The sequence below is a fragment of the Pelobates fuscus genome, chromosome 6, assembly GCF_036172605.1.
Source record: "Pelobates fuscus isolate aPelFus1 chromosome 6, aPelFus1.pri, whole genome shotgun sequence".
Lineage (NCBI taxonomy): Eukaryota > Metazoa > Chordata > Amphibia > Anura > Pelobatidae > Pelobates > Pelobates fuscus.
In genome coordinates this window covers 58,625,066-58,697,154 of record NC_086322.1, presented here as the reverse complement: position 1 = coordinate 58,697,154, position 72,089 = coordinate 58,625,066, and the positions used below count along the sequence as shown (strand labels likewise).

The 72,089-nt window shown below is 43.2% G+C and overlaps 1 protein-coding gene across 1 annotated transcript; it reads left to right on the top strand.

Annotated features, from left to right (window-relative positions):
• The first annotated feature begins 39,383 nt into the window (after positions 1-39,383).
• KIAA0232 (KIAA0232 ortholog) lies at positions 39,384-68,241 on the top strand. Its single transcript, XM_063457746.1, has 9 exons — positions 39,384-39,516; positions 51,794-52,281; positions 52,526-52,663; positions 57,932-58,022; positions 58,532-58,610; positions 60,228-63,393; positions 63,818-63,926; positions 66,044-66,135; positions 66,855-68,241. The coding sequence occupies exons 2-9, from the start codon at positions 52,054-52,056 to the stop codon at positions 67,029-67,031; spliced, it is 4,080 nt and encodes a 1,359-aa protein (XP_063313816.1). The 5' UTR covers positions 39,384-39,516; positions 51,794-52,053; the 3' UTR covers positions 67,032-68,241.
• The last annotated feature ends 3,848 nt before the right edge of the window (positions 68,242-72,089 follow it).

The window sequence follows — 72,089 nt, the reverse complement described above, 5'->3', positions numbered from 1 at the left end:
GGTGGGCGGGACAGCTAACAACAGGTAAAGATTTCGAATTAAAATGGAACCCAATTTTAAAATGGCGAATATTTATATGGCTAAGCCACTCCCCTTATTTCAATTGACCAATCAAGTAACACTCCTCCATATGCCTGCCTCCTAGCTCTGTCAAGGCCCATTCCACCTAGCTTTGCTTATTCCATGGGCTTCATGACATGCGCATTGTCGTCTCTTTGGCCTATTCCAGTTATAACCAATTACCTCCAATAAACACAGACACCAGGATTGTTTGGCAAAAATATTCCACGGCTTTATTAATTACATAAATATATAAATTAAAATATAAAATTTAAGAGGTCATTGTCACCAACATTTGAACAGACATTCCCCCAATTAACATAACTAATTACCCAGACAATGACCTCAAACATATTTACATAATACCATATAACAATGTAACATAAATAACATAAACAATTAACACAGCCACCCAGGGCAACCATTTCCAATTGTAGGGGCATACCGAGACACCCCTACACTATTATCATAGCCACCAAGGGCATCCCATTTCACATTTCACAGTAGGGGCATACCAAGACACCCCTACACCATCACATAGCCACCAAGGGCATCCCTTTCCACTGTAGGGGCATACCAAGACACCCCTACACCATTGACCCAGCCACCAAGGGCATCCATTTCCAGTGTAGGGGCATACCGAGACACCCCTACACCCCCAGGTTCGTAGCTACCGCCGAGCTCGAACCTACCACCAAATCTAAAGGTAAGTATTCCTCTTGACCTATCCCACTTACCAAAAACCGACCTACCCCCAATTAAACTAAACCATCCCCCGCCACAGCACAGAGCTTGACCCCTCAAGCCTCCTGGGCGCCCCCACCCCGAACAAACAAAGCCTGTCGCAAACCATCCTGAAAGCCCAAATTAAGGAAATCCAAACCCACATCAGACAAATGCACCCCATCACGCCGGAAGTATCCCGGTAACATATCCTCCAGCTCCCTGTGCCGCACAACTACCCCCCCAGATCTCTTAATAAAAATCGCCAACAACTTATTGAACTTACGTCTATATCTTGCCATCGCTGCGAAATCCCTCGCATGACGCCAATGGAAACGCGGTACCGTTTCCGACCAAACAATAACCACCCCGGGGATCAAAGACCTCAACTTATCCAAGTCCCTTTTAATTCCACGAACTAATTCCCTTTGCGGGACCAACCCAAAATCATTCCCCCCCGTGTGGAACAATATTAAATCGGGGACTTCCCCCTGCCCTATCCTCCGAAATAAATTCAAACACGTCTCTCTCCAACCATAACCCCGAAAGCCAAACCACAACACACGTAACACCTCCAACGGAAAGCCGAGCTGCGTGCCTTGTCTCCGAACTGCAGCCCTCCGTTCAGCCCAGTAGACATATGAATGGCCTACTATCCATGCGACTCCACCTGAAAAGAAAGGAAATAACTTATAACCACGGCCAACCTGAATTGTACCGCCAAAACATCAACATGATTTATAATAACAGGTCAGGTTGTACATATGAACGGAATCTAAGCGATTCCCATCTCCCAATTTTCTTAACCAGCTCGTCCCCCAAGCCTAATCTCGCCGCCTCAGTGGCAGCCCCGATCCTGAACGAGTGGGTGCCAAATTGCGAGGGATCCATGCCCAAGCGCTCCAAACCCAACTTAAACACCCTGGTGAATTGGAACCTTGACAACGCCGAGCCGTCAGCATGGCGAAAAAAGGAACCCCTCCCTTCAGGGCGGACTTCCACATATCGCTGAGCACAGCCCACCGGGCAAGCCTCCACTTGAGGTATAGCAGACAGCTTAATCGTCCGACCTCTCCCAAAGACATCAGTCTTTGAGCGCCGTAGCCGAATAGCTACTTCTGCTACCCTCAAGTCCACGTCCTCGAACTGAAGACCCCCTTGCCTAAGCTTACTCCCACTCACAATCTCGCTCACCCGAAATGCCCCGAAAAAGGCCCATACAAAAGCCACCTTAAATAGCAAGACCTCAAACAGCGAAAAACACAAACTTGGCAAGACCCCCAGAAGCTGCAGAAGCACCGTGAAAGACACCGGCCTCCTACTGTCAGGGACAGACCTCCCCTTGCGATAACCTTTAACTGCCTGCCGCACAATAAACGACTTCGTCAAATCCTCCCACCCGCGGAGCTTGAAGAGAAACGCTAGGGCTGCCAAGTTTCGACCAACCACTGCCGGGGAAGCACCCCCTGCGAACAGCCGGCAAAGCAACCATAATAAAGTCTCTAAACTTACCTTTGCCGATACCATGTCCCCTGTACAGCCTACTGCTTCGTCCCACCTTTCCCATACTTTACTATACGCTGCCCACGTGCCCGGAGCCAACGAATCCCTGATCAGTCTTCCAAGCAAATCAGTCGCCACATCTGATCCGGACATGGCAGACCCTCCTTCTGCGCGGTCGGGGCCTCCGCCCGAAACTTTTCCCACTGAAAGCGAGAAAGAGCATCCGCAATTACGTTTAAGAAACCTGGGACATGACGTGCACGAAAAACAATGTTTAACTGCATGCAGTACAAAACAAACCGACGAAGCAAGCGGACCACTGGGACCGAGGACGCTGACAGATTGTTCACCGCCTCCACAACAGCCATGTTGTCAGTAAAGAAAACCACTCTCCTATTGCGTAAAACCTGGCCCCACAACGAGAGTGCCACCACCAATGGGAACAGCTCGAGGAAAGCCAAGTTCCGAATCAGCGGGCTGACTGCCCACTTTTCAGGCCATCTTTCCGCACACCACTGACCCGCGAAGTAGGCCCCGAAACCTACACTCCCAGATGCATCGGTAAAGAATTCCAACTCGGGCGATTCAATACACTTTTCCCTGAAAAAGACCTTCCCATTAAAATCCTTCAGGAAGGTCTCCCAAACCCCCAAGTCCTCCTTGATCGGAGCGGTGACTCTAATAAAATGATGGGGTGACCGCACTCCCGCCGTGGCTTTGGCTAGGAACCGGTTAAACACCCTACCCACCGGAATAATGCGACAAGCGAAATTCAACCGTCCCAACAGCGATTGAATATCCCGCAGGGTCGCCTTCCTTGCCCCCCGCAACTCTGAAATAGCGTCGCGCAGGGACTCCAACTTATCCGCTGGCAACCTACATTCCCCGGCGACCGTGTCAATCTCAAGTCCTAGGAAACTAAGGCAAGTAACAGGCCCCACAGTCTTGTCGCGAGCCAGAGGTATCCCAAAAACCTGGCTAACCCATTCGAGACACCGCAACCGGAAACGGCAAGCGTCGGAGCCGGCCGGCCCCACACACAAGAAGTCATCCAAATAATGGACCACAAACTTGGTGCCCGCCTCCTTCCTCACTACCCATTCCACGAACGTACTAAATTTCACAAAGTACGCACATGAAATGGAGCAACCCATGGGTAGACACAGATCCACAAAATAGCTGTCATCGATAAAACAACCCAATAAGTGGTGACACATTGGGTGAATGGGCAAAAGGCGAAAAGCCGCTTCTATGTCCGCCTTAGCCAACAACGCTCCGCGTCCTGCCTCCCTTACCAGCTCGACCGCCTGGTCGAATGATGCGTAGGAAACAGAACAGAGCGCCCCGTCAATGTCATCATTGACCGATGACCCTTTCGGGTATGACAAGTGGTGGATGAGGCGAAATTTTCCCGCCTCCTTCTTTGGCACTAAGCCTAGAGGGGAAACCCTGAGATCAGGCAGCGGAGGCACTTTATACGGCCCCGCCATCCGGCCCAGGCGAACCTCATGAAGCAATTTCTCACACACTACATCATGATGTTCGCCAACGGAGCGCAGATTACGGAAACGAGGTGCCACAACCCGCTCCCGGAAGGGAATGATAAAACCCTTCGTAAATCCCTCAAACAACAAGCTGGCATCATCTCGTTTACCGTAGCTGTTTAGCCACGGGAGCATCGCGTCTACCTTCACTGGAGACCGACCCAGCGGCAGCGGATGGTGCCGAAGCCCCTCCGGCCGAGCTAGGTGCTGCAGACTTACCCCGCTTGAAACACTTGTTGTAACTGTGCCCCCCTCCACAACCGGAGCATTCATGCTTAAAGCGGCATGAGGCACCCCACTTACATTGGCCCTCGTTATAGAGCCAGCAAAAACCCTTCTTTTGCGCAGCCGACGCGGTGGAAGAGGCACCGGCGCCAGCCCCCCCTTGAAAGGGGGCCGCCTTTTGGGACATCATCAGCTTCATCCATGATGGTAGGTCCATCTGGTCCCATCTCATCCCTGGATTCGCTGATAGCCTCTGGCGAAATTGTTCATCGTACCGCCACCAGGCCAGCCCCCCATACGTGCGGTAAGATTCCCACACCCCGTCTAAGTAACAAAACAACTGGGAACATTTATCAGGGGCCTTTTCCCCCAGCACACTCGCCAGTATGCAAAATGCTCGCAACCAATTCCCGAAAGTTTTCGGGATTTTCCTATACTGACGCCGCTTTTCCTCCTCCTCCTTCTTAGCGTCCTTTTTATCCTCCTCCTTCAAATCCAGGTACTCATCTAAAGGGAGAAGGGAGAAGATCTCCACAAATTCACCCTTCCACAACCTTTCTTTAACTTCCATCTTAAGGTGACACCCTAGCGGACCCGCAAACGACACGTGTACATTCTGCCGTGCTGCGTCCGGAATCTCCCCCACTAGCGTGTCCCTTTCCACCGCCACTTCTGAGGCTACTGACCCCCCTACCGCTGCAGCCAACTCACCTGCCCCGCTCCCCGCCCGCTCGGGGACCGGAAGCACCCCCGACCCCAAACCCGACGATCCAGGCAACCAAGCCCTGCTAAAAGAAGCCCCTGTATCCCGCCCCGAACTCCAAGATGTAAGGAACGATTTTAAGCCCTCCAATAAATCTCCAGAGTGTGGTGTACTGTGCAACTCACCGACCAAACCCCGAGGTGTTGCTGATCCTGGGGCTGCATCCCGAACTCCGCCATGCGATGGGCCTGGCGATGCTGCTGCGAATTCTCCGCCGTCCTTAGGCCTCCTACGGCCCGCTGACCCGACATCCCGTGACCTGTGGACGAAAGAAGCACAACTGGGGAGGCCGTCTACAGAATCCAAATCCTCCCTAACCTCAACCCTCGCGCTCCTATGCGTACTGCTACTCCTGGCCTGCCGGCCCTTTCTGCCACACCTGTCCCCGGACGAACTTCTGTCTCGCCTGTCAGGAGAGCCCCTGCTCGCCAACCTAGATGCACTCCCCCGCGAGACTGGACCCCGAACGGGAGAGCCGCGGTACCGCCCAACCGACGACTCCCCGCTGCTGCTGCGCTGTCTGCTCCGCCGGTTACTCCTGGAGCGATGACGGGATCCCCTATCACCCCCCCGGTCCCTGCGCCAACTAACGGGGCTGTCCAACCTATCCTGAGCGCAGCCTTCCCTGCCCGCCCGCTGATCTGCCGGCCTACAGCGCCCCATATCAGTGCCAGTTCTGGAGGGGGCCATGCCACTGCCTGCTGCGACCCCGCCACCCGTCACTAGTGCCCTATGAGCAGTCCTATCGCCTGTCACCTGCGGCCGCTGCGCAGATGGAAGGGGCGCTTGCGGCCTAGCCCTCGCTTGCTGCAACCCGCTGCGTGCTCTGGGTGCCGCCCCACCCGCCCTGGAATGTGTGGCAGGTGCTGACTGTCCCCCGCTGTCCAAGCCCTTACTGGCTGCCCCATCATTCGCTGAACCTGAACGGGTTAAGAGGGCCTCATTTGACAACCCCTGTTTCTTCCCCCTTTTTGCCCTAACTGACCCAGGGGGCGACTCACCGCGTCTACTCTGTCCTGCAGGCTGCTCCCTGCTCCCAACGGGACCCGCTGCCGATAACGAGCCCGCTGCCTCCGAGGTCCTAGGCGCCATCTTGTCCTGACCGCACACCTCAGATGCTGCTTGCCGACCTTGCTGCGCGGTCGCCTCCGGGCCGCTACCTCCGCGGATCCTAGCCCGGCCGCCACATCTCCTATTGCCGGTCCTTGTCCCGCCTGCTGACGGGCTGCGACTCCTAATCGCGCCAGCACCGGCCTCAGGGCTCAATCGCTGTGGAGGCCTGGTCCGGCGCGAAGTCCTCCGTGCCGGCGCCGCCGACGGACCCGCCATGCTCAGTGCTGCCCCCAGCTGCTGCTCCATCCAAGCTGTGCCATGCTGCCGGATCGCCGCCTTCACGCCCTCGAGGATCGCTGCCATATCACTCTCAGCCACGGAATCCATCTGAAAGACAAAAAAGAAGAAATCCCAACCAGAAGCCAGCAACAGCTAACAACAGGTAAAGATTTCGAATTAAAATGGAACCCAATTTTAAATGCGCGAATATTTATATGGCTAAGCCACTCCCCTTATTTCAATTGACCAATCAAGTAACACTCCTCCATAGGCCTGCCTCCTAGCTCTGTCAAGGCCCATTCCACCTAGCTTTGCTTATTCCATGGGCTTCATTCTTTCAACAAATTCTTCCTTGGATTATTATTATTTTTTTATTTTTTTATAAAGTGCAAGCAAATTCTGTAGCGCTGTACAATAGGTAGACTAACAGACACGTCATTGTAACCAGACAAGTTGGACGCACAGGAACAGATGGTTTGAGGGCCCTGCTCAATGAGCTTACATTCTAGAGGGCACCACCCTGTGTAACCATCTTGATAACACTGCTTTCAGCCATTTTTTAGCTTTAGTCCTAATACCTGAAATCTCCCTTACAGCAGATATAGCCACAACCATGACAACATCACAGGCCTCTGTACTTCTTTAGTTTCCTGTCTTCCTTTCACCCTAACATCAACCTACGTGCTAAAGATTGGCATTTTCATGCATGGAGCATCTCCAAGGTCCATCTAAATATTGCTAGTTCACTCACTAGTAATGCCTAGTTACTGAAACTGAATCATAACACTGGTGGGTATCCTTTCTCCAATACATCAATAGAATCTTCTCTAAAAATGTTTATCTCATCTAGCATTCATTCGATGTTTCTTTGCTCTATCAGTTCATGCAATGGGTCCTCAATAATTCCAGATTAACATTCTACATGTGCACTTGGGTATCTGTAGATCATCTCCATAAAGCCAGTGTGTAAATTAAAAAGAAAAAAGAATTAACAAAAAATAAAACATAGTGAACTTTTCAATTATGAAACTTTCCTTAAAACAGACCATGACAGTTCTGCTTTACATATCACAAGAAAAGACCTAGAACCTTTCATAATTCCCTAACTGCTACACAAGGAGTTGCCTTGTTCAATGGAAGACTCCTTCTTTCCTTCCTTTTCCTTTCCTTCCTTTTCCTTTCTTTCCTTTTCTTTTCCTTTGCTTTCCATTCTTTTCCTTCCTCTCTGCTCCTCGTCTATTGGCATTGTGTGCAAGAATTTGAAATAGACCTCCAGCTCTCTTGGTCATTTTGACATAAGACAACCATTAGAAAAGAACAAAAAAATGGACTTGTGCCAAATGAGTTCTGGATGTCTTGCTGGCCACTTTACATTTGAGAAACATTCTCTGTGATCATAATACTACACTGAAAACCTTAAGCAAAGTACTCCATGTATGCTTACAAAATATTTGGGTACCCACACTGTAATATTGGTTTAGTGTAAACATCTCTTATCGTGTGAAATGAAACTCACTTGCTGAGAGGACGCATAAAAAAATTTACTTATTGTGCTGTATTTACTTATTGATTTGTTTATTTGTATGGCTGTTTCCACTCTGGGCTTAGGCCATCAATGGATCAAATTAAGTTCTCAGCTAAATAGCATGACAATGCAGTCAACAGCTGCATTCTAACCCTTTCCCACTCAATATATAGTGGGAGGCAAATATAGGTCCCCAGGACTCATAGAAACACTATCTGCGATATGGTAAAGGTTCATTATTTAAATTGTTTTTTTCCTGATTTGGTAGTGTGGTTTGGGGGCTTTCATTACATCCTGGTTGAAAAGTCCAACATACTAATAAGGGGAAATATTATTATTATTATTTTATTATTTATATAGCGCCAGCAAATTCCATAGCGCTGTACAATGGGTGGACTAACAAACACTTAGTTGTCACCAGACAAATGTAACAGAGGGGTTGAGGGCCCTGCTCAATGAGCTTGCATACGCAATTATCTACCCATTTTCAAACGTCATATATGTAGCAGGTTGTGTTTTTACTACATCACTTGGGTTCCTAGGAACCCCTATTATATGGAGGGATGTGCTAATTATCCCTTTATGCCAGTACCCACAGTTCCTACCGAACCTCCTTCACTTGTGGCATCCATGAATTTACATCAAATAGCATCAAAATCCAGTATAATCAACTGATACCTACATATTTTAAAAACCTTCTAGTAACAGTACTGTACAACGATCCATTAATTTCCTATTGACTGCATGGCAAACAAATAGAGAAATGTGATTGGCAATGTGTAGCCCACACCCTGTATTAAAGATAAAAATGAGTAGATAATACTATGTAGAGGATACAATTCCATCTTTGCATTATGCTAGCCAAATTATTTGTAAATCTAAAATATATTAATATAATTCATCAAGTAAATTTTTTTTTTTTTTTTCAAATGTGAACTTGTCTTCATGTTGATACCTTCAAATCTGGTCTTTAAGGGAAAGTCTGAGTTGGGTTCTAATGATGCTGCAGTTTCAAAATTCCAAGAGAGCAACACATAGTAGGATGTTGAATTGACCCTCATTCATGTGTGGTAAGTGCCATCACTTGTGATGAGTGCCTTCTTGGAGTAGACACGTGCAAACCTTAAAGGGACAGCATAGGCACCAAAATAACTTTTACTTAAAGGACCACTCTAGGCACCCAGACCACTTCAGCTTAATGAGGTGGTCTGGGTGCCAGGTCCTTCTAGGGTTAACCCATTTTTTCATAAACATAGCAGTTTCAGAGAAACTGCTATGTTTATGAATGGGTTAAGCCTTCCCCCTATGTCCTCTAGTGGCTGTCTCATTGACAGCCGCTAGAGGCGCTTGCGTGCTTCTCACTGTGATTTTCACAGTGAGAGCACGCCAGCGTCCATAGGAAAGCATTATGAATGCTTTCCTATGTGACCGGCTGAATGCGCGCGCAGCTCTTGCCGCGCGTGCGCATTCAGCCGACGGGGAGGAGAAGAGGAGGATCGGAGGAGGAGCGCAGGAGGAGATCTCTCCGCCCAGCGCTGGAAAAAGGTAAGTTTTTACCCCTTTCCCCTTTCCAGAGCCGGGCGGGAGGGGGTCCCTGAGGGTGGGGGCACCCTCAGGGCACTCTAGTGCCAGGAAAACGAGTATGCTTTCCTGGCACTAGAGTGGTCCTTTAATGAAGCAGTTTTGGTGTATAGATCATGACCCTGCAGTCGCACTGCTTAATTGTCTGCCATTTGGGAGTAAAATCACTTTTGCTTCTGTTTATAAAGCCACAGCAACACATCCCCTGGCTGTGACTGACACAGTTTTCATGAAAACAAAATAGTTTAACTTTAAATCAGATGTTAACTTGCTGTAGAAGTTTTTATCTCCAGCTCTGTAAATTAAACTTTAATTTTATTAAAGACACGGAGGCTCATATTATGCATAACTCTTTCTTTATTTCCTCAGCAGCAAAGATAGAGGAATATAAATATTATCAAAATGAAAGAAAAAACTGTATAGGTACACAGGCAACCAATCACATAACAGAGGAAGTGACTATATAAGGCTTGTGTCTCCCACAATCCCCCTCTTTCTTTGCTGCTTCCTCAGACAGCTAAGTATTTTGCTCCTTGTGCTCATGTTCATGGTGTTTTAATTTATGATTGTTTTATTTGTGCTTATTTTTGCTGCCTCTTTGTTTGTGCAGCAGACTTTATGTTTTTTTTCTATGTCCTGCTTCACGCTGGTGTTCCTGGGCTAATCCCTGGTCTCTGTCCCCTGGGATTCCCCTTTCAGCTCTTCCCCTGCACCCGCCCTGCTTTTTCCTGTGGGTGCCACGCGGGACCCGGTACCGGCTTTTAGCCGCTGTTAGTGTCTCTGTCTGCTTGCTCGCGGGCTGCCCGCAGGGGTACGGTGCACGCGCCCCTTCCCCCGCCGGGTGGCAGTCCGCAATCGATCTCTGCTTCCTCTGCAAGTGCGGCGGCCATGTTAGGGGCGGTCCTTTCTTGTAGTGGGTCACTCCCTCTGCTGCAGTGCGGTCTGCCTGCTCTATCCCTGGGTGCACCAGCGTTAAGGTTTTTCTCTGTGCAGTTTCTGTGGGTTAATCAACCCTTTCACTATTATTCTCTTAGTCTAATCCTCTGTTTTTTTCTTCTTTACCTACTGCTATTGCCATTATGCAGGATAGGGAGGAAGGGCCAGAGGGCCTCACTTGTGATTTTAACATGGACAATCCTGAGGGTGCTAATGCCTCCCAGGAATTTAAGACCCTGTTAGATGCCACTATGGCATCTTCCTTGCAAAAGGCATTTGCTTCAGCCATGGGTGCTGTATCTTCCTCCTTCTCTCAGTCCCTGCATACCATGCTTTTGCCTTCCCTAGCAGCCCCCGCAATCCTGGGTGTGGGGACCCCTTCACCTGCCCCGACTGTGCCTGGAGCCCGTAAGGCAAGGGCGAAGTCTAAACACGTCGACTCCCACTCCTCGATGCAGGGTCTACCTGCCATGACTGACACGCTCAAGGCGGTCACTGAAAGCGTGCCTCCCACGCGCAAAAGAGCCCCTGGCCGGGCTAAAAAGGCTAGAATGTGGAAACGGGCTAGGTCCCTGGATGATGGGTCGGACGCCGCTAGAGCAGGCGATTCCGTTCTGGATATTGACGTTGCCATAGGATGGGTCCAGCAGGCTAGCTGCCTTTTAGGAAATGCGAATACCGCTATGTCCACAGAGAGACGTAAGGCAATTCTTCTTAAGATCGACCCTAAATTGGCTGCCATGACGGTGGCGGAACCAGGTTCATCCGATGAAGGGATGTTATTCAGTACTACCTTCGTGAAAGACCTGGGATCGTATGTTAAGACCTTTATTGCCATAGACAAGGCCCATGCGAACATGAAACGCATGTTCGCACCCAAGGTTTTCGGAGGGGCCAGGCGTAGCAGGAACCGTTCACCCGGCCATGGTTTTCGAGGCTCGTTCTGGGCCAACAGAGGTTCCTTCTTTCCATCCCGAGGATTTCAAGATCCGAGGACCCCTCCCTTCTTCCCAGCCAGAGGGAGATCTTGGGGCTCCAGATACCCCCGCGGTGCCACTTCGGGCAGACGTCCTTATGGTGAGTACCCTTTCTTCCCATCTCGCTCATGTTCTGGTGGCGGGAAGGCTGGCATTATTCTACCGGGGGTGGGCAGATATGACTTCAGATGCTTGGGTACTGCAGTGCGTGAGGAGTTATCGCCTAGAGTTTGTTTCTCTGCCTGTCCAAATTTCTGTCCCCAGGGAATTATCCCTCCCACCGGATCAGGACGAAATGATTTTGACAGAAGTCGAGGAGATGTTGTCAAAAGGTGCCATAGAAGAGTTGCCGTTTGCTGCTCCGGGCTTTACAAGCAATCTCTTCCTGGTGCCAAAGAAAGGAGGCGGGGTCCACCCGGTGATAAATCTCCGTCCTCTCAACGTGTTCCTCCGCTATCAACACTTTCAGATGGAGGGCATGCATTGCCTCAGAGACCTCCATAGACAGTCGGATTGGTTAGCCAAGTTGGATCTGAAGGACGCGTATTTTACGGTTCCCATCGCGGAGGAACACAGGGATTACCTCCACTTCACCTGGCATGGGAGGCGATGGCGTTTTACCTGCCTGCCTTTTGGTCTATCCTCAGCTCCTTGGTGCTTCACCAAAATCATGAAGCCAGTGGTGGCGTTCCTCCGTACCCGTGGAGTACGCCTCATTATTTACCTGGACGACATTTTATTCATGTCCCAGTCCAGAGACCAACTACTGTTACATTTGGAATGGACGATCAACCTACTTCAAAACTTAGGTTTCCTGATCAAGTGCGACAAGTCGGCCCTGATCCCTGCCCAATCGCTGGAATTCTTGGGTTTCCAGGTGGATTCCATCCAACAATTCCTATACCTACCGGAATCCAAGATGAAGGCCATCCAAAAAGAGCTTCGACAAGCGCTTTGAGTATCGGATTTATCCATCAGGCAGCTAGCAAGACTTATCGGCCTGCTTGCAGCCTCCATCCAGGCGATATTCCCGGGTCCGCTACATTACCGAGCCCTCCAACGGCTCAAAGATTCGCACCTCCGTTCGGGGCACTCCTACGAATCCCGGATACGACTGGACGAGGAATCCAGGGACGAACTGGTGTGGTGGTTGGCACACATGGAGGCCTGGAACGGAAGGACCATTTTCGGTTCCATCCCGGACGTAGTGATAGAGTCCGATGCCAGCTTACACGGCTGGGGTGCTCGTTGTGGCAGCGTTTCCACAGGAGGCAAATGGTCCGAAATAGAGAGATCCTTACACATCAAGGTCCAGGATGTTGGCTCTACTGGCGAAAGATTTTTGGCAATTTTGCCTTTACAACAACGTCTCTGTGACAGCGGAACACATTCCAGGTCTGGACAATTCGGGAGCGGATTGGAATTCCAGACATTTAAGAGACTCGGGAGATTGGCACTTGCACGTTTCGGTATTCCAAAGCCTAGACAGACTGTGGGGATGGTTCACGATGGATCTGTTCGCTTCACGTCTGAACACACAACTACCGAAGTTTTACAGTTGGAGACCGGACCCGGCAGCGGTGGCGATGGACGCTTTTCTCCAAGAGTGGCCGTCGGGCCGTCTGTATGCTTTTCCTCCATTCAACATGATTGCTCGTACAATATCGAAGTTGGTTCGTCACGATTGTTGCCTGGCGCTGATCACCCCTCGGAGATCCCGACCGTGGTTTCCACGCCTGATGGAGTTGTTGATAGATTGCCCCCGACTGATCCCGAGCTTCTAGGACCTCCTTCTGGATCCAGACAAGAACTCACACGGGCTAATGTTGCAACACCAATTGCCTCTGGTAGCGTGGCTCCTTTCAGGGGATCCTGGGTTGTCCCAAACATTCCACGAACAACTCTCCTGCTCCTCGATAACGCCTGGGCTCCAGGTACAAGATCAGCTTACCGTACTTCATGGAACTCATGGTCTGGTTGGTGCATGGAACGAGCAATGGATCCCGTATCTGCCCCTCTCCTTCTGATTCTGGAGTTCCTCACGTTCCTGTTTGATTCGGGCAAGGCGTACCGCACTATCAATCTTTTCCGCTCAGCTATTTCAGCTGGACATAGCAGTTTGGATGGTTCACCCGTCGGCAGACATCCTTTCGTATGTCGCCTTCTCAAGGGTATTCGCCTTGCTCGTCCTCCTAAGTCTCGTTTCTCTGCCTTCTGGGACGTCAACGTGATGCTGCAGTTTCTATCATCATGGTACCCTAACCAGGAATTGACTCTCAAACAATTGTCCTCCAAGCTAGTTATGTTACTCTGTTTGATCTCGTGTAAGAGGGTCTCCGACGTCAGAGCCCTTGATTGGGACGCCATTGTTTTCACTCCCGAAGGTGTTGATTTCAACATATCCAGGAGGACTAAATCGGCATCCAAGTCGTTTGTGTACCCTAGATTCTCGAGGTGTCCAGCACTCTGTCCAGTAGATTGTCTAAAGGCCTATCTGGAAGCTACGCAGTCTCTGCGTTCATCAGATTTACATCCCTTGTTCATTTCTTTTAGAGTGCCTCACCGGCCTGTTTCAACACCGACTCTGGCACGTTGGGTGCGTTGGCTTTTGTCTTTGGCGGGTATAGACACCTCTATCTTCACGCCTCATTCTGTACGGGGTGCTATGGCTTCGAAAGCATCTGCAGTTGGCTGTCGTCTGGAGGACATTATGTGAGCAGCGGATTGGTCTCGGGAATCGACCTTCCGTAACTTCTATTTCAGACCAATTGAACACATCGCATCTCAGGTGATAGCGCAGCTTTAAACTTGCATAATATGAGCCTCCATGTCTTTAATAAAATTCCCAGATTTTACTATTAACATGACATAAAGTCATGATTTTATTAAAGACATGGAGGCGAGTATTATTCCCTCCCACCCTCCCGGTGTGGGGTCTAGGGGTGAGATGCTGTTGGACTCTTCAGGTATGTTGCAATCTGGTCTGTTATATGTGAATTGCGTATGATATTTATACAATTTTATATTAATTATACTTTATATTTTCCAGATCTCAGTTTCCCTATGAACAACCAACAGTTTTGTTTGGTAAGTCTACAGTTTGGAGTTTGGTTATTACCATATTTCTCTCTCTTTTTTAGCTTGAAGTTATCGAATTGTTCCCGTTTCCTGTTCTGGCCAAGTGGGATATCGTTCATCTTACCTGGTCTTCGGTTTTCGCAAAAAAGAGGGGGACTGTGGGAGACACAGGCCTTATATAGTCACTTCCTCTGTTATGTGATTGGTTGCCTGTGTACCTATACAGTTTTTTCTTTCATTTTAATAATATTTATATTCTTCTATCTTTGCTGCTGAGGAAATAAAGAAAGAGTTATGCATAATATTTGCCTCCGTGTCTTTAATAAAATCATGACTTTACGTCATGTTAATAGTAAAATCTGGGAATTTAGCCTTAGTTTTACATCCCTGCATGTGATGTACACAGTCTACCTACACATTTCCTGTAAAGAGAAGTCTAATGTTTGAACTTTTAAACTTTTGAACTTTGCTGCACATAGCAAAGAGCCTCCTGTGCGTTATTAAAAACTTGTAAAGTAAGTTAACATCTGATTGAAAATGAAACCTTTTTTCATGCCAGCTGTGTGAGACAGATGAGGTGTGGCTCAGGCTGCATGAACAGAAACAAGAGTGATTTAACTCATAAATGGGAGAAAATTGAGCATTGAGACTTGAGCATAAATAGTAATGCCTAAGAGGTTTAGATCCTGGGTTTATTAAATCCTGGATTCTGGCCCATTTCATTAGAGAAGATAAGTGTGCACCCCTGTCTCATAGCATTAACCAATATATGGGGCGTGGGAATAGGTGACATCATTGCTACCCCCTGTTTAAAAGAAGGGGATGGGGAATGGAGCTGATAAGAAGCAGTCAACCCACCTATTCAGAGTAATACCTCACCCCAGCCTGCACAAGGGCGTAAGTGGGGGAGTCACAGTTGCAGTTTATCAAGCCAGTAGATGCAGGCATTTATTTTTGTTCAGAGATTATTAAGGAATTGGTCTAGAATAAATTAATTTGTAATACCTGACAATTCATCAATTCATTGACTTGCAGCTAAAATCTGGTCAGTTTAGGTTTCAGATAGCTTATTTTGAGAAATAGAAAAAATATAAAAAAAAACAAAAATAAAACTGAGAAACTGGCACAAGTAAATAAAGGAAACTAGGATTGTATCATAGGAGTTACGGAGAACCAGGAGATGCACTCAAAAAGGAGATGAAAACACGAGATAAATGAAAAAAGGTGTAAGGAACTTCACAATTGTGCATAGGTGTAAAATTAACTAAGATATGTCAGTAATTTCTCTCAATCTCTCCTCTAAAACACAGTTCAAAAAATCCTTTCCACCCCCATTCAATGCAGTCTTTCTCTAATGTGTACAGTTCTCAGTTCACCAGTATTGTTCTCCCCATCCCCCTCTCCAGCATAGCTGTCATGTCCCTTCCTTAGCACATTTAATCCCCAGTTTGTTCATTTACATACAGGTAATCTGGTCGAACTGCAGGTCCCTTGTTTCACTGATTACACAGGTATAGATACATAGATAGGTAAACCAATAGAAACGAACTACATAACTCTGATCTCATAATTTAGCATCTATGACAATTATCTACGTAGCGAGATGGTCCAAGAATCATAAATTATCTTATATATTTGCTCATCCCCATTTATAGAAGTTGGTATATACGTATGATATCAGTTATTATACACATATCTCCATCGCACTCATATTATTTTATACCATGCATATATTGTATTGTATTTGAACTAGACTTGTGCACAAATGCACAACCATGTAATCTGTGTCTGAGCAAATCAATTGATCCGGTATTTACCTGTGGATTAATTCGTACCCACTGTACCATATTTGTGCACAAGTCTAATTTGAACAATGGGTCAATGAGCTAATTTGAAAATTCTGCAAAGTCCCCAGACGTTGACAGTGTCACTTTTAAAGACCCCGACGGTGACATTGCCGCTAGGGGTTTGTTTGCCAGTGGGGATAACAAAGGGGAATTCTGCCTACCTGAACCAGTCCCATGGGAGTGCCGCCATCTTCTTCTGGCAGATTCTTTTTAGCTCCTGGCGCTTTAGCGCCATGAGTCTGACGTCACTGCTGTACTCTTGTGCATGCGCAAGAGTGCGCAAGATTGTTGCATTGAGGTCTATAGTCCTCAATAGATACGTCAATAGATAAAGCCAAATCCCTGCAGCCGTCACTGGTGCCAGTTGGGGGATTGACACCTCTAGACAATGGAGGCTCCTCTCAGTGTCTAGAAGTGTCAGGCGTAGGAAATGTACAGATTTTTGTATTCACTACTTTGTTTTGGTATATCTCTTGACTGGGTTAGAATTTCAGTGAATCTGAAATCTTTATGAAATACAGTACTCATTATTTGAGGGAGGGGGTTACAGCGACGCTTTAAGATTCGGTTGACAAATTATTAGGAAACTTGTGCGCAAATGTGGTTAAGCTGCTACAAATGAACCAAGTGCCTTTTAATCTGCACCATAACAAATTAATTATGAATAAACCTCCAAAGGCAAATTCCGATCTCATCGATTCGTTCAGCAACAGATTAAAAGCATTTGATTCGTTTGTATCAGCTAAAACTCAGTTGTGCACAAGTCTAAATATTACTCTGTAAGTAATTTGGGTCCCTGGCTAGAACAATTATACTAGTAATTTGTGAAGGAGAAGGAAAGGAAAAGAATGTTGGGGAATGGTCGATCAATAACCATATACTCCTCACCCAGCCCCCATACTTAGTCATCAAAAACAATATATTGATCTCTCATCCAAACGTCCATGATTCTTGTTAAATAGAGATGTCGTGAACATAAAATTTTCCGTTGCGAACCGGGCAACCGCCATAGACTTCAATAGGCAGGCGAATTTTAAAACCCACAGGGACTCTTTCTGGCCACAATAGTGATGGAAAAGTTGTTTCAAAGGGAATAACACCTGGACTGTGGCATGCCGGAGGGGGATCCATGGCAAAACTCCCATGAAAAATTACATAGTTGATGCAGAGTCTGGTTTTAACCCATAAAGTGCATAAATCACCTAACATTCCTAAATTGTTTGGAATAACATGCATTAAAACATCAGGTATGATGTTGTATCGATCAGGTAGTGTAAGGGTTACGCCCGCTTCACAGTGACAGACCAAACTCCCCGTTTAACGCACCGCAAACAACTGCAAACAGTCCATTTGCACAACCGCAAACTCCCCATTTGCACAAGGTTGGATACCAAGCTAGCCATGTCCCGTTCCTTGTCCTCACTGATGTCATTGAAGGTCTCTTCCTCCACCCAGCCACGTACAACACCAAGGGTCCCGAAAGGTGACAACAAGCCCCCTGGGACGCCTGCTGTGTTTGGTCTTCCACCTACTCAAAGCCACCTTCCTCCTCTGACTCCTCTTCTTCAGACTCCTCTCTCTGCATTGCTTCTCTCTGCGTTATTATAAGGTGTGTTAAGTAGTACTATTCCTATCAGTTTAATTCCTGTTACGTCCCCTATCAGGGTGCGTGTATATGGCATCGATTTTAGGAACCAGGAGATGGAAAAAGATGCTTGGTCGGTCCTCCTACTTCAAATTTGGGGCACTGCGCGTGCAATCTAATGTGCCACCAGATAGGAGTGGTGTGTTAAGTAGTACTATTCTTATCAGTTTAATCCCTGTTACGTCCCCCTCATCAGGCCTTTTTTAGTCGAATGTATCACCCACTGTCAGTCCCTTCGGGATCCATCCCTCATTCATCTTAACAAAGGTGAGGTAATCTAGACTTTTTTGACCTAGGCGACTTCTCTTCTCAGTGACAATACCTCCTGCTGCACTGAAGGTCCTTTCTGACAGGACACTTGAAGCGGGGCAGGCCAGAAGTTCTATCGCAAATTGGGATAGCTCAGGCCACAGGTCAAGCCTGCACACCCAGTAGTCAAGGGGTTCATCGCTCCTCAGAGTGTCGATATCTGCAGTTAAGGCGAGGTAGTCTGCTACCTGTCGGTCGAGTTGTTCTCTGAGGGTGGACCCCGAAGGGCTGTGGCGATGAGTAGGACTTAAAAAGGTCCGCATGTCCTCCATCAACAACACGTCTGTAAAGCGTCCTGTCCTTGCCGGCGTGGTCGTGGGAGGAGGAGGATTACTTTCACCTCTTCCCCTGTTAGATTCCCGTTGTGCTGTGACATCACCCTTATACGCTGTGTAAAGCATACTTTTTTATTTATTTTGGAACTGCTGCATCCTTTCCGACTTGCGGTAATTCGGTAACATTTCAGGCACTTTCTGCTTATACCGGGGGTCTAGTAGCGTGGACACCCAGTACAGGTCGTTCTCCTTCAGCCTTTTTATACGAGGGTCCCTCAACAGGCACGACAGCATGAAAGACCCCATTTGCACAAGTTGGATGCCGAGCTACTTATGTCCCGTTCCTCGTCCTCAGTGATCTCACTGAAGGTATGCTCTTCCCCCCAGCCACGTACAACCAGATAGGTGACAACGAGAACCCCGGGATGTCTGTTGTGGTTGGTCTTCCTCCTCCTCCTCAAAGCCACATTCCTCCTCTGACTCCTCTTCCTCACAATCCTCTTCCAGCGTTGCCACAGGTCCAGCAAGCGATGCTGATAAGGCTGTTTCTGGTGGTGATGGTGACCACAACTCTTCCTCTTCCTCTTCACGCTGATATACGGCCTGATCCAGCACTCTTCGCAGGGCACGCTCCAGGAAGAAAACAAGTGGTATGATGTCGCTGATGGTGCCTTCGGTGCGATTGACTAGGTTTGTCACCTCCTCAAAAGGACGCATGGGCCTACAGGCATTGCGCATGAGCGTCCAGTAACGTGGCAAAAAAAATCCCACCTCCGCGGAGGCTGTCCTAGCACCCCGGTCATACAAATAGTCGTTAACGGCTTTTTCTTGTTGGAGCAGGCGGTCGAACATTAGGAGTGTTGAATTCCAACGTGTCAGGCTGTCGCAAATCAAGCACCTCATTGGCATGTTGTTTCGCCGCTGGATATCTGAAAAGAGCGCCATGGGCGTGTAGGAATGCCTGAAATGGCCACACACCTTCCTGACCTGCTTCAGGACGTCCTGTAAGCCTGGGTACTTATGCACAAAGCGTTGTACGATCAGATTACACACATGTGCCATGCATGGCACATGTGTCAACTTGCCCAAATTCAATGCCGCCAACAAATTTCTTCCGTTGTCACAAACTACTTTGCCGATCTCCAGTTGGTGCGGAGTCAGCCACTGATCCACCTGTGCGTTCAGGGCAGACAGGAGTGCTGGTCCGGTGTGACTCTCTGCTTTCAGGCAAGTCAACCACAAGACGGCTTGACACTGCCGTATCCGGAATGTGGAAAAATACCTGGGAGCTGGGGGGTGCCGTTGATGTGGAGCAAGACGCAGCAGCAGAAGAGGACTCAGCCGAGGAGGTTATGGAAGAGGATGGAGTAGGAGGAGTAGAGGAGGTGGCAGCAGGCCTGCCTGCAAGTCGTAGCGGTGCCACCAACTCCTCTGCAGAGTCACGCATTCCATGCTTGGCAGCCGTCAGCAGGTTTACCCAATGCGCAGTGTAGGTGATATACCTGCCCTGACCATGCTTTGCAGACCAGGTATCAGTGGTCAGATGGACCCTTGCCCCAACACTGTGTGCCAGACATGCCATTACTTCCTTTTGCACAATCGAGTACACGTTGGGGATTGCATTTTGTGCAAAGAAATTTCGTCCGGGTACCTTCCACTGCGGTGTCCCAATAGCTACAAATTTTTGGAACGCCTCAGACTCCACCAACTTGTATGGTAAAAGCTGGCGGGCTAAGAGTTCAGACAAGCCAGCTGTCAGATGCCGGGCAAGGGGATGACTTTGTGACATTGGCTTCTTACGCTCAAACATGTCTTTGACAGACACCTGACTGTGGGCAGATGAGCAGGAACTGCTCAAGGCGAGAGACGGAGTGGCGGATGGTTGAGAGGGGGCAAGGAGGACAGCAGTGGTTGACGTGGCTGAAGATGCTGGACCAGGAGGAGGATGGCAGCTTTGAGTTTGTGTGCTGCTTGTACTCATGTGTTGATCCCATAGGTGTTTGTGATGTGCGATCATGTGCCTTCGCAAAGCAGTTGTAGCTAGGTGGGTGTTGGACTTCCCACGACTCAGTTTCTTTTGGCACAGGTTGCAAATGGCATCGTTGTTGTCAGAGGCAAACACACCAAAAAAATGCCACACTGCTGAGCTCTGCAATGACGGCATTCTGGTGGTGGCAACAGCATGCGTTGATTGGCGTGCTGTCTGGCTGACCCCGGGTGCCGATGCATGCTGTCTGACTGTGCCACTACCTCCTTGCGACGACCTCCCCCTGCTTCCAACTCGTTTCCTCCTCCTCTCTGTCTCCCCATCTGAACTTTCCCCCTGTTCTTCTTCTCTTCTAGCGGGCACCCATGTGACATCCACGGACGCATCGTCAATAGTGATGTACCGAACTGTCTGCCGGCGAACAGTTCCCGGCGAACTTAGCGTGTTCGCGTTCGCCGCGGCGGGCGGACACATGCGCAGTTCGATCCGCCCCCTATTCGTCATCATTGGGCAAACTTTGACCCTGTGCCTCTCGGTCAGCAGACACATTCCAGCCAATCAGCAGCACTCCCTCCCTTCCACACCCTCCAACCTCCCTCCCAGCATCCATTTTCGATTCATTCTGAAGCTGCATGCTTAGTGAGAGGAGGGAAAGTTTAGCTGCTGCTGATTAGATAGGGAAATTGATAGCTAGGCTAGGGTATTCAGTGTCCACTACAATCCTGAAGGACTCATCTGATCTCTGCTGTAAGGACAGCACCCCAAAAAGCCCTTTTTAGGGCTAGAACATCAGGCTGCTTTTTTTTCTTTTTTTTCCTGTGTAATGTAATTGCAGGTGCCTGCCTGCCAGCTTCTGTGTGAGGTTCACATTGGATACTGTGCCTACTTGCCCAGTGCCACCACTCATATCTGTTTTAACAATAGGTTAAGCTTTACATTTAAAATAAATATTTTTTTTCCACTGTAATAGAAGAGCAGTTGCCTGCCTGCCAGCTTCTGTGTGAGGTTCACATTGGATACTGTGCCCACTTGCCCAGTGCCACCACTCATATCTGTTTTAACAATTGGTTAAGCTTTAGATTTAAAATAAATATTTTTTTTCACTGTAATAGAAGAGCAGTTGCCTGCCTGCCAGCTTCTGTGTCAGGTTGGATGCCTTGCCCATTTGCACAGTCAGTGCCACCACTCATATCTGTTTTAACAATAGCTTAAGCTTTAGATTTTAAAGAAATCATTTTTTTTCACTGTAATAGAAGAGCAGTTGCCTGCCTGCCAGCTTCTGTGTCAGGTTGGATGCCTTGCCCATTTGCACAGTCAGTGCCACCACTCATATCTGTTTTAACAATAGCTTAAGCTTTAGATTTTAAAGAAATCATTTTTTTTTCACTGTAATAGAAGAGCAGTTGCCTGCCTGCCAGCTTCTGTGTCAGGTTGGATGCCTTGCCCATTTGCACAGTCAGTGCCACCACTCATATCTGTTTTAACAATAGCTTAAGCTTTAGATTTTAAAGAAATAATTTTTTTTTACTGTAATAGAAGATCAGTTAGTTGTCTGCAAGCGTCTGGGTGTCAGGCCTACTTCAGCGTGTGCTCTGCAGACCTGTGCCAGCGTGCTTTGACAGTTGCCAATCATATCTGGTGTCTCTTTAGCGTGCTTTTACAAAGAAAAAAGGTTTCCAGTGTAAGCTAATAGCAGCCAGTCAGTGTCCTTCAAGCGGCTCTGTCAGGCCTTCCTTCAGCGTGTGCCCTGCACAACCCTGCCAGCGTACTTTGACAGTTGCCACTCATATCTGGTGTCTCTATAGCGTGCTTTTACAACCAAAATTTTGTTTCCACTGTAATAGAAGAGCAGTTGCCTGCCTGCCAGCTTCTGTGTGAGGTTCACATTGGATACTGTGCCTACTTGCCCAGTGCCACCACTCATATCTGTTTTAACAATTGGTTAAGCTTTAGATTTAAAATAAATAATTTGTTTTCACTGTAATAGAAGAGCAGTTGCCTGCCTGCCAGCTTCTGTGTCAGGTTGGATGCCTTGCCCATTTGCACAGTCAGTGCCACCACTCATATCTGTTTTAACAATTGGTTAAGCTTTAGATTTTAAATAAATAATTTGTTTTCACTGTAATAGAAGAGCAGTTGCCTGCCTGCCAGCTTCTGTGTCAGGTTGGATGCCTTGCCCATTTGCACAGTCAGTGCCACCACTCATATCTGTTTTAACAATTGGTTAAGCTTTAGATTTTAAATAAATAATTTGTTTTCATTGTAATAGAAGAGCAGTTGCCTGCCTGCCAGCTTCTGTGTGAGGTTCACATTGGATACTGTGCCTACTTGCCCAGTGCCACCACTCATATCTGTTTTAACAATTGGTTAAGCTTTAGATTTTAAATAAATAATTTGTTTTCACTGTAATAGAAGAGCAGTTGCCTGCCTGCCAGCTTCTGTGTCAGGTTGGATGCCTTGCCCATTTGCACAGTCAGTGCCACCACTCATATCTGTTTTAACAATTGGTTAAGCTTTAGATTTTAAATAAATAATTTGTTTTCATTGTAATAGAAGAGCAGTTGCCTGCCTGCCAGCTTCTGTGTGAGGTTCACATTGGATACTGTGCCTACTTGCCCAGTGCCACCACTCATATCTGTTTTAACAATAGCTTAAGCTTTAGATTTTAAAGAAATCATTTTTTTTCACTGTAATAGAAGAGCAGTTGCCTGCCTGCCAGCATCTGTGTCAGGTTGGATGCCTTGCCCATTTGCACAGTCAGTGCCACCACTCATATCTGTTTTAACAATAGCTTAAGCATTAGATTTTAAAGAAATCATTTTTTTTCACTGTAATAGAAGATCAGTTAGTTGTCTGCAAGCGTCTGGGTGTCAGGCCTACTTCAGCGTGTGCTCTGCAGACCTGTGCCAGCGTGCTTGACAGTTGCCAATCATATCTGGTGTCTCTTTAGCGTGCTTTTACAAAGAAAAAAGGTTTCCAGTGTAAGCTAATAGCAGCCAGTCAGTGTCCTTCAAGCGGCTCTGTCAGTCCTTCCTTCAGCGTGTGCTCTGCAGAACTGTTCCAGTGCACATTGCCAATCATATCTGGTATCTCTATAGCGTGCTTTTAAAACCAAAATTTATTTTTCACTGTTATAGATTGAATAGCAGTTACTTGTCTTCAAGCGGGTGTCTCAGTCCTACAGTGTGTGCTCTGCAGAACTGTTCCAGTGCACATTGCCAATCATATCTGGTGTCTCTATTGCGTGCTTTTAAAACCAAAATTTATTTTTCACTGTTATAGATTGAATAGCAGTTACTTGTCTTCAAGCGGGTGTGTCAGGCCTACAGTGTGTGCTCTGCAGAACTGTTACAGTTCACATTGCAAATCATATCTGGTCTCACAGTAGCTTGCACGCATAGTACCACTAATCCTCAAAAAAATGACAGGCAGAGGCAGGCCACCCCGCAGGGGCCGTCGTGGTCGTGGTGCTGTGATTCCCTTTTGCCCTAGAATAATGCCCAGTTTTCAGAAGCCACGTACCCTGAACTTGAAAAGTTCTGAGGACATAGTTGACTGGCTAACACAGGACACCCAATCTTGTACAGCCTCCGCTCGGAACCTTGACGCACCATCCTCCTCCAGCTTAGCTTCAGGCACCTCTCAAGATAGCACTCACCCGCCTGCCGCCACCACCAAAACTAGCACCACAGCCGCTTTACTTGGTATGTCAGAGGAGTTATTCACACACCCGTTTGAAGAAATGAGTGATGCGCAACCATTATTGCTAGAGGATGTAGATAACAGGGATATGTCTCAGGCAGGCAGCATTAAACACATGGAGGTACGGTGTGATGATGATGATGTTGTACCCGCTGCTGCTTCCTTTTCTGAGTTGTCAGATACAAGCGAAGCGGTTGATGATGACGATGCGTCCATGGATGTCACGTGGGTGCCCGCTCGGCAAGAAGAAGAACAGGGCGAAAGTTCAGATGGGGAGACAGAGAGGAGGAGGAGACGAGTTGGAAGCAGGGGGGGGTCGTCGCAAGGAGCTAGTGACACAGTCAGACAGCATGCATCGGCACCCGGGGTCAGCCCGACAGCACGCCAATCAACGCATGCTGTGTCCACCACCAGAATGCCGTCATTGCAGAGCTCAGCAGTGTGGCATTTTTTTGTGTGTGTCTGCCTCTGACAACAGCGATGCCATTTGCAACCTGTGCCAAAGGAAACTGAGTCGTGGGAGGTCCAACACCCACCTAGGTACAACTGCTTTGCGTAGGCACATGATCTCACATCACAAACGCCTATGGGATCAACACATGAGTACAAGCAGCACGCCTACTCTAAGCCGCCATCCTCCTCCTGGTCCAGCATCTTCAGCCACGTCAACCACTGCTGTCCTTCTTGCCCCCTCTCAACCATCCGCCACTCCGTCTCCCGCCTTGAGCAGTTCCCGCTCATCTGCCCACAGTCATGTGTCTGTCAAGGACATGTTTGAGCGTAAGAAGCCAATGTCACCAAGTCACCCCCTTGCCCAGCGTCTGACAGCTGGCTTGTCCGAACTATTAGCCCGCCAGCTTTTACCATACAATCTGGTTGAGTCTGAGGCGTTCAAAAAATTTGTAGCTATTGGGACACCGCAGTGGAAGGTACCCGGCCGGAATTTCTTTTCACAAAAGGCAATCCCCAACTTGTACTCGATTGTGCAAAAGGAAGTCATGGCATGTCTGGCACACAGTGTTGGGGCAAGGGTCCATCTGACCACTGATACCTGGTCTGCAAAGCATGGTCAGGGCAGGTATATCACCTACACTGCGCATTGGGTAAACCTGCTGACGGCTGACAAGCAAGGAATGCGTGGCATTGCAGAGGAGTTGGTGACACCGCCACGAATTGCAGGCAGTCCTGCTGCCACCTCCTCTACTCCTCCTACTCCATCCTCTTCCATAACCTCCTCGGCTGAATCCGCTTGTGCCGCTGCTTCTTGCTCCACATCAACGGCACCCCCCCAGCTCCCCAGGTACTATTCCACATCCCGGATACGGCAGTGTCACGCCGTCTTGGGTTTGACTTGCTTGAAAGCAGAGAGTCACACCGGACAAGCACTCCTGTCCGCCCTGAATGCACAAGTGGAAAAGTGGCTGACTCCGCAGCAACTGGATATCGGCAAAGTGGTGTGTGACAACGGAAAAAATTTGATAGTGGCATTGAAGTTGGGCAAGTTGACACATGTGCCGTGCATGGCACATGTGTGTAATCTGATCGTACAACGCTTTGTGCATAAGTACACAGGCTTAGAGGAGGTCCTGAAGCAGGCCAGGAAGGTGTGTGGCCATTTCAGGCGTTCCTACACGGCCATGGCTCACTTTGCCGATATCCAGCGGCGAAACAATATGCCAGTGAGGCGCTTGATTTGCGACAGCCCTACACGTTGGAATTCCACACTCCTAATGTTCGACTGCCTGCTCCAACAAGAAAAAGCTGTTAATGAATATTTGTATGACCGGGGTGCTAGGACAGCCTCTGGGGAGCTGGGAATTTTTTTGCCACGTTACTGGACGCTCATGCGCAATGCCTGTAGGCTCATGCGTCCTTTTGAGGAGGTGACAAACCTAGTCAGTCGCAACGAAGGCACCATCAGCGACATCATCGTTTTCTTCCTGGAGCGTGCCCTGCGAAGAGTGCTGGATCAGGCTGTAGATGAGCGTGAAGAGGAAGAGGAAGAGTTGTTGTCACCATCACCACCAGAAACAGCCTTATCAGCATCGCTTGCTGGACCTGCGGCAACGCTGGAAGAGGATTGTGAGGAAGAGGAGTCAGAGGAGGAATGTAGCTTTGAGGAGGAGGAGGAGGAGGAGCAAGACCAAACACAACAGGCATCCCAGGGTGCTCGTTGTCACCTATCTGGTACCCGTGGTGTTGTACGTGGCTGGGGGGAAGAACATACCTTCAATGACATCAGTGAGGAGGAGGAACGGGAAATGAGTAGCTCGGCATCCAACCTTGTGCAAATGGGGTCTTTCATGCTGTCCTGCCTGTTGAGGGACCCTCGTATAAAAAGGCTGAAGGAGAACGACCTGTACTGGGTGTCCACGCTACTAGACCCCCGGTATAAGCAGAAAGTGGCGGAAATGTTACCGAATTACAACAAGTCGGAAATGATGCAGCATTTGCAAAATAAATTAAAAAGTATGCTTTACACAGCGTATAAGGGTGATGTCACAGCACAACGGGAATCTAACAGGGGGAGAGGTGGAAGTCATCCTCCTCCTCCCACGACCACGCCGGCAAGGACAGGACGCTTTAAAGACGTGTTGTTGATAGAGGACATGCAGACCTTTTTAAGTCCTATGCATCGCCACAGCCCTTCGGGATCCACCCTAAGAGAGCGACTCGACCGACAGGTAGCAGACTACCTCGCCTTAACTGCAGATATCGACACTCTGAGGAGCGATGAACCCCTTGACTACTGGGTGTGCAGGCTTGACCTGTGGCCTGAGCTATCCCAATTTGCGATAGAACTTCTGGCCTGCCCCGCTTCAAGTGTCCTGTCAGAAAGGACCTTCAGTGCAGCAGGAGGTATTGTCACTGAGAAGAGAAGTCGCCTAGGTCAAAAAAGTCTAGATTACCTCACCTTTATTAAGATGAATGAGGGATGGATCCCGAAGGGACTGACACTGGGCGATACATTCGCTTAAAAAAGGCCTGATGAGATGAGCTGCCTTGGGCTAAAAATGGTCCACACGCTGCTGTATTTTAGCTCTGAATGACGTTTGACTTGCGTGACTTATCCGCCACCAACTAGGGTTCAAGCCGCCATGTTTTAGGACACTTTCTGCCTGTGAAACAAACATCAATTTTTCTGGCCGCTGCTACAGCAGCGGCTGCAACAATACCAAATTTTTCAGGCATGTGTACATGCCTAATTTTTAGGCCCACTGGTGCAGCACTGTGGCTTCAAAAACCAAACCAAAAAAAAATCCTCCAAGATGGCACCAATTTACCAGTGGTCTAAGCATCTTCCCACTTTGGCCTAAAAAGGGGAGGTGATTCAACAATTAAAAATCTCTGCCATTTACACGTCCACTGATAGGAGACGCGGAAGGTATTAAACTGATATGAACAATACTCCACTCCTATCAGTAGGTCCGTCCCATTGTGATTTATGCCCCCCACCCACCGCGCAGGGATGGGGGCCGGGGGGAGGAAAGTAGGCCCCCCCATTGTGATTTATGGCCCCCACCCACCGCGCAGGGGTGGGGGCCAAGGGGGGGAGGACAGTAGGTCCCCCCATTGTGATTTATGGCCCCCACCCACCGCGCAGGGGTTGGGGAGGACAGTAGCTCCCCCCAGTGTGTATCATGGGCTTTGAGGACAGGTGTCAATCCATACCTGCCAAGTGACCCTATGTAGGGGTAACAGTCCCTATTCTGCTCTGTGTCAGTGTGTATCATGGTCTCTGTGGACGGGGAACAGTCTCTATTCTGCTCTGTGTCAGTGTGTATCAGGGGTTTTGAGGACAGGTGTCAATCCATATCTGCCAAGTGACCCTATGTAGGAGGAACAGTCCCTATTCTGCTCTGTGTCAGTGTGTATCAGGGGTTTTGAGGACAGGTGTCAATCCGTATCTGCCAAGTGACCCTATGTAGGGGGAACAGTCCCTATTCTGCTCTGTGTCAGTGTGTATCAGGGGTTTTGAGGACAGGTGTCAATCCATATCTGCCAAGTGACCCTATGTAGGGGGAACAGTCCCTATTCTGCTCTTTGTCAGTGTGTATCAGGGGTTTTGAGGACAGGTGTCAATCCATATCTGCCAAGTGACCCTATGTAGGAGGAACAGTCCCTATTCTGCTCTGTGTCAGTGTGTATCAGGGGTTTTGAGGACAGGTGTCAATCCATATCTGCCAAGTGACCCTATGTAGGGGGAACAGTCCCTATTCTGCTCTGTGTCAGTGTGTATCATGGTCTCTGTGGACGGTGAACAGTCTCTATTCTGCTCTGTGTCAGTGTGTATCATGGTCTCTGTGGACAGGGAACAGTCTCTATTCTGCTCTGTGTCAGTGTGTATCAGGGGTTTTGAGGACAGGTGTCAATCCATATCTGCCAAGTGACCCTATGTAGGGGGAACAGTCTCTATTCTGCTCTGTGTCAGTGTGTATCAGGGATCATTAGGATAGGTGTCAATCCATATCTGCCAAGTGACCCTATGTAGGGGGAACAGTCCCTATTCTGCTCTGTGTCAGTGTGTATCAGGGGTTTTGAGGACAGGTGTCAATCCATATCTGCCAAGTGACCCTATGTAGGGGGAACAGTCTCTATTCTGATCTGTGTCAGTGTATATCAGGGATCATTAGGATAGGTGTCAATCCATATCTGCCAAGTGACCCTATGTAGGGGGAACAGTCCCTATTCTGCTCTGTGTCAGTGTGTATCATGGTCTCTGTGGACGGTGAACAGTCTCTATTCTGCTCTGTGTCAGTGTGTATCATGGTCTCTGTGGACAGGGAACAGTCTCTATTCTGCTCTGTGTCAGTGTGTATCAGGGGTTTTGAGGACAGGTGTCAATCCATATCTGCCAAGTGACCCTATGTAGGGGTAACAGTCTCTATTCTGCTCTGTTTCAGTGTGTATCATGGTCTCTGAGGATGGGGAACAGTCTCTATTCTGCTCTGTGTCAGTGTGTATCAGGGCAGGGCTTTGAGGACAGGTGTCAATGTTAGGTGATTTCTGCCCTTTATGGATTAAAAGCAGACTCTGCATCAACTGTGCAATTTTCCATGGGAGTTTTGCCATGGATCCCCCTCCGGCATGCCACAGTCCAGGTGTTAGTCCCCTTGAAACAACTTTTCCATCACTTTTGTGGCCAGAAAGAGTCCCTGTTGGTTTTAAAATTCGCCTGCCCATTGAAGTCAATGGCGGTTCGCGCGGTTCGCCGGTTCGCGAACATTTGCGGAAGTTCGCGTTCGCTGTTCGCGAACCGAAAATGTCGGGTTCGCGACAACACTAATCGTCAACATCAACTGCTTCACTTATATCTGACAACTCAGCCACGGAAGCAGCAGCGGGTACAACATCATCATCATCACACCGTACGTCCATGTGTGTAATGCTGCCTGACTGAGACATATCCCTGTTATCTACATCCTCTGGCAATAATGGTTGCGCATCACTCATTTCTTCCAACTGATGTGTAAATAACTCCTCTGACAGATCAAGTGAAGCGGCTGCGGTGCTAGTGTTGGTGGTGGCGGCAAGCGGGCGAGTGGTAACTTGAGAGGTGCCCGAAGCTAAGCTGGAGGAGGATGATGCGTCAAGGTTCTGAGCGGAAGCTGTAGAAGATTGGGTGTCCTGTGTGAGTCAACTATGTCCTCAGAACTTTTCGAGTTCAGGGTACGTGGCCTCTGAACACTGGGCATTATTCTAGGGCCAAAGGAAATCACAGCACCATGACCACGACGGCCCCTGCGGGGTGGCCTCCCTCTGCCTGTCATTTTTTTTTCGATTAGTGGTACTATGCGTGCAAGCTACTGTGACAACAGATATGAGTGGCACTGTGCACTGGCAGAAGTTGGCAGAGTAGACGCTGTAGGCCTGACACACACGCTTGCAGACAACTAACTGCTATTCAATCTATTATAGTCAAAAAAAAAATTTTTTAAATGTTCACTACTGTTACACCAGATATGAGTTGCACTGGTGTGACACTGTGCCCTGGCAGGTCCTGAAACGCACACGTGTGAAGGAAACTGGCTGCTATTATTTCACAGTCAAATTTCTAGTTTTTTTTTTTTTTTTAATGTACACTACTGTTACACCAGATATGAGTTGCACTGGTGTGACACTGTGCCCTGGCAGGCCCTGAAATGCACACGTGTGAAGGAAACTGACTGCTATTATATTACAGTCAAAAAAGTTTTTTTTTTTTTTAAATGCAAGCGATTGTGACACCAGATATGAGTGGTGGCACTGGGCAAGTGGGCACAGTATACGCTGTGAGCCTAACACACACGATGGCAGGCAGGCAACTGCAATTAGATTACACAGGGGGAAAAAAAAGCAGACTGATTTTCTAGCCCTAAAAAGGGCTTTTTGGGGTGCTGTCCTTACAGCAGAGATCAGATGAGTCTTTCAGGACTGTAGTGGACACTGAATACACTAGCTTAGCTATCGATTTCCCTATTAAATCAGCAGCAGCTACACTGTCCCTCCTCTCACTAAGAATGCAGCTTCCGGGGGGCGGGGCCTAGCTGTCATGGAGGAAAGACGCACTTTGTGTGAGCTCCCTCAATATCTCACTTTAAGCAGCTATCAACAAGTGAATTTGACCCCAGAAAGGGATGACCCAGCAATGTTGCTCCTACCTGACCGACCCGACATGCTTAATAGCGGTCAGCAACTCGACAGAGTCTTACTTACCTCCGCGTGGCAAGTGTGGCCTGGTGCTCACCGGGCGGGAGAGGCGGCTGATCTCCCGATCCTGGGATGCCCAGGAGCAGCTACTTCCCGGCAGGAGCTCCGTCACCCCCCCCCCCTCGGACCGGTGGGGGTTATCCCGGTCCACCCCTGAGAGGCTGTCTGGAGCTACTGGACGCACAGAGCACAGCCGCCCAGGCTGACATACTCTTCTGCGACTCTCCCAATATGGGGCAGCCGAGTGTCCTCCTGGTACCAGCAAAGCATGGCAGGATATTGAGTCTAAGCTGGACAGACTCTTTAATCAATTTTGGAAGCAAATAACAAGCAGGAAGCCCCAACAAGCTCCACCACAGCCCCAACAAGCTCCACCACAGCTAAGCGAAGCAGTCCCCATTAAAATCCACCAACGCAAAAGGCATCGAAGACGGGACCGGAGGCACAAACAGAAATGCAGAGCCTTCCCCTGGTCAAGCACTCGCCTCCACCTTAAGCCACCACAATCCCGCACCGGACGTGAAGCACCACCGGGACAGATCCGACCACCCGACAAAACAAGCTTCCACCACCTCAAGCCGCGAACCTGGCACTCAGCCAGAGACTTGCCTTTGTTGTTCCAGGTATCAGGGACTCCCAGGGTCTGCACCTGGGGCCCAGAAGGGATCGAATGAGCACAAGCAGTAAACAGCAGCCTGCCAAGCATGTCCCACTATAGCCGATCCTCCACACCATGCCTTTGATCACATGAACTGCTCTTTGCACATTAACTAATCGTAAAGTAGCAAGCGTTTAAACATGTCATTATTTCACCTCCTAAAGAGTTTATTGTCGTAGTTCCTTACATGCCTTTACCTTAACCGTTCATGTATTATGTTATTCACTAGTCTCATCTCATGGGGCGACTCACACTTGATTTATAACTAGTGGTGGAGCTGCTGATATAAATACACAGTTGATAATGTGCAAGCTACACCCTAAACTTGACAGCCATCTTTCACAACATGTACTGCTATATACTCATACCCTCAGTGCAACTAGCCATGATATACGCACGTTCAGCCTAGCATGCTCAAATATAACACACTTCTGTCTAAAAAAAAAAAAAGGAATGCAGCTTCCGAATGAATCTAAAATGGATGCTGTCCAGGAGGTGGGAAGGTCTGGGAGGGAGGGTCTGCTGCTGATTGGCCGGAATGTGTCTGCTGACTGTGAGGTACAGGGTCAAAGTTTACTCAATGATGATGAATAGGGGGCGGACCGAACATCGCATATGTTCGCGTCCGTGGCGAACGCGAACAAGCTATGTTCGCAAGGATTCCAGGAACTATTCGCCTGTGAACTATTCGGGACATCTCTATTGTTAAAGGATCATTCCCAGCCTCAAAAAACGTAAACCTATTACCTTCAAGATTTAAACCATTTAGCAACGCTTTAGCTTCAAAGTTGAGGGTTACCTAAATCCTTACGTTGTAGTGCGAAGAAGGATTAGCCTTGCAATTAGTGATAGGCTCTAAACGTACGGTGACAGGGTACTGGAGCCTCAAATTCAGTGTTAAGCAGTTGCAAAACTGTTTATTCCCTGAATTCATTTTAATTTTAAAAACTGTACATTTTTTAAACAAAGGAAAACTGCATTTGCACTGATATTGGAATGTGAGATAGTTTATCAGTCTAAGAAAATCCAACACTGCTATCAGCAATAAACTGCTTCTAACACCACCCTAAATCTATGCAAATGAGTTGATACACCTATAATTGGATGAACTTGTTTACCTGGTTGTATTGCATTATTTACATAAGAACACTAAGGAGGCACCAGACAGAGCATGCAAAAAGCAATTGCAAAAAGGTGTATTCACTCATTGGCACCCTGCAAAGAAGTTTTTTTTGTTTGTTTTTTTTTAAAGATTGAAAAATGTAAAGTAGCACATGTGAGTATTTCCTAAAGATAGATTCTTTATGAAAAACTCATATTGACTAAGGTCTCGAATTAATATTGTCGAATACGTTTTACAAATGATTTCATATTTTTGGATACATTTTACAGCGATTTAATATTATGAAAAATATTAGAATTTTGCAAAATTTGGGTAGTTTTTTTTAATATATTTTTAATACATTTTGAATAAAAATTATTTTAAAACTTTATCCAAAAATATAGAATCAGTTGGAAAGATTCACCAACAATATTAAATTGAGGCCCAAGTTGGAATGCCACTGAAATTCCACTACAATCAAAAGATGTACATGAGCAGAGTGTCTCATTGAGTCTCAAGCTGCACCTAGAGAAGGGGGGCATTTTGCTACCAAACCAAAAATAAATTGTTGACCTGGGACAATTCGCACTAGGTAGGGCAGTAAAATTATATGGCCAACAGGCACCACCAGGCACCAGCGCAGTACCAGCATGCCAAGGATGTTACTCTATAATACTTTTTTGCTTATGTAACTCTGTCTATATGCTCTGTCACTTTGGCATCAGGTGCTGTCTGTGCCAATAATGACATTCTGTTATAACCCTGCTTACTCGTAAGAGCACCTGGAGATTGATGGATCTTCCATAGACCCTCACAGGGATGTTGCTAATTGGCATAAAGTCCAGATGCGTCAGTCAAGGGGTACATTTTAAGGCCTCTCTAATATGTATTGACCTAAGCACTTGCTAAATCCAGCCCTAAACTTTTCATCTTTGAGTGTTTTTGCAAAAAAATCAAAGACCTTAAATCTGAAAGTGCTGCTAAATGAAAAATCTCCAGTGCAGGTTTTTTTTCCTTTTCCGATATTTGTGCCTGGAATTTACGATAACCGAGAATCCCCACCTTATTGAATCTATGGAGTTTATTCACTAAACACTTAATTGCAGTGGATTACGAAGCAAAATGCTAGGTTCAGGCTAAAACAGCAATGCTGTGACTATTGCTCAATTGGAGAAATTCCTACAACAGCTAATTTGGCCAAATTTGTGGATAACACACAATTCCACACACAATCACATAACAATGCAATTAATCTTGTTATGTTTACTTTTCAGTCATTTACAGACAGATACGAGTTGTTCTTTAGAAAATACAAATGTTTTTGTTTTTTTACTGACGTAATGAAATTATATAGTTAAAAATGTACAACTGTTGATATATTTACACTGGTGGAAAAGAAAGAAATGGGGGTAGCTCTTCCCATTTTTCCACATGGGATACAGCAGCCATCAGGTGTAGCTCCGGGGGGTGACATCAGGGCTAGTACATGCAGAAGGACACAAATGGATAAAGGCAGTATGAGAAAACAGGACGTATGTCGCAGAAGGGGAAAGATATGAGACAAGGATCAAAAGTGTGGGATGATTGGATGTAAAGATAGATAAATTAATATAGTGTGTTTAATGTTTAAAAGGCAATGGGGAGAGAAATATAGTGCAGTCCCGAGTACCCTGCTATACACCATGTGAGGAAATGATAGAATGTATCCTTTACCTCATAAAGAATGTGAGGAAAGTTAATTGTACTGATATGGTATAAGAGATTATTTTAGGACTATGAAGGTCCTCAGGACTTCTTTCTATGCCATCACCCATCCCAGGGCCTCATTCCATACTTTCTCCCCACTAGTTAGCATTAACCCCCACCAACGGGACATTGACTAAGAGGGCCTAAGGGAGATTGAGGCTTTCTCTTGATTATTAGGGGGGCCATGGCATCCCTGCAAATTTTTACTATCTCTAACCCGCCGGACATCTAGTGCAGCTGCGTACCTACAATAACAGCAGTGTAGAAATATATTCACAGATAGTAAAAGGATGCACAAAATCAGAAAAAGTGGGAAAAAATCCAAGATTTGCTAAGCTGCAAAATAGTTCACTTTTTAGAAACTTACCAAATTGGCTTTTTAGACAAACATTTGCAGTCATGGGCAAAATTAATAGTTGTGCAACTTCTTGGCCTAACAATTGTAGTTTTGGACAAGTTACATTATCTATGATTAACACTGTATTTTGTTATTATAATTTAATCTCTGTTTCCAGATCAGCTCTTTTGACATAACTTTGCAAATCATAACACTAAAGGGTCTCTCTGCCCCTCCTAGTGGCAAGAAAAGGGTTAAATAAGCCTTTTTTTTTTCACATTACCCGATTCCAGCTTTGAAGTCCCCCAGCGCTGAATAAGGCTTAACCCCTGCAGATGGGGGGACCTAATGCCATGTGTGGTAAGCACCACGTATGCATTTGGCCTTCACCATAATGCTTTCCTATGGGGTTTTAGAAGTCGCTGGACGTCTTCATGCAAAGTGCGAGGACGTCCATCATCATTTCACGGAGTAAAACTCCGGAAAAAGGCCAGGAAGCACCTCTCGAAATTAATAAAATAAAAGATTTACCTAAATTTTCCTAATGCCAAAGCTCCCTCGATGCTGCTTACATCTTTGCCTCCTGCAATGTCATACAGGAGGTATGTCCTCCATTCAGACGGTCTAATCTAATGGGGAACTGCTGCGCATGCGCATCAGGCACCGTACACGCATTGCATTTAATACTTTCCTGTGAACTTTCTAAAAAAACTTAAAGGACAGGATCACTGTGCCCAGATTACTTCATTGAGATTGGTAATTTTAGCATAATAATAATTCCATATTGAGAAAGCCTTTTTTGGCGAAACGCGTTTGTAGATTTTATATTGTGTATTTTACTCATTAAAGATCTTTTGGTTACTTTTATTTGTGCCAATCATCTTTTATACACTCTATAATATTTTTTGTCTTTTACCTGGCATTTTTATCGTTGTGGACTCCAAGTAATCCTAGGTGGGGATCAAACCACAGTTTGTCTGCCCCACCCTTGTGAGTACCTTTTTATATATATCCTAACACCATTGTTTTATTCAGAGAGCACTATTGGTTGTCTCTATTTTATTCTCTTTGAGTGTTGAACATATCTTTGAAGCAAGACACCTGCACCATATCCCATAAGCGGGGATTGTACTGTTGTGCACTGTCCATACTAGAGCTAGCTATAGCTCTTACTCATGTGAGTGCACTACTGTCTTCCTTTTTATCTTCTATTTTACCTCATTGGATATATTGCACTATTTTGGTTCTATCTTTTGTCTTTGCATATTATTGGATCTTTCCGGGGAAGGCCATTTGATCTAAAGAAAGAACTGTCAACACTATAGTCACCTAAATTACTTTAGCTAAATAAAGCAGTTTTAGTGTATAGATCATTCCCCTGCAATTTCACTGCTCAATGCACTGTCATTTAGGAGTTAAATCACTTTGTTTCTGGAGCCCTAGCCACACCTCCCCTGGCTATGATTGACAGAGCCTGCATGAAAAAAAACAACTGGTTTCACTTTCAAACAGATGTAATTTACCTTAAATAATTGTATCTCAATCTCTAAATTGAACTTTAATCACATACAGGAGGCTCTTGCAGGGTCTAGCAAGCTATTAACATAGCAGGGGATAAGAAAATCTTAATTAAACGGAACTTGCAATAAAGAAAGCCTAAATAGGGCTCTCTTTACAGGAAGTGTTTATGGAAGGCTGTGCAAGTCACATGCAGGGAGGTGTGACTAGGGTTCATAAACAAAGGGATTTAACTCCTTAACCCCTTCAGGACCGCTGACGGTTCAGGACCGTCAGCGGTAAAACGTGCGTTTGGACCGCTGACGGTCCTGAACCGTCATAACGGTTTTGGGCTACTTACCTGATCGCCGTCGGTCCCACGGCGGCGATCAGTGCTCCTCCCGGTCCAGGGGGACTGCCTGTCTGCCCGGGCAGTCCCCCCTCGGCAGATCAGGACCCTGCGGCCATGTGATCACTCGATCACATGACCGCAATAGGGGTCTTTGTATCTGCCTGCAGGGGGACTGTCTGTGCTGACAGGCAGTCTCCCTGCAAGTGTAAAATCATAAAATAAAGTAAAAAAAAAAAAACAATCAGTGTAAAAAAAATTATAATATGTGTATATATATATGATATATATACATGTATTATATCTATATATATATAATATATGTATATGTATCATATATATAATGTCACACTAAGTGTATTTTTATATTTATATATACGTATATTAATATAAAAATACACTTATATTTAAATTACACACGAATATATACAATATATATAATAACTATATATATGGTATATATATATTATTATAAAATACAAATAATATGTTAATAAAAATAAATAACAAAAAATAAAAATAATTTTTAATAATTAAAAAAAAATTATATATATATATTCAATTTTATTCTAACAGTATTTTGATATTGATATATATATATTTATATCAAAATACACTTAGAATGTAATGATATATATATCTATGTATAAATAAATAAATAAAAATAATACGAAATATACATATGTCCACATACAAAATTACATTAATAATTTCATAAATATACACGTAGACGTCTAATATATAAATATGTATATATATTAAAATTCTACGTGCATATTTATGTAATATTTTTACCTAATTAAGTAATTTTAATGATTGCAATTTGAGGGACCTGCCTGCCAACCCAGGCCAAAAGTCCAGATAATTTAATTTGCTAGCACTGTGTTTAACCCTGTAACTTTCTATGACACCCTAAATCCTGTACATGGGGGTACTGTTTTACTCGGGAGACTTCGCTGAACACAAATATTAGTGTTTCAAAACAGTAAAACATATCACAGCGATGATATTGTCAGTGAAAGTGAAGTTTTTTGCATTTTTCACACACAAACAGCTCTTTCACTGAGGATATTATTGCTGTGATATATTTTACTGTTCTGATACACTAATATTTGTGTTCAGCGAAGTCTCCTGAGTATAACAGTACCCCACATGTAGAGGTTTTATAGTGTTTGTGAAAGTTACAGGGTCAAATATAAGGCTTGATTTTACTTTTTTTTTTTTTATTGAAATTTGTCAGATTGGTTAGGTTGCCTTTGACAGCGTATGGTAGCCAAGGAATGAGAATTAGCCCCATGATGGCATACCATTTACAAAAGAAGACAACCCAAGGTATTGCAAATGGGGTATGTTCAGCCTTTTTTAGTAGCCACTTAGTCACAAACACCGGCCAAAGTTAGCGGTTTTTGCATTTTTAACACACAAACAAATATAAATGCTAACTTTGGCCAGTGTTTGTGACTAGGTGGCTACTAAAAAAGACTGGACATACCCCATTTTAAATACCCTGGGTTGTCTACTTTAAAAAATATGTACATGTTAGGTGTGTTTCGGGGATTTATGACAGATAACGGTGTAACAATGTCACTATTGATACATTTAAAATATATATATATTGAAACAGCAATTTCCTACTTGTATTTATAGGCCTATAACTTGCAAAAAAAAGCAATAAAGCATGTAAACACTGGGTGTTTTTAAACTCGGGACAAAATTTTGAATCTATTTAGCAGTTTTTTTCATTAGCTTTTGTAGATAAGTAAAAGATTTTTCAAGTAAAAGTCCAAAAACATGTTTTTTTTTTTATTTTTCACCATATTTCATTATTTTTTTTAAATACAATATATGACATAATATAAATACTGGTATGTAAAGAAAGCCCTTCTTGTCTTGAAAAAAACAATATATAACTTGTATGGGAACCGTAAATGAGAGAGCGGAAAATTACAGCTAAACACAAACACCACAAAAGTGTTAAAACTGCTCTGGTCCTTAACGTACAAACATCGCAAAAACAGGCCGGTCCTGAAGGGGTTAATGGCTTGAGGATTGAGGATTGAGCAGTGAGGCTGCAGGGGCATGTTCTATATACACCAAAACTGCTTCATTAAGCTAAAGTTGTTCAGGTGACTATAGTGTACCTTTAAGACTCTTTATTGGGATATACTATTGTTATCCTATTATATTTATTTTGTGTGGCACAGCCTCTTTTCTTTATTTTTTCCAATAAAAATAACTGTTTGGTTTTCGTTAAGTAGGTGCAATTCATATAAGTTTTCAGTTTTTGTGAATAAATCAATAATATGAAAAAAATAGCAACTAAAATTAAATTACTTTAATTTTTTTTTTTTTTTTTTTAAGAAATCCAAGTACAGTGACCTATATTCACATTTTTATTTTTTTATTTTTAAGGACACTGGCAGAAACTCCCTAATTGTATAACTGTGTGGAGGTGAATGATCAACCACTGTGGTCTGTGTAAATATGTATTTTAAATAGGACGCTTAAATGTTTGGCTTCATGTTTATCTCTATATTTAAGGGTCAATTTATTATCTTTATATTTATTATCTTTGTCACACACACACGAAACCCCCTCCCCACCCCCTTTCTTCAGGAGTCCTGAAGAGGAGCAGCAGGAGAGGGGGGCGGGGGAGTGACTACGTGACAGGCGGACTGATCTCCTGTCCCCCCTACCCCTCCCCACACCTTTTGCCTTTCACTCTGAGCGCTGCGTCTTGTTGCCCTGGGAAACCGGGGGAGGGGCGGGAGCTGGAGGGAAGCGCGAGAGCAGGTAGCGCTGCGAGCGGATTGGTGAGAAGGGAGGGAAGGGCCTCACGTTCCATGCGCGCGCGCGTCCTCCAACCGCCTTTGCCGTCAGTTCCCGCCTCTCTCTGCCTTGTAATTCCTTTCAGTTCGGGCGCCCGCGCAGTAAGGGTCCGTGACGTCAGGTGCCGAGGGCGTGTCCTGGGGGAAGGGAGGTGGTAGTCTCAAGCCGTCATCGCCGAGGTGGGCTGCAGTGTGAGGAGGAAGCCGTGCGGGAGAGGCCGGACGGAGCCCAGCTGCTCTCCAGCCGTCATACAGCGGGGGGAGGAATTTCTCGCCCCCAGCAGTCCTTCTCGGCAGGTAAGACAAATCAGATTTTCTTTGCCGTATCTCTGCTTCCCCGCCTGGGGCCCCCCGAGCATTACACCGGGCCTCTCGCAACATGGCGGCCGCCGCTGGGCCTCTGCCTACCGCGGCACCAACTGACGCACCCCGTATTGACCGCTCCAGGGCCGGCCATTACCCGCTAGTCCCGTGTTTGCCCTCAGAGACCCGAATTACACCCGTATTACCCGGCCCTGCTCGCTGGGGAGCTGCCCCGGGCTGGGGGTATGTGACCTTGTTTATGAGGTGGCTGTGGAGAGCCCGTGTTAATGGCTATCCGTGCTGCAGGGCAGAGCATGAAAAGCGAATACTGTGGGAAGGAACCCCCATTCATTAACCCGGGAGGGAGACGGGCTCCGTGCGGGGAGTCAAAGCTACGGACTGCCGGCAGCTAACCGCCAGCCGGAGGGAGTGAGGCACCCGGCAAACACGGGGGATCCGGGAGCCTGGCACTGCCCGCTAGAGTAGTTATAACATGGCACTGCCAGCCGGGGGGGGGGGTCGTTGATGCATGGCACTGCCAGACGGGGGGGGTAGTTGATGCACTGCACTGCCAGCCGGGGGGGGGGGTAGTTGATGCACTGCCAGCCGGGGGGGGGGGGGGGTAGTTGATGCACTGCCAGCCGGGGGGGGGGGGGGGGGGTAGTTGATGCACTGCCAGCCGGGGGGGGGGGGGGTAGTTGATGCACTGCCAGCCGGGGGGGGGGGGGGGTAGTTGATGCACTGCCAGCCGGGGGGGGGGGGGGTAGTTGATGCACTGCCAGCCGGGGGGGGGGGGGGTAGTTGATGCACTGCCAGCCGGGGGGGGGGGGGTAGTTGACGCACTGCCAGCCGGGGGGGGTAGTTGATGCATGGCACTGCCAGCCGGGGGGGGTAGTTGATGCATGGCACTGCCAGCCGGGGGGGGTAGTTGATGCATGGCACTGCCAGCCGGGGGGGGGGTAGTTGATGCATGGCACTGCCAGCCGGGGGGGGGTAGTTGATGCATTGCACTGCCAGCAGGGGGGGGTAGTTGATGCATTGCACTGCCAGCAGGGGGGGGTAGTTGATGCATTGCACTGCCAGCAGGGGGGGGGTAGTTGATGCATTGCACTGCCAGCAGGGGGGGGGGTAGTTGATGCATTGCACTGCCAGCAGGGGGGGGGGTAGTTGATGCATTGCACTGCCAGCAGGGGGGGGGGTAGTTGATGCATTGCACTGCCAGCAGGGGGGGGGGTAGTTGATGCATTGCACTGCCAGCAGGGGGGGGGGTAGTTGATGCATTGCACTGCCAGCAGGGGGGGGGGTAGTTGATGCATTGCACTGCCAGCCGGGGGGGGGGTAGTTGATGCATTGCACTGCCAGCCGGGGGGGGGGGGGTAGTTGATGCATTGCACTGCCAGCCGGGGGGGGGTAGTTGATGCATTGCACTGCCAGCCGGGGGGGGGTAGTTGATGCATTGCACTGCCAGCCGGGGGGGGGATAGTTGATGCATGGCACTGCCAGCCGGGGGGGGGTAGTTGATGCATGGCACTGCCAGCCGGGGGGGGGTAGTTGATGCATGGCACTGCCAGCCGGGGGGGGGTAGTTGATGCATGGCACTGCCAGCCGGGGGGGGGGGGGTAGTTGATGGATGGCACTGCCAGCCGGGGGGGGGGGTAGTTGATGCATGGCACTGCCAGCCGAGGTAGATTTGTGTGATGGGAATGGTAGTCCAATTCTTCACTTGATTACATGGCGTGATTTGGATGATGGGTATTGTAGTCATGCACTAGACAGCCGACCGATGTCTTGCTCTCAGGTGGTTTGTTGCCATTAGGTTTTTTTGTTGTTTGTTTTTCTTTCCAGTTGTACAGCGCTGCAGTATATGTTGGCACCATATATCACACATATCCCATTGATGTATGTTTACATGTATTTCCTCCACGTCTTTTGGGGTTGATTGAAGTTTCATTTTAATGTTTTGATGTTTCCATGTTTTGGTGTTACCCATTAAAAGTGGCGGATTTTAAATTTTTTAGGCCAAAATAGCTTAATTAGAAACCGTATCATTGTATACAATATCGGCTTATTTTGTTTTATGTCTTGCAGTGTTAATGTCCTTCAAGCCCCTATCAAGGGAATGATAGTGGTTTTTACATGTTGTATTGTTATTTCCCGGGTTAACCAATGCAGGGCACTCTTCTCTCTCGCAGCCAGTTAATGTCATCCCTGCTACTCCCCCTTGGTGTCTGTAGCCCTTGTTTGGCTGGATGGGGGGTGGAGTAGGAGAAGTGATGGCTCCATCATGTGATCTGTATAGCCAGGGAGGCTGATGCAAGCGGCCTGGGTGTATTAGATGGGGAGGATTGCAGGGACCATCCCTTGATGCTTGGTTAGATGTGCAGTGAAAGACTGGCATCTCATGTCCTCCTACGGGCAGTCATTAGCCTGAAATCAACCCTCTCCTCCCATTCCCGATGTTGGTGGGGGAGGGGCTGCTCTGTGAGCAGACATTTTTATTTTTTCAGGCATGCTGGGTTCATGTGAGGTGAACTGCTGCTCCAAAGAAAGGAGGTGCAGGAAAGGGTGATGTGCATGTAGTGATTGGGGTGCACATTGTGTGAAATTGAAGATGTTAAAGTGCTGGTTAGGGGGGTGCTGTGTAAAGCAGTCATGCTGTGTAAAACTTGTGCTTATGTTTTATTGTTACATACTAGCATTTGAATGCTTTATACATGGCTAGTACTGCCACATATACTGAATGGTTTTTAAAAGGCATTGACATATATTTTTAAAAATGGTTGGGAATAAAAAAAAACAATAGTCTGAACGTGTGTATGTATAATCTAGTTTACAGTTGTGTGTTTGCTTTCAGCTTAAACATCCATTCAAATCCTGAACCAACTGTCTTATGTCACTGCGTGTATCTGGTGCATTGAATACTGAGAAACATCAACTTTTTCAAGACTATACTTTATATTTAAAATCCATAGAATACAAGAATTGGTTTCAGATACAGTGATTGCAGAGATAAGTTGGTAACACTGCATTTTTAGTAACAGTGGGAGATGAGTAGATGTATACTGTAACGGATCACCTGGCACCCCGACTGTGTACCTCCGTTGAAGGATGCTCCTAGCGCATATAGAGGGCTCCAAGCGCTCCGCAGACACCACAACCACCATAGACCCCATGAACCGCCGCAGCTTGGTTGCGGTCTCACCTTCTCCTACCCACCCTGGACCTACGACAAGGCTCCAGGTTCCAGTGGGTGAACCTCTCCTCCAAGAGAGTGAAGCAGGTGCAAGCTCTTACAAGAGCTTAGAAGTGATTATCCAAGGGAGCATGCAGAGCATAGCAATCCCTTGTAGTGAAAAAGCAATTCCCCCAATAAGAGACAGGACTCTAGATTGAGGGTGAAGAAGAACTCTAGTTTAATTACACACACTCTGCTTTTATGCAATTCTCCCCTGCAAGGGAGACGCCCACATCCAATTAAACATTACCCAATCACACAATGGTTACCTCCCACAGATTCCCTCCCCTTAGCCTGAGAGGTAACCCAATTATAACATATAGTTTAAACATACCGTATATACTCGAGTATAAGCCGACCCGAATATAAGCAGAGGCCCCTAATTTTACCTAAAAAAACTGGGAAAACTTATTGACTCGAGTATAAGACTAGGGTGGGAAATGCAGCAGCTACTGGTAAATTTCTAAATAAAATTAGATCCTAAAAAAATTATATTAATTGAATATTTATTTACAGTGTGTGTATATAATGAGTGCGGTGTGTGTGTATGAGTGCGGGTGGACATTTTGATTGTTATATTATTATTTTATTATTATTATTAATTTATTTATTTTTTCGTCCCCCCTCCCTGCTTGCTAGCTGGCCAGGGAGGGGGGGGGGGCTCTTACTCCCTGGTGGTCCAGTGGCATTGGTAGTTCAGTGGGGGGGAGAGGGGGGCTGTCAGAGCTGTAACTTACCTCTCCTGTCAGCTCCCTTCTCCTCCGCGCCGTCCGGTCAGCTCTTCTGTCAGCTCCCACTGTAAGTCTCGCGAGAGCCGCGGCTCTCGCGAGATTTACACTGGGAGCTGACCGAGGTGCTGAACGGACGGCGCGGAGGAGGAGGGAGCTGACAGGAGCTGCAGGAGAGGTAAGTTACAGCTCTGACAGCCCCCACAGCCCCTGTCTGTATTATGGCAATGCAATTTGCCATAATACAGACTATTGACTCGAGTATGTGCTGAAAAACTCTAGTATATACGGTACATTTTCATACATTTCTATAACTCCAAAACTATGCATTCAATATTAATAAAAAAAACACATATTAATAATCAGCATACTTGAAATATGAACACACTCAAAAATCATGCAAATCCTTCCATTAGTTCAAAAGTTAGTCGGAAGTCGTTTGTGACCAATCGCAGGCACACTTTCATGCCCAAAACAGTTCCACAGATTCAAGCTGTGCGGTCGGTCTATTTCTGCTCTGAAAAGTCCCATCCAAAGTTGCCGTTCGAATCGTCGGACTCACTTCGACTTGTGTCGAAGTGAAACCGGGGTTGTTTCCATGGTGTTCTATTGTCTACCAGAGGTCTGTTTTACACCCAGAAATGACAGTCACGTTCAAATGTGTGTTCGAATCTTCGAACGGGACTTAGTCTCCAGCCGCAGTGTCGAAGGGTAGGGGACGGTACAGCTCACCGCGTTCGACTGGATTAAAATGGCCGCCGCCGACTGTAATGGCGGCCACTTCGACGACTTCGGCACTTCGACTGCATTCGAAGTGCCAGTTCAAAAGTTGGAACACTACTCCCAAGTATTTAAAAGGGCAAGGAACAGCATACAAAAATCCATTGTGCCCAAATATACTTCTTGAAGGGTTAATACACCCCAGGGCCATAGTCGCAGTTCAGGAGGCTAGCAACCAGGCTTCTCCAGTTCACAGTGGCAAGGTTGGTTCCGCCACATATACCCATTGATATATATTTTTAAATGTTATCGTTTTTAATACAATAATTTTGCATGAGGGCACATGCTCTCATAAGGTATTTTGCAAGTGACCAAACTATCCTACACATGCTAGTGCTGTGGAAGTAAGTGGGTTTTATACTTGCATATGTTGCACTACTCACCTTAATGTTTCAGAAACATTTTTAATGAAGAATTATTGTAACCTTAAGTGTTACTCCAAACATCATAATCACTAGCCTGCTGTAGTGGTTGATGCTAGGAATACCCTGGGGCTGTTAGTTTGACACCTACCTTGGAACTGCCTGATGTGGTCTGGTTGCCTCGACCCTATCATTTTAGCCCTGTGAGAAAACACTGCCATTTTGTAAAACCTGAAGTGGTTTCCTCCCCCCACCCCCCTTAAAGGATCACTATAGGGTTAGGAACACGAACCTGTATTCCTGACCCTATAGTGTTAAAACCACCATCTAGCCCTCCTGGGCCTCTCATGCCTCCATAAATATAGCAAAATCTTACTGTATTCAAGCCTGAAGCTGTAGATTTGCATGCTGTTTGCTGACATCATCAGAAGTGGTAGCCTGGTCCAATCACAATGCTTCCCCATAGGATTGGCTGAGACTGACAAAGAGGCAGATCAGGGCCAGAGCCAGCATGATTCAAACACTGCCCTGGCCAATCAGCATCACCTCATAGAGATGCATTGAATCAATGCATCTCTATGAGGAAAATTCAGTGTCTGCATGCAGAGGGAGGAGACACTGAATGTTTGGATGCATTTTAGGCAGCCATGACCCAGGAAGGATCTCTAACAGCCATCTAAGGAGTGGCCAGTGAAATTATCACTAGGATGTAATGTAAACACTGCATTTTCTCTGAAAAGACAGTGTTTACAGCAAAAAGCCTGAAGGTAATGATTCTACTCACACCTGGTGACTATAGTCTCTTTTTAAGGTATAACACCACCTCTATTGGCTGTCTCTCAGACAGCCACTAGATGGAGCTACCTGCTAGTAGCCAAGTAAAAATTATAATATTCAAGTATAATATGCTTTACATGAGGACATTTGTCATCTACATTCGATGCAGGGTGCTTTTCTGAGTGCTCCTGCATTGAAGCCTATTACTGGAGAAGCCCCATAAAACTGAATTGATTTAATGCTTTACTATGGGGTGTACACATTAGGTCCACAGTAATCCTCCATGAGGAGCATTGGTATGGACATGCCTCCTCCTTGCCATCACTGGGGGAGTAGAGCCAAGGAACCTCACTGGTGGGAAAATGCAAGTCGCTCTTTTCTGGAATTTTTATTTTTTCCTCCAACCATTTAGTAGATAAAATAAAGCATTTTTAAATTGTGGGGAGGTATGAAAAAGCTGGCTTTCATTAGTTGCAGAACTAGTTTCTACAGATACTGTATAACTGTGTTTTAGGTTTTTTTTTTTTTTGGTCTTCCCGCAAAACAGGCTTTGTCAAATCAGACATCTCATGGAAAAGGCTTGTGGGCAAATTATGCATGTGTGTGACAGTTCAATCATATAGTTATGTATAATCCATATTACTTAAAAGGACACTCCAGGCAACAATGCAACTTAAATGTATATTTTTTGGTTTGTTAATATTCTGTTTTCTTTTTTTCCCTGTTTAAATTTTTATAGTATTTACATTAAAACCAAAAAGTTCTACAATTTGCTGTACTGTAAGCCTTCCTCTGTAGCCACATTCCCTTACTCAAGAAAGAAAGCATATTTTTGAAAAGGAAGCCAACAGCTCAGTCTGACAGTTTTCAATGATCTGAACTACCAAGCAATCTGCATTAGAAAAGGAGGGCACCCAGGAAGACATGAGTATTGGAAAGCACTGCGGAATAAGTTGGCGCTCTATAAATACCAATAATATCACTACCTGTTTGTGGTTTCTCTTACTGCAGCAAGGTTGTGAATTAAAAGCCGCTCTCTGTGCTCTTGGGACATAGTTATGTGCATATATTTGATAAAGAAGTATTTCTAGCATGGTGAATGTGGCAGACATATGGTGTAATAGTCTGCAAAACCTTTTTTTTTGTGTGTGTGCAAAAACAATAAAACTTTGAGCATGCTAAACAATAAAGCATATTGTGATGTTCGTGTGCATGCACGTCAAAATGTCAGCGGAGTTTCACTCTTTCATCAGAAGTGGCTGTCAGTGACAGCCACTAGATGCATTTAAACTCTGCAATGTAAATATTGCCTGGGTGCCTTCTAGTGGTCCTTTAAGTAAAAAAAAAAAAAAGGAAAAGTGGCACTTCCTAAGTGGAAAGCTCTCTGCCACACTCTGGTAGTTTTTTACGTAACCACAATGGTGGTCAAAATGTTTAAAACTGATTTAACCCCTTAAGGACACGTGACATGTCATGATTCCCTTTTATTCCAGACGTTTGGTCCTTAAAGGGTTATATTAAATTTTATTTAGAAACTTTCTATTTGAAATGCAATGTAATACATTGAGATGCAGTTTTGAAGGCTGCAGCATTGCTTCATTTTTGTTAGTCAGTTTTAAATCTATGCTTCAGCATTTGTCTTATGTTGTGGGATTCTAATTAGATTATCGATGGCTCTCTCCTTGGACATAGAATTTAGAGGTCATCCATGAGCTGCAGTGGGCAGACAGTTGTCCTAATTCAATGTAGTTTGGTTTTGTGGCTATATTAATAGACTCTTCCAATGTTTGTCTTTATTCTCTGGTTTATGTGAATTTTTAGATCTAGGTACCAAGTCTTTCGATGTTAATGGGAACTATAGTTTTGGTAATAAATGTTTGTATTCCTACCGCTATAGTTTTTAATCACTGTTTTTATTCAGTTCCCATCCCTAATAAGGTGTTTTTTTTTTTTTTTTCCCCTCTTAGCGCCAAGACTCACTCGGTGCATCCACACACTCCTCCCACAACATCGTCTGGCATGGTGTCTATTCTTTGTCTTCGTTCAGTGCTCTTTGGTAGCATTGAGACAAGCAGCAAGAGCATTGGGCTCGTCCAGTCTGGTTTTCATAGGAAAGCAATGAATCCAGTGCTTCCCTATGAGTAGCATTTGATGTCCTCACGATTGGTCAGATTCAGTGGTTGCTTTGGAAACACCTCTAGCAGTGATAGACAACCTTCGGCACTCCACATGTTGTGTACTACTTCTCCATTGATGCTTTGCCTTTATTATGGCTTTAACATCATTATGGGAGATGTAGTCCACAACATATGGAGTGCGTAAGGTTGCCTACCCTTACACTAGAGTAATTCACAAACAGAGGATACCGCACTCACACTTATGAATCCTAGTGCTTATCAGAGCCAGGGTTGACAAAACACAGTTTAGTATATAAAATAAATTAGATCCAGGCAGACAGGATTGTGTAGGCTGAAACGTTGCAGTTTTTGTTCCAATAAACCTGACTTCCTGCAGCAATCCTGAGTGCCTGGACCTAATTTATTTAACCCCTACACTAGAGGCATATTTGATCCTGCAGTGTAAGCATTGCCATATCTACTGCCAGCCGTATAAAGACTGATAACTGCGAGGGCTAAAATGTGAGTAAAATGCAGTTTTATTTAACTAAACTGTTAGTAAGACAAATGTTTAACGGGGTTCACAAACCTAATTGAAATGTTCATGTTGCAAAATAAGCAGTCACAATTAAATGTTTCCATGAATATTTCTCCACTTGTAATATTTTGCAAAACACTTTAATTTCCTTCATTTATTTATTTATTTATTTATTTTTAATACCACCTACGCCCAACACTTTTTCTGTGCTAGCCAGTGTTATGATGCACATTTTTGTGATTGGTCTGAGTGAATGCGAAACTTTGACTAAGGTTTTGAAGAAAATGTATACCAATATTCCATATTGGAAAGTCCTAATTCTTTCCAAAACTTCTTTTTCACCTCCATGTACATGTATACAGTTTATGTAAGGTTATAACTGTACCTATTCCTGAATGATGCTCAACAAAGGGGCAGTTGGTCTGCATTCAGTTTACAAATGCCTTCTTGTTTATCTTTATTCACAAGTGAGAATGTTTTCTGGGTGAGGTTGGTTATTGTTGAGGTCCATTTTGTGTTTAACCAGGCTAGCGGTATTCCCGAGCGTGACTCGGGGTTAATTTTCGCTGCCAGAAGCGGTAACCCCGAGTCACGCTCGGGGTAGATAACAGAGCTGGCAGCTTCCAGCCCCCGGAGGTAAGATGTACTTACCTCCGCCGCGATCCGCTTCGGGAGGTCTGCCTCGCAGCCCAGGCAGCCCTCCCACGACAAATCAGGCCCCCGGGGGCCATGTGATCGCTCTCAAAGAGCGATCACATGGCCCTCTATAGCTGGCTGTGGATCTGCCAGCAGGGGGACTGTTTGAAATATCACAGTCCCCCTGCTGGTGGGAAGTATAAAAAAAAAAGACAAGTGTAAAAATAAATTAAATATATTTTTATATATATATATAATAGATGTACATATATATATTATATATAAATACGTATAATTAAAATAATAAATAAAATAATAAAATATTGAAACAAAATTTAATATAAATTATATATGCATATGTAATTTCATTCTAACTGTATTTTGTTATTAATATATATATATATATATATATATATATATATCGGTAACAAAATACACTTAGAATGACATTATATATATATATATATTACAAATAACCGCATATATATATAGATAGATAGATAAATACATATAATTACATTAGTATACACGTAGAATTTAAATACCTATAAATGCATATATATATTACAATTCTACATGTATATTTAAATAATCTTTTAACGTAATTATGTGATTTGATTAATTAAAATTTGATTGACATGCCTGACAACACAGGGAGAAAGTGCAGAGAATTTAATTCGCAAGCACTATATTTGACCCTGTAACTCTCAAAGACACCATAAAACCTGTACATAGCGGGTACTGTTTTACTCGGGAGACTTCGCTGAACTCAAATATTCGTGTTTCAAACTGGTAAATTGTATTACAACGATGATATTTTAAGTAAAAGTGACGTTTTTTGCATTTTTTACAAGCGAACTGCACTTTTATGGTCTATATTATTGTTGTAATATGTTTTACTGTTTTAAAACACTAATATTTGTGTTTAGTGAAGTCTCCCGAGAATAACAGTACCCCCCATGTACAGGTTTTATGGTGTTTTGGAAAGTTAAAGTCACATATAAGGCTTGCATTTCATTTTTTTCACATTGAAATTTGCCAGATTGGTTATGTTGCCTTTGAGAGCGTATGGTAGCCCAGGAATGAGAATTACCCCCATGATGGCATACCATTTGCAAAAGTAGACAACCCGAGGTATTGCAAGTGGGGTATGTCCAGTCTTTCTTAGTAGCCACTTGGTCACAAACACTGGCCAAATATTAGTTTTTTGCTTTTTTCACACAAAAACAAATATGAACGCTAACTTTGGCCAGTGTTTGTGACTAAGTGGCTACTAAAAAAAACTAAACATACCCCACGTCCAATACCTTGGGTTGTCTACTTTTTTAAATGGTATGCCATTATGGGGGTAATTCTCATTCCTGGGCTACCACACCGTCTCATAGGTAACATTACCAATCTGGCAAATTTCAATTTGAAAATGGAATGTTCTATATTTGACCCTGTAACTTTCCAAAACAGCATAAAACCTGTTAATGGGGGGTACTGTTGTACTCATGAGACATCACTGATTACAAATATGTGCATTTTTTTGCAGTAAAACCTAACAGTATTATGACATTCACAGTTAAAATGGCAGACGGAAATGCAAATTTAAAAAAAAAATCTTATTTTCTCACATTTTTTTAACTTTTATTCATAATAAATGATGTTCCATATATGAATAGTGAATGATAGATTAAAGCCCTGTTTCTCCTGAACAAAATGATATATAATAAGTGTGGGTGCATATAATTTGAAAGAGGGGAACTACGGGTGAACAGACATATAGCGCAAATTCCAGTTTTTGTTTAGGTTTTGTTTTGATCAGAACGTGCACTATTGACTCCGTCCTGAAGGGGTTAACTTTTCCTTGCGATCCAGCGATGTCCCCGCGCTGTGATTGCCGGTGAGAGCCCCGGCGGATGCCTCCATCGGACTTCCTGGTTCCGTCTCTGTGAGCCGCAGAGGCTCATGGGGGCGGAACTGGGCGGGTAATTCAAATGCAAAAAAATGGTACCACTTTTGGTACAAAATTCCTGACATAATCATACCGCCAGGGAGGTTAATGCCTGCAGCAAGTTGTGCCTACATAATCTTTATAGTTGATAAGTAGATCTGAATGTGTGGTTTGTTGGCAACAGATCATGTAATGACAAACGTGATAAGTAGAATATATTAATTTATATCCAACCACTATCCCATTAGTAACTCCCATTCATAGAAAAACTACATACTTTATTTTTTTTATAAATGTGGTGCTACTGATTTCCTTAAACAGTCAGCCGACTGCTTTCGATAATGAGCGTTACCCCATGCTTCCTGAAAGTTAATTTCGGAAGCCAGATGCTGCTGAGGGAATTGGAGAACTGGCGCTGGAGGCAACCTTTGAGAATGGTACAGGTAAGAAAGCACCCGGGGGGCCTACTGGCACCATAACAACTTGGTTTAAATTAAGTTATGGTGCCAAAAGTGTTCACACATACAGACTCCAGGCACCATGATCACTGAAATGATTATTGTGCTAGGAGAAACCCTTTAACTCGTGCAGTGCATACAGAACTACAGGAGAAAATGCTGTGCAGATGTATAGCTATTCTGTAAGATGCCATGGTTGCGCACACATTGCCAACGGTACTACAAAGTCTATGCATAAAGGAAGTGCAGTGGAGGTAAGTCTTTCATGTTGTTTTTTGGGGGTTATTTTCTTCCTCATTTGCTTTACTTGCCGTGTTAAACTTTGAACTTGCGAGTGAAGGAATAAGGAACTCTCACTTCTTTAGAAGTGGCAGTTTCAATTATGACTTGGTCCTCAAAAGCAATATATGTTTTCAGAAGCAATAAATAATTGGAGACAGTTGTAGGCTTTTGAACAAAGCAAATGTTTCCTTGAAGCTATGACTCTGCAATTTGTATATATCGCACTATTTACCATTCTATCATTATTTTGAGAGCATGTCATGTACAGCTGAGAACTCACTACACAGATATCTGTATGTCCCTATTTGTATGAAGAGGCTCAATGCTTGGTATTGTAGATTTTCATAAATCACTGATAACTGCATCATACTTGTAGAGATGGCATGTATAAATGACTGGTTTCTCTTTTCCCTCTGTAGGTTCTGCCTTAAAGGTAATCCGTCTATCAATGTGAAGTTATGAAGCAAGACACATCTCCATGTGTGACCTATTAAGATGCTTTTGTATAGCTCTGCCTGATGAATAGCAGGTCTCTTGAAGACTAATGTCAACAAATATAAATGGTCTTCCTGGATTGCAAGCGTTTAACCAGATTCCTAGAATGAAGATCCCCTTCACGTGTTAAAGAAACATCGTACCAAAATGCTTCATGTTTTAGGCATGCCAACCACCTAGATTCATGCACCCTGTCTGTACAGTTGTGGATGGTTTACCATCAGGAGGAACAGTAAGCTCATTTCCTGGCCCGTTTTCTGTATCTGAAATGTCGATTCTTCGCGCCTTAGGCCCAGTCCAGACATGGCTGGGGCAAGAGTTGGAGAAATGTGGTATCGATGCAATGATATACACAAGATATGTTTTGAGTCTTCTGCTTCATGACAGCTATGACTACGACCTTCAGGAACAGGTACACACATCTTCTAGCTATTAATGTTAATTGTTGCTGGCATCTATGTGTTTAGTGATGTTGGTTTAAAAAAAAAAAAAAAATACCTTTCAGTGTTTTACATACTTTACCTCAACCTAATCCATGCTGGGAAATGTAGTTCAGAAACCTCTTTATATCAAGATTATCCATGACATATTTGATGTCTACATCTGTTACTGCTGTTCTATAACATATTACATTCTTTTATTTTATTTTTTAACAGGAAAATGACATCTTTGTGGGCTGGGAGAAAGGAGTTTGCAAGAAGTCAGGAAAAGGCAAGAAAAAGAACTCTGACCTCTCTGTGGAAGAAATGAAGAAAAAGGCTGCAGTCCAATGTTTGCTCTCAGCTTCTGAGGAAGTAAGTTGGTTTTAAGGAAGTTTTTAGTATACCTCACTACTTGACGGATCTCAGTAAATGTAAATAACCAATTGAAGTGTTGCTTATTGTGCCAAATAGTATAAATTTTTTGACCCCATAACGATGTTATGGTGTTCTATGCTGTCCTACATAAAGCTGGCATTAATGCCTGTAGGGTAGCAAAGAACACTGCATCTTTAGTGTAAGCAGGGTTAAATCACTGCTCACGCCAGGGAGTCCCATGTATCATTGGATACCTGCAGCTCCCCTCTGGCCATTTTTAGTGCCCCAGACTTTTCGATGAGCTTTTTTAAATAGGAATTTAGATGCCTACTTGGAGATTGCGATATGAGCAGGGTTAAATCACACCACTAATAGCAGATGTCAGTGGATACTTGGGGCATCTGTAAGTCAGCTGGGGCCATTTTTAGTGCTCCAGACTTGCTGATGAGCTCTGTGAAGCACTGGAATCCAGCACTACACAGAACCCTTAAATTCAATTTAAGGAATCGTGGCGGAGCGATCGCACTCAGCCCCAGTTTTTCTGGGGGTCCAGGCAGTTTGGTTAGACCCTGGCAGGTTCTTCTAGATCAGGGGTTCTCAACCTTGTCCTCAAGGACCCCTACCAGTTAGGGATTACCTGGGTGAGTCTAAGGTGTTTTTTTTTTTCTCCCCCTTTTTCTAAACACCTTAGACACACCCAGGTAATCCCCAAATCCTGGACTGGTAGGGGGTCCTAAGGAGTGGGTTGAGAACCTCTGTTCTAGATGATTAGGACCGGAGCTGGCCTTTGCCAGCTGCCCAGCACCGATCTCTAGATCAGCGACTCAGACATTACTTTAATTACGAAAGCTGTCCGTAGTAGTAAAACCCACTTCTAATTTCAGAATTTATATTGGCAGTAAGTTACCTTAAGGTTGGGGTAAAGGTAAAGGTTAATGCTTTTTTTAGGGTTAAGATGGTGTATGGTTAAGGGTAAAATTAGGGTAGGCATACAGTTGGTTAATGTAAGGTGTGTATGGTTTATATAGTGTTTGTGTTGGTATAGCGGTGACATGGACTACAAACAATTTAGATTCTAAACTTGGGCATTTAACAGTCAGAACTGATATATTAATCTATTATTGTTAATTAGCGTTTTGGTCTGGTCTAACAAAGCTATAGCTTAAATTAAAGTTTTTGGTTCAGAATGTGGACAATTGGCTCTGTAAGAGGTTAACTTCATTTTTATTTACTTTTTTTTTGCGGGTTGTTTGTAAATAGTTTGACCGCTTTCTTTGCTAGGAGAAGCTCCTTGAGGAGGGTTGGGTTAAGTAGTAGTTTTAGTTCAGTCCTTGAAAAACCTCAGTACAATAAATATATGCTGTTTTAAAAAAAAAAAAAAAATAAAAAAAAAAATTTAAGGATACCCATCAAATGATTTAATTTTATATCCTTCCATTATATAATCTATCTTTTATACACTATGGCAAGTTTAGGCAACTTTTGGCACTCCAGATGTTGTGGACTATATCTCCCATAATGCTGTTACTGCCATAATGCTGGCAAAGTATCATAACATCGGGAGTGCTGAAGGTTGCCTAACACTGCACAATGTATTGTGCTCTCGTGAATACAGAGCAAAACTTGAAACTGTAACAGTCCAATATTTTGATATTGCACCTTTGCTCCAGTGGTGGATTCAGATAAAACATAGAACATTGGAATCATTTTACATAAATGCTAGTTTCAAGGTTCAGAATTTCCACTTGCTTTCTTCCCCATTGGTAGGTTTACATTTTAAGCTCTGGGATGTAAGGGCCAGGGTTTGTTGGCAAAGCTCTCTGGTTCCTGAAGGCTCCTGTGATCTGTTCTTCGTGTTAGGCAGCCACAAGGAGCTTGGGTTCCTCATCTGGTATAAGGCTCTCCTGTCCGCAGACTGGAAACCACGAGAGAATTCTACAGAATACTTTAACAAGTGAAGGAGATTTTGGCAAATAAATGTGAACATGACGTTGGGACCTGCATGTCATGTCTGATTACATTACCTTATTTGCCTACATATGCTTATGGGTTCCATTTTATTAAAAGCTTTGATTTAAAAAAAATAAAGATGAACATTTCATGTGCTAGATGTTGCATATAAAATTTACCCTAATTTGTGTAGGTGTGTAATAGCCAAGGATAGTAAATGGCTTTTTAAGCACTAATTTGTTAATATGCTGTTCAGTAAATGACTCCCTTCAGTTTGAAAAGAACTTGCTTGAACCCCTCGTCATGTAAAGATACTTGCTGTGGTGTTCTTTGAAAAATGTTTGTTTGGAATAGTTGTAAACAAAATGTTGTGCTGTAAGCATATCTATACCAATGATCTCAACATTTCAATTGTATGTGCTAGAAATGACTTGGTCCATTATCCTTAGTACTGTGCCAAGTGACACTACTTTTTTTTTTTTTCCCGATCTAAAAAAAAAAGTTTGTTATGCACAATATCTTTGAAAAAGTAATTGCAATTAATATAAGACACAGTTGGGACTGTATGTATAAGCAAATCATTGGCAAATGTCTTGCTATGGCAGGATCTTGCACGATAAAGAGGGGTTGCTGCTCATAGATTTATAGCACCATGTCCTCCCAAATAAATTATATTGTTTTTGAATTTTAGAGTGCACCTTTTAATTAAAATGTGAACTGTTATTTTAGGACAATATAATAAACTTTAAAACATCCTGTACAAGAATAGCCTAGTTGCAAATACAGGTAAATTTAGCAATCAACATCTCACTTGTAAGTAAAGGGACATATAGATTTCCCATGATGGTTACTTGGACAAGGTAAACTGTCCAGATGTTGCCATTACTGGCTTATACATGTATATCTTACCCTTACATGGTGCTTGATTGCATTGATAATCTTTTAACAGTCCTGATATAAGCAAACTGTCAAACAGGAAATCTGCTTTTTTTTTTAATTATTTTTTTTAAATACCGGAGCCACACTTTGCACACTTACCACAAGTGAATTTTAATTTGCTAATGTCCAGCAACTTGTGTGAATTATGTAATATATGTAATTATAACATAAATCAGACACTCTTGCTTCCCATTGTGCGAACTCCATCCACACACCTTTTTTATTTTAGTGATACATTTTGTGTTGCAATAAGTGTCAGGGTGAATCACCACAGTTACCTCGTGCCTGAACAGCTGACTCCACACAACAGCTGCCTAATCCTTCCTTCTCTCTGACAGCAGACATTCCAGGAAAGCAGTCTGTCTCATCACATTGTGTGTGGTTTGGATTTTTTCCCTTTTATACACGTTACAAATATCTGACATTCAAACATAGCAGTGCTGCCCTTGTTCACATTGTTTGTAAGGAGTTATGTATGGTAGTGGAACCATAATTAAATATAAACATTCAGGTTGTTTAAAATATTTATAAACAGGAAGCCAAATATAAAAGTCTAATTCATTAAACCTGGTTACACATAAAAATAGGTAAACACTTATTCATGGCTTTTTATGAAGCTGAGATGTGGAATAGAGATAGGGAAGACACAATTTAATTATTTTAAGTGATTAACCCCTTAAGCACCACATTTCTGGAATAAAAGGGAATAGTGACATGTCATCTGTCCGTAAGTGGTTAAAGATTGCTGAATAGCCATTGCCACAAACACTGAATATATTAATATGTCACTTACAAATTAACTAAAGAGTAAAAAGAACAAACTCCCATATATGACCATTTATATTTTGTTTACTAGTGCACTGTCATTTTCCTAATGTTGGTAGGTGCATCTTATCTTTTTGTGAAATGATAGGAGGAGGAGGAGGAGGAAGGGGGAAGGGGGGGGGGGATTCTGCACTTTTTTATAAATATATAATATGCATGCCTTGTTGCATGGTGTCTTTGCAATGACAGTGCTTTTGCTTAGTCATTTTAACCTTTTATAAATATAGCTACACATGCTGGTGAGTCACACCTGACCTGCATAATGCAGTAGATTTCAATCTTTTACCATTCCACCATAATATAATAAAGTATGGCTTAGAAAAATACTTAACTTTATAACTTTGTTCATGCTTAAATATGTTAATATTTAGCATGAAAAATGCATTGCTTGTTCAATTAAATTTTATTCACTATGGATGGAACTATGGTTTATTATATTTTTTGCCCTTTATTTTGTGATTTTTTTTTTTTTTTTTTTTTGAACATGGCATGTCATCCCATTTATGTACTAAATAAGGACTTGTCAACTAACTTGCATAGTTAGGGACTTAATAGTGTTTGTAGGAAAAACGGTGTTTAATTAGGGTTGTACTTTGTCGACTCATTTTTGATCATGGTACCACTTTTGGAGTGGCTTGAAGCACACTAAAAAACACTACTTCAGATTATAGTATTAATGCTTAAAGCCTTTTTAGGACGTTGGCTTTAACTGGATCTTGGGGTGGTGTTGGCATGCTCACTTTCTTTTTGGAGCAGCCTATCAAATTCTGACTTCCGGCTTGTATTGTACTGCTTGGTATACATTTGGAAACTGTTTTATTAAAGGAACAAAAGCACAATAACCACTGCCCTGTGCTTTATTAGTTATGGTGGCAGTAGTACCCTGATATCCAATGTAAGTTGTCAGACCCTTTGGTAACAGTTTGACTTCTTAGCTGGTGTCCAAACTCTGCACCTTTTAAAAAGAAATAGGTGTTTGTTGGTTTTTTGTTTTTGTTTGTTTTTTTTATAAATGAAGTATGACTAAAATAAATTTTTTTAGAAATCAATTTTTCTTGCAGATGTGCCTTAATTGGCCCTTTCAGACTTTATTTTTACTAAACCTACATTTTAACTGAATTGAAAGCTAAATTACAGAACTGGGCCAACAAAATTCTTACAGCTTGGATTTCTGAGTGTAGTTTTGCAGTGCAGTTTCCTGTTCGAAGTATTTCCTTGTAATTTGTAAGTGGAGCTCTAAAAAATTATTTTACATGCAAAAATTTGCTTACCCCTGATGCATCAATATGCAGGTCTTGATGGAATTTAACATGAACGAGAAAACAAAACACTAGTGCAGATGGTATTGAACAAAATGGAAATATGCAGACAAATATGTGGCTACACTCACAATATTTAGAGCCTGGATGATAAGGCTCAATAACGCAAGTGTGCTTTTGTATTTTTTTTTTCATTTTCTTTTTCCTTACACCTTGCAGTTTTGTTTGTGTTTTATGAAACCTACTCTTGGAGAAATTAACTTTTTTTTTTTTTTTAAACCTGCTTTTCTAGAGCACTGGAATTGAAACATTAGTGGATGAGCTTTGCTCTAAACTGAAAGATCTCCAGAGTAGCCAAGAAGAACATCTTTCCATAAATAAAGGTAAAACTGTGTTCAATTGTTAGAATATTTTATTGTAGTGAATGTGCTTATATACACGTTAATGTAGCACTTCTGTTTGTGATTTAGATTTTTAATTACTTGTGGCAGTTTCCTCAAGCTATTTGATCTTACACTCAGTGTAGGTGACCAGTATACAACTGACTGCAAATTAAATTGTTTTGCAAGTATTTTAATTTTGCATGATGCTAGCATATTCAAGAATACAGGGAACTGCACAGAAATGTATCCAGGTTCTCCAATAAAGTAAAAAAAAAAGTATAGGTATACAGGTCCAGGTTTATGATGACAGACATGAACCATTCTGGGGATTTGTCTTTGTATCTTGACTCACACCATTTAGAAGGTAGTAGCTTCTCATTTAATCTCCGCACCTTGAGTAAGAATGCTACATGCAAGTGTTCTCTGCTATGTCAGCATCAAGAGGGAGAAAATGACTTGAGTAATATAAAAATTCACAGGTAAAATATGTAATGTTCTTAACTTGACAGAGGAGAAGAGCAACAAGGACCTTGATCAATCTGGATCTCCCGAAGCTGCATCCCCTGCAGGGAAGGATCAGATAGAAATGTAAGTAATTTTTCTCCTTTCCTAAGCTGCTCTGATTTTATACTTTAATATTTAAAACTTGCATTCAAGCACTTAGGTCCCCTTTGAACAGCCGCTTACCGGCAAAACGTGCGTCGGGGCTCACTGTCAAGAGATCCCTCAGCCTCTTACATTGATAATTTCCACTAAGGTTGCTGACATTATTCTGACATACCTCCTATGGAATTAGGCTGTTAGAAATCTCGGCACGGGTCTCCTGCACGTTGTAATAGTAGATTTAGACCGATTACAACATTTAGTGTTCTTTTATTATTGCTGGAGGCTCTGTCATTATTCAGGTAGTTAGACTAGTTATTTGATTTGCCAGGTGCCCTTGAAGGCACAGATTTACTATATTTTCATTCTATACTAGTCTCTCTGTTCTATGCTAGGAAGTTAACTAGTTATTGTATTGATAGGTGCCCTTGAAGGCAGTTATTTTCTACTAGTCCTTTCTAGCTCTGTTTTGTGTTTTTTTGTTTACACTTTTAGTTCAGTAATTACCTTCTATTTAGGTAGCACGATTAGACTTGACTCTCTCTATTTAAGATTGTGTATATTGCTGCAGCCGTTATTGGGACCAAATACACATTCCTTTCTCTTATATCTCAAACAGCAGTTTAGGTGATGTTTATCTTTCACTTGAGGTTGATAGAACTCTCAGGTTGTTGCTAATTCTTTGTCTGTTTTGGATATTCTATTTTGCTCTTCATGTGTAATAACAATTTAGACATCTAATTGCAACAGTATCTTTCTACAGAGATTTCTTAGCCTGGGATCTCTTAAGAACTTATAAGCCTATACTCATTGCTAAGTGCATCCTCAATATATAGATCTCTATATGTGATTACTGACTTTACTATTTTACTCACGTTCCCTCACATTATTTTTTTTTGTTCTCACGTTTTAGTTTGTATGTATTTGCAACTATTATTATTCATTGCTATTAAGTTATGTTTTATGATCTATCTTTAGCCTAGAAAAATTTATTTTTGTTTACATTGCATTCAAGCATGCTTCAACTCAGTGTCTTTGCAAAGTTAGTGTAGAGAACTAGGTCTCCCTACAGAAATTAATTTACAACTGCAGTGATCTGAAAGGGGAGGAAAAATATCTGCATCTATTAGACTGCCCTTGTGCAGCATGTCCTCTTATTAAACTGTTCACACATTGTGAATCTTTAGTGGAACTGCAGCTGGAGGATAGTCTACATATTACATAAAACTATGCAGCACATGAACACATGGGATAAATATACCAGGATGAGAGGCTCATGATGGAGCTTTGGGAAATATGAATGTGTTTAGAGATTGTCCAGTTTTCCTAAATAGCTGGTTGCGTAATAGTAGAAATAGATGGTGTTGGTTACACTTGCTATTTCGATTCCCAGTTTCTCTCAACCCTCTCCCAATTTTTTTCCCCTTCATCCTAGGACTGCATTTGGTTATCTGAATTGTGTATAGCACTGTCAATGGCATTCTACTTAAAGTTGTATTTAGATTTGATGATACCTTATTTACTTAACTGTTATGAGACAGGCCTACTGGATAAAATCTTAAATTTGAATTTGTACCAATGTGCTATAATTCTTGTCTCTAGGTACTATGCTGCTTTTCCACCTCTCTCAGAGAAGCCAGTTTGCCTGCAAGAAATAAGGACTGTGTGGAACAAGTCCAAAGTTTGTTCTTCCAGTTCTTCCTCCTCTTCCACTGCCCCACAAACAAGCACGGAAACTCCATCCCCAAAGGATTGCAATAGTGAAAGTGAAACCATCATTACCAGCACGAACATTGGAGCTCCTAACACTGTACAGGGAAAGAACCAGCAACGTAAAGGCAAAATCGAGAAGGAGAACAAGTTAAGAAATGGTGCAAATGACGATAAAACTGCCTTATGCAAAAGTGTCAGGCACAAATGTAATGGAAAGACTCGTGGTAGATCCTGGTCATCTGGGTCAAGTGAAGGAGGGTCAAGTTCAAGTGGTAATCTGGGTGAAACAAAAATGAGGCTCATCAAAGTAAGACACAAAATCCGTGAAGTTAGAAATAAAAAGGGGAAAACCGGGCAAAAAATTAAAACAAAAAGCGGAGAGATGAAAAATGTTGCAAGCAGCAGTAGCGTAGGTTCTGTCAAACCGCTCTGTAAAAGGGTGAAAAGACAGGTTAAAGAATGTGTGTGTGAAAATGAAGGAAATGGCTTCTCAACAGAAAGGAAAAAGGATACAGAATTTAGAGAGGAGCCTTTGTGGTATACTGAACCAATCACAGAATACTTTGTTCCTCTGAATAGTAGAAGTAAACTAGAGACAACTTATCGGAAAAGACAGGATGACTTGTATAACACTTCAAAGGAAATTGAAGAGCTGTCTGAGTTTGTACATGGCCTACATTTAAATAACCACAATATTCATGAAACATACCTCTCAGCGGGTACTTTTATTGAGGGTCACTTTGTAGAAATGCCTGCAGTTATAAACAAGACGAGTGACCACACAGGGACCTCGAACTGTTCTTTTCAAGAGGACAATTATTTGGATGATGTTCATCCTCTCGAACTCACACACTTCTACGAAGTGGAAATTGATCAATCCATGTTGGATCCTGGTGCCTCAGATAGAATTCAAGGTGAAAGTCGTATCTTAAATATGATCCGACAGAAAAATAAAGAGAAGTGTGACTTGGAGGCAGAATCTTGCAGAGTGTTAAATGAAGAGAGTTTGCAAGGGGAAAGTGCAATATGGAGAGAATCAACCAGTTCTATTGGTACTGAAGGCTTTTTCTTGCAAGACCATGATAATTTGGCTCAATTTTGGGACTCCAGTTCACCATCAAGCTCTGCTGATGCAGATGGGGAGAGTTTGGGAGGGGACTCCCCAGATATATTTTCCCCTTTTTTAGACAGCACAAAGCTTAGTACACACTCGCATGCAGGCAATCAAGATATATTTTTTGATGGAGACAACTCATATTTTTCAGTATTTGAAGTGCAATGCGGAAATTCTGTCTTTTCGTTGCCCATGGAAAAGATGTTGAATGAAATGGGTAAACCAGAGTCTTGTTCCAGCACGAATGGCTTTGGAAAAACACGGTCTCGGTTACTGATATGGACCAAAAATAGTGCCTTTGATGAAAATGAACAGTGTTCGAATATTTCAACCAGAACCTGCAGTCCATGGTCACACTCAGAAGAAGCTAGGTCAGATACTGAAAATTGTAACAATACTTTAGAAGAGTACAGCTATGTGTGTGCAGATGATAACAATTATGTAGTCCCAAGAGTGACCTTAAGTTTCCAAGGTGAAGACTTGGGTGTAAAATCAAGATCTTTTCTTCAAAATGCAATTTCAGGAGAGGAGTCTGTTGTGGTCACCACCAAGAAATCAAAGTTAGAGTCTCTGTGTGGCATAAAGCTAGAGAAAGAACATCCAGAAATGTCTAATATTACAGAGGTTGGTAATCAATGTATCCAGCCTACACATGAGTACAGCTCAGGGGTCATTAAAGACATTTGGGTAAATTTGGCTGAAGGCAATCTGGAAAAAATAGAGGATCCGTTATTACCAGGAGACATAAATGTGTTTAGTTGTCAAGATGCAGAAGAAACCTTCAAAGAGCCCAATAAGGCTGTTCAACGATCAGAATATCACCTGTGGGAAGGTCAGAATGAGCTTCTGGAAAAAAGGGCATTCCTCCGAAGCGATTCTTCAAATATTGATGCTGGTGACTATACCACACCATCTAAACCCTGGGAGGGTAACCATGCAAAGGAAAATTCTTTTCTACTTGGAGGTGTTTATGGGGAGTTTAAAACCTTTAATGGTGAAGATGAATGGGCTGTTGTCCCACCTAGCATGGCCAAAGGAAGCTTGCTGGAATGTGCTACTACAGATGTTGTCACAATAGCAGGCACTGATGTTTTTATGACTCCAGGAAATAGCTTTGCTCCAGGTCACAGGCAGTTTTGGAAGCCGTTTGTATCATTTGAAGAGAACCACCCACCAAAAAGTGTAGATAAAGGCTTGAACAAAGGCTTTTCTTTCATACTACATGAGAATTTGCTTGGGGCGTGTAATAATTTTCAGTTAGAGGAGCCAGGGATGGGGTATACTTTCTCCTCTTTTGATTTGAGCAATCGTTTTTCACAAGTTCTTCATGTTGAATGCTCATTTGAACCTGGCGGGATTTGTGCTGGAAGCCCTGGTTTGAAACCAAAATCATTATGTCTGGATGCAGATGGTGATATTGGCCATCCAAGAGTTTTTGGTGTTGAGAGAACACAGTATAGATCAATCAGAATTTCTCCACGGACTCACTTTCGCCCAATATCTGCATCTGAGCTGTCTCCTGGAGGAGGAAGTGAGTCTGACTTTGAATCCGAAAAGGACGAGGTGGCTGTGCCTGCTAATAGTGAAGAAGTGTTTGATGATCCCCAGAATGACCTACAGCCACTAGAAGATGATGCAGAGAATGAGGGGCATTTTTATGGAAAGGCTGAGTTGGAATCTGGCAAGTTCCTGCCCAAGCTACAGAAGTCTGGAATGGAGAAAAGTGCACAGACTTCATTAGATTGTCAAGAAGAATCCTGTTGTGTGTTGTCGGTAGATAAGGAAGACAACCTAGACTTCAGGATTATAGAGTCTTTTGAAAGGGAGGTGATGGAGGACTCTAAAACGAACTGCAAAATGCTGGAGTCTGAGTCAAAAATGGACGAGAGCGCCAGCTATCGAATAGCGTTGAATGCTGTGTCTGCTGATCCGGAGGGACAAGTATGTATTAAACACTTTGTCATAGTCTTTTTTTGTTCATATTTCAGTATTGATGTTTGAAAAAAAAATTTTTTGAACACTCCTTTCAGATATTTTTCATGTTAAACCTTGAAAACCTCTTTCATATCTATATTCAAACCTGAACTGATATTTAGTTTGTGTTCCTTGGATTATTAATTTTTTTATTTTTTTTTTAATTTAACGTTAGACACAAAGAAACTATGCAAACAATCAATACTCATTCATGTAATAAGATATCCCCTTGTGAGTCTGAAAATTTTTTGTAGACTATATATATATATATTTTTTTTTTGTCTAAATTTTTATATAGAATAGAAAATGACGTGTGTTTTTATTTATTTATATTTTTTATTTTTTATAAAACATTGCAAAAAAATTCTATAATGCTAACTTGCTTTTTAAGGATCCTTCTGTGGACGTTGATCTTCAGGGAGTTAATGTCGTCAAGCAAATACCGTGCTGGTGGCAAAAAGCATTGTACTCCCCCTTGATCTACGAAGCCTCATGTGAATGTAAGTTGGACGTTGTGGGTCTTTTTTTTTTTTTTTTAAGAGTGGGAATGATGGAGCTAATTTTTTTTTTTTTTTTTTTCTCCCATCTCTCTCTCAATTCCTTTACAGACCCTCAATGTTGAGGAAATGAGAGACAGGGGAAGCAGAAGAGATGTGTCCCTCTGCCCTCCATGCATTCCCTAGGTGGCGCAGATGGCACTGGCTAAGAGTATTGGTATAGTGACGTCACTCCTCTTGGCATCATGGTGAAAGTGTGCCCATGCAAGGCAAATCGGTGTAAAGCAGAGGAGCACTGGTGCAACAGAGGTGGGTGTTACACAAATGTAACCCTCACCTCTGTAAGGAGATCGTGTTGGGAGAACTGAGGGCCAGATAAATGGCGATTTGTTTTCCTTAAAATTACAAATTAATAAAGCTACTTGACAATTTATTTGGAAGTACAGTGTTGCTTTTTTTGGCTTTTAGGTTAAGATTATGGAATGGTGGTGGGGGCACTTCCAGCTGACATTATTATTTCTATAACTTTTTTTAATATATAACGTATCATATCACTTTATTTGGCCTCCTTTTTAGTAAATGGTGTTTCACTCCAAATTTTGTGCAGCTGTCTTTATTCAGTAATTTTAAAATGTTTTATTCTCTCTATCCCCATTTCAGTACATTTTTGGAACATACAAAAATCTTGTGTTTGTGGTTATAAGGTGATGTAAGTGAAACCTATAAGTGGAGCACTGAAACATATACGGGATAAACTTACCTGGCATGAATTAACAACCGTGGCTGGTAATATGTAAGAAAGAGGAAAAAATACAATATAGTGCAGATGGTATGTTAAACCATAAAATATAGTGGTGGTGAAGTAGGAAAACTCACAATTGAAGGAGCCTGTGTATAAATACTGGCTCCGTAATAAAGCATGTATGATTTTAATGCAGCATCACACCCTCAATCTCCAGTAGGGAGTATCTTTTCCAGAGCCATGTGATCCCGGCTCTGAGGTATAATGGCTTAATGCCAATATATTAGGGGATGGCACTACCCCTATGCAGATTCAATAGGCTCCAGAGGATTTCATTGGTGGTGTAAGTGGATGGAAAGTGCCTCTTACTGCTCTGTAATCTCTAGCCGGGCCTGAGGGGAAGTTGATGTCAGCCTAGGATTAGTGCCATCCCCTCATATATTGGCATCAAGCTAATATACCTCAGAGACGGGATCACAAGGCTCTGAAAAAGATACTCCATACCGCGGATTGAGGGTGTGATGCCTTAAAAGCATTCATGCTTTTATTATGGAGCCAGTATTTATACACAGGCTCCTTCAAATGTGAGTGTTTCTTCTTCACCACCACTACATTTTGTTGTTGTTTAACGTCCCATCTACACTATATTGTATTTTTTTTTTTCCTCTTTAATATTACCAACCATGTTTGTAATTAAGTCACGCCGGGCGCTCCACTTAGGTGTCTGTTTCACTTACACTACCTTTATAACCTTTAGATTTTGTGTCTGTGGGGAAGAGGATATTTCCACACAAGTGTTTAGAGCTGCTGCCATTCATACCTGGATTTTAGCACCTTGTTAAAACACACATTCCTCCCATAAGGAGGTATTTTATATATATATATATATATAATTTTTTTTTGTTTGTTTTGTTCTTTTCTGTATAAATAAAATCTGTTGTAAGCGGTTCTGACCCTGTATACAAATGCAGGACTGATGTCAGATATTGTACTAAAAGACTTATAATTGGCCTTTATACAGGCCCATGCACACTTCTCACTATCTACCATAATAGGTCTCGGCGCAGCTAATACTGCACCAATTGCGACCATACACTTCTCGCAGTAATTAACCAGATTATCGTTTTTTTGATCAGCCAATGATTAATAATAGCCACACTAAGTAGTTTATAACACGTGCATATGACATATTGACTGTTATTATAATGTGAGGATACACTTGGCCTCTGTGTAGGCTCGTGCACACCCATTAATTGCCATGATAAGCCTCTGCGTAGGCAATGATGCAGCAACTTTTATTTTTTCAGTATGCCAACTACAATATTACAAACGAAATAAAAATCAATTTAAAACAAAAATATCTGTGTCTACATTACAGCTCATCATGTGAAGATCAAGGAAGAAAACTGTGATGATGGGAATGTTAAAGAAATTCCCAGTGCTGCATGGCATCCTTTAGAGAACCAGAATGTATGTATTAGTTCTACAGAAACTTGCATTTCATACTGTCACATCTACATGTCTTATAATGTTTGCATGAACAGGTACTTAAAAGTGCCATTAAACTATATCAATGGTGTGTGGGCCTTTTTTATTTTTTTTATTTTTTTATTATATAAATATAATAAAAGCCCGTGTTTAGCACTAGTGCTTACTTTGACTGAAAACAAATGCTAAGATTTTGATCTCTATTGCCAGCTTTTTCAATAGAATACCAAAATTCTTACCCTCTGGAACATTTTAATTACAAAAACCTTTTTTGTGATCTTTGTAGTTTAATGTGGCACTGTCACCCCCTTCATGAAATACTTGTTTTGACGGTGTTTGAATTTCAATGAAATTCCAACCTAGTCGAGATGTACAGAGACAAAGTAGGGACTATTTTGTCTATGTATATATTTTTTTCTCTGCCCGACTTTCTTAGACTCTTGGCGGAGCTACAGAGTCCGTTCATATAAATAAATCTCTTCCTTTACCAGACCCCTGTGGCACTGTCATTGTCAGGTCTTTGCAAACTTTGCAAAGTCCCCAGACGGTGACAGTGCTGTATTCTATGTTCAGTTACCTGAACAAATCACTGTAACTTGTAATTTTAATTTAAGCGAATTTGAAGAATGAATATGCTGTAGAGTTCTGTATAAGGATAACATTTTGCGGACTGTAATATTTGACGCATGTTCTTTTTCTAGGCTTCTGCATGTAATGATGCCAAAGCTGACATTGAATATGGTGCTGGAATAAATCCCAGCTGCTTCAGGAAGAAGATGTATTCAAGTGACAGCTCGAGTTCTGACACCTCTTCAGATGACTTGCAACACTGGGCTGATCTTTGTAGAGAAAAACTTTACTCCCGCACTCAGCTGTGAAAGGGCTTACAGCTGTAGTTGTGGGAAGGAACCTTGTCGTGGGGTTGTTGTGGTTTCTTTTCTTTTAAATTTTTATTTTTTTTTCCTTTAGTTTATCTTATTTTTATTTTTAATTTTTTTTTATTTTTGCAATTTTAGGTTTTTATTTATTTTCCACTCTATTTTAGTAGCTGGCATATACAGCACAATTTTTTTTTTTTTTTTTTTTTTTTCCTCTCTCTTACAACTGTTTTCACCTGTTTCACTTTGTAGAGCCTACACTAGATTGTGTTGTCAGATGAAGAATGGATGTGCATGTGCTTGTGTTTGTAGAATCACTGCTTTCAACATCTAAATTGCATACCATTTTAACCTTTTTAGCTATAGCTAGATTTACCATCTTGACATCGTAGAAATCTGCAGTTACTTCTGCCATTCAGAGACTTTTGATTCTGGAAAAAAATATTCTCTAAAAACTAGGAGAAGAAAAAAAACACTGTAATCAATCAGTGCCTTTCTGAATGCAGGAGAGAATAGCATGAGCGACTTGCCCTATCTTCATTTAAAGAAAAATAAACAAAAAAAACAAGTTAGGAAAAACAAAAAAATAGATAATTGAAGTAGATGCAATGAGATTGTGCTTTAGAGACTTAAAGAATACTGTGTTTTCTATCCTATGATAATTTGCCCTCACCAAGAGGATAATATAGTTTGATATTAATGCTAATGGCAATAGCCAAGGATTTAGTAAATAATGCATGTATCCCTGTTTGCTGTGTACTTTGTTCTGTTTTTGCCCATAATTAAATAAAATCTTATTTTAAACCAACAAATAAAATTAAAATCGAATTGTGCGTGTTGAGTTGACAAACATATTGGTGGCTTCAGACAATGTCCTTGTAAGTAAAGAGTGCACCTAGCCCAGATATCCTCTCAAACGTTAAGTAAAAGATGTTTTTTGTTGGTCTCAATTATGTCTGCCCACAGAACCCACATGCTGAAAAGCAAGTTGTGCTAGAAAAACTTGGAAATTCTGCTGCAGCCTGTAAATGCCACAGAAGTTTTACTTCAAATCCTGTGGCCATTGCCATTGGCTCTTTAGTATTTGTTGCTATTATTTAGCCTAGTTAATTTTATGTTTTGTAAGAATGCTAGAGAGCAAGAATTTGTGTGTGGCAAAAAGAAACTCATTTTAACATACATGTGTGGTTGTATATTGATCTATGTATAATTTTTTTTATTTACAAATTCTGCACACTGTCAAACGTAACAGTGCATAGCTAGAAAAAAAAAATCTTTCTGTGCTTTTAACATTTATGCAAATTATGCAAGCACACTAAGAGCAATATTTGAAAATAATTTACCAAAATCCAACACATGCTTATGACACCAGAGTTTGCAAAAAACTGTGTATTGCTTTGGGACATGAGCAATCCTAATATCAATAACACTGTAATAAATTCTGTTATATCAACAATTGATCCTGATCAGACATACACATTCATGGACAGAATAGATAATAGAGATTTTTTGGGAATTGTTCAATGTTTTATAATGTACTCTGAATTTAAATTCAGTAGTGGAATTTAACATGGTTGGTTTCAAAATGTCAGACCTTTATGGTTTGAAAGAATATGAAATACATGCTGGATATTTGTCTTATGAATCTTTCTTTCCATTCTGACAATTTTGTAAATTCCATAGAATATATATTCAGATTAGATTTACAGATATTGATAGTTTACCCCCTGTAACTTTCACTTGTTTAAGTGAACAGTTAATAAATATATATATATATATATATATATATATATATATATATATATATATATATATACACACACAACAAACACTTATTTTTTTTTGTTTTGACCTATTTCTGGAGCTTCCTTAAAAAGTTGTATGTAGAACCTGCACTGAAAATATTTCCTCACAGACCTAGAACGTTTTGGTTTTTTTATTAAAAATATTTTCATTGTTTCTTTGCAAAATAATTCTTATAAGCCTTTAGGCTAATGTAATACATTGAACTCCTAAAGAAAATAGCAGCAATTTTTTTTTTTTATGCATTTCATGGATGTATTGAGGATTTGGATTTAAAAGAAAATACTCATCCTAATCATAGATATTATTGCCCTGTCCTGCTTACACCCCACTATGCCCACTATTTTGTTTTGTGACTTCATAAAGGTAGATAGATATAAGCTGTATCAAGTTGGTGGTTTGAATAGACCCTTGGGTTAAATGTAAAAACTACCTTTCTATGATGTTTCCATTCTGAGCTCATGTGGATTTAGTTCACACAGCTGGCAGATTGCTTGAATTATGTCCTAGACAATTAATCCTTATTTTGCCCTGCCATTGATAATGTAACCACGTTATTTGCTTCAATTTCCAATATTGGTTGCATTCAGCATTTTTAATTTATTTTGTACGTTTAAAACCTTCGTATCTTTCGGTACTCCATATCCCCAGTTCAAACCTTCTACCTTACAAGGTATAGTTATTGAACTATAAATTCAACAACTTGGCTATTTTTTGTAAAAAGGCAGTAGGTCTGCATAGAGTTTTGTGAAGAAATATCAGCAATGTCTGGCCCTGCATATTCATCCGTGCTGCTCAGTCAGCAGATTTTTATTTTCTTTGAGAATTTTAAAAACACAAGCTTAAAATCTTTATATAAGTGAGTACAGAAGTCTTTAAAATCTACTTTATTCAAGCATCCTACCTGGATCCTGATCAAATGTGTTTTTAATGAATGTTTGTGTGTGTTACTGGTTTGTTTGTTGGATCTGCCCCCTCCCCCTTAAACATTTTAGTTTTTGTTCACATCATACCATACACAACATTGACATATTAAAGTAGCAGTGTAATCCATTAACACCTGCAGGTGGTGGCAGGAATAGTATGTCCTCTGCAATAATTTTTTATTTTTTAGTATCAAAAACCCATTTAGTGTTTTTTTTTTTTTTTTTTTTTCTTGTTTGTGTTTGTGTGTTTTTTTTTTCTAGTTAGGAACCAATTTTTCTTGACTCCTTTTTAAGGTTGGCAAAACGCTGAACGCACTGTGATATGAAGCGCATTGCAAATCCATCGCACTGAAACATAAAATCTGTTTTTCATTCCAGGTCTGAAATTTTGGGGGAGGGGTTGCTTTTTAGTTCTATTAAGGTTATTATTTCCCCATTTTAGTGGTTGTGTTCAGATTTAATGTACACTAGAGTAACTGAGTTTTGTTTTTATTGTGGAATTATTTAACACCAAATAAAAGTGTAAATAAAAAAAAAACTTGTGTGGATTTTTATTACCAATTTTGAAATGTTAAGACCTCACTGGGTTCAGTGTCAAGACAGCCTTACAGGAACCAGTAGCTGAATTTTAGTCCACTAAAATCTTACATCTATTTTATTCATACATGCAATTACCATATCCTAGAATACCCTTTCTCCATAGGGACAGCCATTATAAATGTTTTTTTATTAGTACTACAGCCATTCAAACGCTGGTAGTCAGGAGTTTTTCGTTAACAAATCCTGATGTCATGTGAAAGCACTTGGCATATCAAAAACATAATCTAAATAGGGTTCAGTTCAAATTGCACACTGATTTGGCATGCTGCTTCTGCCCAAAGAAAACTGAAACAAAAAATTTTGTGTTGAACACAAAAACGCAGTACTTCTGGTCCCCCACCCCAGCAAGTAAAGGTTTAAACTCTTACCGCCGCTGATGTCAGCCAATATAGGGGGGGACAAAGTGCGTCCAGCAAGCATTGACTCAGTTTTTCTATTGGGTTTTAGAAGACAGTGGATGTCGTTAGCAGCTGCAGGGACAGTGACACTGCACCCAGATAACTTCAATTAGATGAAGTAGTCATGGTGCCTATAGTGTCCCTCGAAAGATGGAAGCTGCACATAACTAGGGTACCAAGAAATTCATTGAAATTGACCCTTTTCTTTTCTTTTTAGCTTTAGAACATGCACAAGATTACTAGAGAAGTAAGACCACTTACTTTGCCATTATCTTATGCGGATCAAATTTTGCAAACCAGCATCTGCAAATAAACAGTACATTTAAGAAAGTGTTGAAGCATGTTGCAGCTGCTTCTTTAAGCTGCTCAGCAAATCTATATTTTAGGCTTAAGTAGAGAAACTCTTCAAATCGGCTATGCTTGTTAGCTTGGTTGTTTTAACCTAAACATTGAATTCACTATAATTCACACTTGAGCGAATAACCCCGAATAGATAGATTTTTGCTAACAAGACACATTCTATTAACCAGGAAAACAGAAATTTTTGCTGCATGTGTGTGGACAAAGTATAATATAATAGAGTTGCTTATTTTTATTTATAGAATGATGGGTAGACAGCTTAGGTTTAGAGTTTTCAGAGCAATTCAGGGGAAATGAAACGCCGTAAATGGTTGGTCTGTACCAGGATCATATCTTGATACAGGAGGCCTTTTGTGATTTTGCAGTTTGGCATACCCATCTTTTATCTTGCTCTTGCACTCATGTTTTTTTTTTTTTTTCTCTTCTCAGGAGGTTAGTGGAATTGCAGGTGCAGTTTCCCAGGATTCTGCTCCACTTTTCATCGCAAAAGATGGCTGCTTTGGTGATCTGTTTCCCTTATCTAAAACATCAGCCCAAGTGCCAGAAATGGTGCATGGTGGAAAACTTGTTCAGGTTACTATGCGTCCTACCGTGATCACAAAACGCTAATGCACAATCAGCACATACTGTTTTTTTTTTTTTCCCCTCTGATTATTATTCAGTTTACTGATTCAACAGCATGTGCAGTGTAACAAAGCCTGTAGCATACAAGTAAGAGTGCTACCACAGTAGAGGCAAAAATGTGCATACATATACACTGAATGGTATGATTATAAGCAATGGTATGATTATAAGCAGTGGTATGATCTTGCATGTCAGCACTCATGAACTGAGCCTGTGTGCACACATGAGGCATTGTGGTAGCATAATGTTATAGAGGCCAGAGCGGATGTATATCTTAGGAACATAACATGTCCATTAACCCCTTAAAGGGACACTCCAGGCACCCAGACCACTTCTGCACATTGGAG

Bases quoted from the DNA above. Each gene is read 5' to 3' on its own strand.
- KIAA0232 (XM_063457746.1), top strand. From the start codon at position 52,054: ATGCACCCTGTCTGTACAGTTGTGGATGGTTTACCATCAGGAGGAACA. The intron at 58,611-60,227 runs GTAAGTAATTTT...TCTTGTCTCTAG, and splicing joins GGGAAGGATCAGATAGAAAT to GTACTATGCTGCTTTTCCAC. The intron at 63,394-63,817 runs GTATGTATTAAA...TTGCTTTTTAAG, and splicing joins CTGCTGATCCGGAGGGACAA to GATCCTTCTGTGGACGTTGA.